The sequence below is a fragment of the Protopterus annectens genome, chromosome 1.part1, assembly GCF_019279795.1.
Source record: "Protopterus annectens isolate FY-2018-M chromosome 1.part1, PAN1.0, whole genome shotgun sequence".
NCBI lineage: Eukaryota > Metazoa > Chordata > Ceratodontiformes > Protopteridae > Protopterus > Protopterus annectens.
In genome coordinates, this window is record NC_056726.1 from 85,622,175 (window position 1) to 85,694,263 (window position 72,089).

The following is a 72,089-nucleotide window of genomic DNA, read 5'->3' on the forward strand; positions in this document are numbered from 1 at the left end:
GTGATTTAGAATGACTATAAAAGGAAGGGTGGCAAGCTTTTAATTTGTATGATGAAGGTCACTGAATATGGATGAACGAAAGAGCTCACGAATAAATAGCTTTACAGTTCCGTTCTTGCAGTGACCTTCATTTTATATGTTTGAAGAACCCTTTGTCTTGCTTCTACAAGTTGATGCCGGTCATGGCAGTGAGGAGCCATTCATCTAGGTAAGGAAAAACTCAGAAAACATGCATTCTCAAGTGAGCTGCTGCTACTACTGCCATGCATTTGATGAACACCCTGGGGCTGTGGTGAGATGAAATAACAGCACTCTGAACTGGTAGTGACTGGCTCCCAGTTCAAAGCATAAGAATTTCTTGGATTGCTTGTGATTTTTTTATGTGATAGCCTGCATCCTGAAGATCTATGAAGCACATCCAGTTATCCTTTTCCAGGAACGGAGGTATGGACTGAAAAATGACCATGTGGAATTTGGTTCAATGAACTGATTTGTTCAGTCACTTGAGATCTAGAATAGGCCTCCAGTCCCCTGTCTTTTTGGCAATAAAAAGAACCTTGAGTAAATTCTGGATCCTGTCTGGTCTAGGAGGACCTCTTGGATGTATCGTTTTTCTAGCAGCTTTTGAATTTCTAGTGCTGATGATCCCTTTGATTGGGTGGAACATCTAGGATTTTTTTGTAAGAGGATGGGGACAGTGAGAAGGGAATAATATAACCTCTGGATATAATTCCCTGCACCCATTTGTCTGAAGTTATTTGTAGCCAAGCTCTCTAGTGCAGGGAAAAACAACCCCCGACTGCCTCCAGAGGATGGCACTTAGGTCTCTTTCAGGACCTCTGAAAAAGTTTAAATAAAAACAGATCTCAGAAACCTTGGTTATGCAGACCCCCTATACCTTGAGGGCAGCATCTACCATTGGAGTTCCCCTCTCTGCCTCTGGGAGAGTTATCACTATACATGTCAAAAAAAGACTTTTTGAACCACATTTTCCCACCAGTGCATTGGTTCCTTGAGAAGGGTCTCTAAGGAGTGAAAAACATACATCCACTGTAGAAAGGGTTTTTCCATCCTCCTCACATCTAGTAAGTGTGTCTTTAACTTTAGGCCAAATCAAGGATGTGCCTACAAAGGGATCATTGATGAACATATACTTGAAGGGTTCCACAAAGTCACACAAACACATCCACGTGTGTCTCCTTAAGTTTACCAATGGCTCTTTTCATCCCTTTGGCTGTATGAGAAATGAGCATCAAGGACGAGTTGGAAATGGAAGTCAGAGTGGCCAGTTGAGAAGTTATGGAATCCTGAACCTTGTCAGAAATAGCTCCTGAGAGGGTATCCGAAAGTTCTTTAATCAGATCCCTCTGCAACCTCATAAAGTGTGCCAGGTAATTCAAATACTGTATGGAAAATATCTATGAAGCACAAACTCGCTTACCTATCCTATCCTATCCTATCCTATCCATCATCCTGGATTCCCTATTAGGGGGATGAATAGGAAATTCTTTTCTGAAGAAGTCATTGTGAAAGGACTGACAAAAGTGCTTAATCCATTAAATATTTTGTTCAGCACTTAGTGCTTCCTTGCCATTGTGTTTTTATTTCTTGGTTTTGCACTGAAGAGTGGTTTGTGTCAATTTATTACAAAGAATTCTGTCAGTGAGCAGCACATCCTTGATATGGTTTTGAGTAATATTTACAGCAAGGCTTGTTGTAACATTTGAATATCCAGAAGGCATATTTTCTTTTGAAAAGACAACATGGGGCAAGTGCTTTTGCTACTATGTGAACTTTGTGGAACAAAAACTTCAAGACATACTTGGCAAAGCAAGATAGGCTGTTGATCATCTTGTCTAGGCTGACATATCTCTCTGGAATGACACTAGCTACTTAGCCAACTGTTGAAGCCAGTTATATTCTCTTTGCAACTGGGTTACACCCTGGGTGATGATAGATTCTACCCATGGCCAAAGTCTTATTTGTATCTGGCACTTGCATAGCAAGCTCCAGTATGTTTCTCTGCTTGTCCCTCTATATTGAGTGTCTCAAGGCATTTTCACATGAACTACCAATCAGTCAAAGTCATATTCTTCTTGTTTGAAAGACTATTGTGCCCCATTGACATCACAGATCCTGGCATTGGAAAGGCAGCTATCACTTGTGTTTGACAAGCCTAGTGACCATAGAGTCAGTGTGCCTCCTGATGGTGTCATCAATTGCTCACTCACTTCTATTTGGATGCAGTAGCCTGTGGGTCATCAAGTTATGTGAATTTGTGTAAATTGGTTGTTGCCAAGGTCCTTCACTAGATCTTTCCCTAACCAGTAGATTTACTGCATTTTAAGTCAGGCTACCCAGTCTCTTGTCTTGACAAACCATCTGTGTTTGTATTGCTGACAGTACTCTGGTACTGGATTGTTATAAGACAATAATCCTAAACTCTATGTAAGAAATATGTTATTTTGCATACTGACATTAAATAGCCATTTCAATAGATTATAAGCCTTGATTACTATGACTTTTCTACACTGCAGATATAGATTAAGCTTTTGAAGATCCTACACTGTTCTTAAACATTCCTTCTCTACAGTTGCGTATAATTCTTCTCTTGGTTGAAGTATAAATTTATTCCTGCATCTTTTCGTATGAAGAACTCTTACAGACTATAGGCTCCAGTCCATGATTTGAAATCTCAACCTGTACTTTAAACTCCTGTTTATGATCAGTATTAGCTAGCACAGGGGGTCCACTCAAGGCTTTCTTCAGTTACTAGAATGCCTGTTCACAAGCCAGTTTCCAGGTAAATGTATGTTGTTTATCCATTTGTACAAGGACTATGGGAGGAATGTGTATGGTACTCTAATGAGGAGCAAACTTCTGTAATATCCAAGTGTCTTAAGGAATGCCATAGATTGTCAAGCTTTTCCTGAGTTTTGCCACCAACTCACAATGAGCAAGATAAGCTGATTCTAAAATTCCTACATGACATTTGTTTCCCTTATTATTTAACCTGGTCCTTCTGGATCTGCTTATCTCCACTCTGACATGTCCCAAATGTTGCTTCTTCTTCTTCTTTCAGCTTTTTCCCGGTTAGGGGTCACCACAGCGGATCGCCTTGTCCGCACATTGAATGGCAGTGGAGTTTTACGGTGTCGAGTTGCCAGCCCGGCGCCCAACCTTCCACAGAAGGCACACTCACACGCACACCTAGGGCCAATTTAGAGTGTCCAATCCACCTGCAGCATGTCTTTGGGATGTGGGAGGAAACCGGAGCACCTGGAGGAAACCCACGTGACCACAGGGAGGACATGCAGACTCCGCACAGAAGGCACCCCAGCTGAGGATCGAACCGGAGAACCTCTTGCTGTGAGGCGGCAATGCTAACCACTGCACCACCGTGGCCGCCCTACATGTCCCAAATGTTGCTATTAGGACTAATTAAAAATCACAAATCTATCTGCATGAGTAGAGTCTCAGCTCCTGCTGGAATGTGATTTACAAGTTCCTGGAAAATAAACAGGACATTATATTCATATCATATGGCATTTAGTGAATTCATGCAATTCAAAGAAGGTACAAATAGGTTCATAGGTTCATAGGTTCATACTAGGCTATCTGCCCTAGGGCATTTGTAAGCCTAGCCAGAATGTGTTTGGCTTTCGCCACCCATTTTAAATTAATTTTGCTATACCCTTTTTCGAGGTTAGTATACTGTACCTCTGTCTAACAGTGACACAGAAGTGATACATGGGTTAAACTTACGATCTCCCATCCACTCATCAAGATTCCTCTTGAAGAGAGTCAATGAGGGACTCTGCCTAACCTGGACTGGGATTTTATTCCAGAGTGAAGGGAGCCTCTGGGTTATGAATCTGTCCCTCCAGCATGTCGTAGTTATTTCAATGCTGAGGTTCAAGTCTCTCCAGCGCATAGCTCGATGGGATTTGGATTTTCTGAGGTGCAGCATGCCCATTAATTCCGGGTTGGACATGGCTTTATATGTCAGGCACAGATCGCCCCTGAACAGGCGGTATGCCACTGAGTAGAGCTGGAGTTTCTTTAACCGGGCAGCATATGGCATCTGTTTGAGCCCTTTGATCCTCTTGGTGAGGTACTTTTGGGGTCTTTCCAGTTGCTGCAGGTGTCTGGTAAGGTACATCCCAAAAGGGGCATTGTACTCAGTTATGGGCCTGATGAGGGATGAGTAAAGAGGCACGATGACCTCCCCTGATCTAGATGTGAATCCTTTCATGATTAGGTGGGCTATATAAAATGTTTTTCTAACCACTTTGGCCACATGGTTGTCAAATGAGAGACTGCTATCAACTTGGGTCCCCAGGTCCCTAATTACTTCTTCTGTACTTAATGGATTACCACCTATGTGGTAATTTGTGGGCACTTTGTTTTTGCCAGAGGGGATGACTATACACTTTTGGCATTTAGCTTGAGGCCATGGCTCTGGCACCAGTTGTCTGTTTCTATGAGGCCCTTTTGGAGGATGCTTGTGTCAGCTGGAGAGTCAATTATGGTGCCCAGTTTGCAGTCATCTGCGAACTTGGTCAGCCACAGTCCTTCCATGTTGGCCTGTACCTCTGAGAAATATATACCGAACAAGAGAGGTCCCAGGACTGAGCCTTGTGGGACGCCACTTGTAACTGGTTTGGAGTCTGACATGGCTCCAGCAATTCTAACCATGTGGGTTCTGTCCTTGAGCCAGTTTGCAACCCATCTAGTGACATAGGTGTTTATATTTAAGCTAGTGAGCTTATCTATAATGCCCAAGTGGGATATTGTATCGAAGGCTTTTGCGAGGTCCAGGTAGGCTGTGTGGACCACCTTCCCCTCATCAATCACCTTGGTGACTGTTTCAAAGAAATCAACCAGGTTTAAGAGGCAGGATCTGCCCTTAACAAAGCCGAACTGGGTAGGATCCAGTGTCTGTAGGTCCCCAATATCTTTATTTATGGTCCATGATGATCCTTTCCATAGATTTGCAGACCAAGCTACTCAGGCTTATGGGGCGATAATTTCCAGGATCCGTTGAGGCATCACCTTTGTGGAGAGAGATCACTGTTGCTGTACGCCACTCTTTGGGTACATATCCTGTAGTAAGGCTGAGATTGAACAGTAGTTTTATGTTTGGGTTTAGCTCTTCTTGGAGTTCATGTAGGACGCAGCCCGGGACACCGTCTGGTCCCATTGATGCTGTGTTTTTTGCTTTGGAGAGGGCAGCTCTTACCTGAGCATCTGAGATGTCAGGGGGGCAGCACTCTGCTGGGATAGATATTTGCCCTTTTGGTGGGGAGTGGGGGGGGGAGAGTTTGTGCTGAATCTATCAGCTAGGATGTTGGCAATTTCTGTGGGTTCGGTGTATTTTTTGTCATTTTGGACTAATTCTGAGCATATCTGGGAATTCCCACCCAGGTTCCTAACATAACTAAAGAAAGTCTTGTGATTATCCTTAGTGTCCTGTGCAATTTTTCTCTCGAAGCTGGACTTAGATGATTTTATGAGTGCCCGTAGTTTTTTGCTAATACTGATCAGAGATGCCTTCCCTTTCTGGGATTTTGCTCTTTCATTTAGTAGCTTCCTCCTTCTATTGTATAGTTTGTTTATGGCTGGGGTCCACCAGACAGGACGTCTACCTTTGGAGGATTGGGTCTTGGTTTTATTTGGGATTGCATGATCCATGCATTCCTGAAGGTGTTCATAGAATGCATTTATAAAGGATTCTGCAGTCTGGGCCGTATTTTCCACAGGCCCTGGGGCTTTGAAGGATTCCACCTCGGTTTTGAGGAGTGTGAAATTTGCTTTAAAGAAGTTTTTCACTGTGGTTTTCTGGGCAGGGGGTGGGGTCGGGATGTGAATATCCAGTGAGATTAGTTTATGGTCTGATCTTACCAGTGAGGGATACACTTCTTGTCTGGAGCATAGAGTCCCCATGTTGGTGATGATCAGGTCCAGTATGTTTTCCCCTCTTGTGGGAGTGGTAACAAGTTGTTCCATAGCATTTGAGTTTATAAATTTTAGGAACCTTTGGGCTAGGGTGTTGGAGCTAGAGTAATGCTCCCAGTCTATGTTTGGGTAGTTGAAGTCACCCAATATAATGGTGTTTGAGAGACCTTCATATTTTCCAGTGTTCTCAGGAAGGCTGAGTGGGGTTCCTGGGTTTGGGAGGGTGGTCTGTAGCAGGCTATAAACTGGAAGGCAGTTTTACCCACTGTTAGTTGCACATGGATAGTCTCTGATGCTTCGTGCTGTGCCACCAACCTGGAGGTGTGGGTATCTTTGATGAATATTGATACTCCCCCTCCTTTTGTGGTTCGGTCCAAGTTTTGGGGCCGAAAAGCATGGTATGAGGTATAACCTGGTAGTGCTGGGGTGCTCTCAGGAGCCTTGAACCAGGTTTCTGTTACTGCACAGATATCGATGTTCTCCATGCTAAGGAGAGTTTCGAGTGCATGCATCTTGAGGTTTAGACTTCTGGCGTTGAGTAGCATTACTCTTAGTTTCTTATCCCTTGTGATACCTATGGAGGTGGGTTTGTCTTTTGAGCCTTGCCTAAAAAAGGCACTATGGGGGTAGCAAGAGCCTTTGCCAATATCCAAAAGCCCAGGGGTGACAAGTGCAAGCCGTCCCTAGCGAAACATCGTGGCTTGTTGAGCATGTCATCCCAGGCTGACAGGCATTGGATCCCCTTTGAATGACACCAATACTTAAGCAAATTGTTGAAATTGATCATCTTGTCTTCATATTGTGGCATCATTCTTGGTGAGGGTAAGATGCTACTCAAGGTCAGGGTCATACCAGCCTGGGCCACATGCTCAGAGAGCTCCTCTATGTCTCTTTTCATGTAGTCCAGGGAGGTATGTCTCAGGTCATTCACACCAGCATGGACAATAACTGAGTCATATTTGTACTTGCTTTGGAGTGACATGAGTGCTTGTGTTATGTGACGGATCCTAGCACCTGACAGGCAGCTCACCATGACCTTCTCCTTGTTCAGCCTGGTGAGCGGGATGTCAGTGTGCCTGGCGATAGAGTCACCTATTACAAGTGTATCAGGTGTGTTGTTTAGCCTTAAGGGCTGTGACTGTTCGGCACACTGGCTTTGGGAGCTATGTGTTGCACGTGTTTTGTTTTGGGGTAGCGGTTTCTTGGGTGTCTGCTTTGGAGGTCTCTGCTGCTTAGGCAGATTTTTATTTAGAGCCTACAAGTATGTTTTTGTGTGTTTATGTGTTTGGCTTCCTGTAGTGGTAGGTCTATGTGAGACTGGAATTGTAGTGAGTGTGGCTTCCTTCTCCTCCTGACTGGTTATGCCAGTACTGAGTTGAGAGAGCTTAGCCTCCAGTTTGGCTATATGGATGCATCTCTCACATGTGTTGGAATTTGTTGGGAGGAGGAGAGGGTTGTCTGTGCAGTTGTAACATTGCCTCAAGATTCCCAGATTCACCAGCTGGACCGGAGACGAGATTGACAACTGACCTTTGGGCATGCTAGAATAGTATCGGGAATTCCTTTATAATTGAAAAAAAAGGGCCAGTGGGGAACAAGGTACTCAAGGGGAGTTTGTGAGGGTGTAGTGATTTTAATTTTTTAGTGCTGACTTATATAAATGCTTTAGTGAGCAAGTGCCAGGTAACTTAAATGCAATGTGTTACAGGTAACTTAAATGCAAAAACGACAAACAGTAACTTTCTTTTAAGTGAAAAATGCTACCCTTTCTCATAGTTATTAAGATTTCATGCTACCATCCCTTACTCAAGTCAATAGTAGTCATGCATTTAGCCTCACTGCATTACTCTAAAGCTTTATCTGTCCTGGACATGGGGTAAACTCTGCTTCTGCGTGGCTATATAGTTTCGTCTGATCTGCACAAAACCTTGTGCTCCCATCTGTTTTTGGCATCAACACCACTAGCAAGTCCTGAGTACTGCTAGATTCCTAGATTACCTCATGTTTCAACACCTCTGTAAGTTCCTCCCACATGGTGTTGTTCAGCCACTCTATAAGGCACTGGCTTAATTGGGTGTGGGTTCTTGTGTAAACACGGTACCTCTACTAGTAGGGCACACCTTGCTTAGCAGTAAATACATCTCCAAAGATGTGTAACACTGAATGAATTTTCTGAACTTGTATAGGAAACAGCTACTTTGATGGAACCACTACAAAAGTCAGATTCTGACTTTGTACTCAGATGCCACCCAATACATTTCCAGAACTCAGAGACACTGAACATTTATTGAAAATCAGTAAAACTTTATTTTTTGAGGGAGACAACCCACATGGACTTCTATTTGGGAGACTACATCTCCACAACTTCTTTACTTATATGGATAGATTATGTCCATGGTGGAAGAAACATCAGAGAAAATTGAAATAACTATTGAAGGTGAAACAGGGATCACATAAGTGTATTCTCACAGTAGAACTGAAACAACACAAAAGCATTTGGAAGCTGACACTTAAAAGGAGCTTGCCTTGTGCCATATCCTCAAGGAAAAGTACATCACCCACTACAACAGTGCTACCTCTGTCATGTCAGTCTAGCCTCAGTGAGGACTTTTTGCTGCAGATTCTTCTGTGATTCCATATGTAATACTCTACAAATACTAAGCACCAGTCTCCCTCTGTCTCTCTGTCTCTCTGTCATTTTAGGATTATATCACATTACAATGGTAGAATTCACGTTTAATCTTCCTGCCAAGCAAGTCCACCATATTATTGACCAAGCTTATCTTCCATACAACAGTGAAAGGACCCTCCTATGCTGTATTTTATTTATTATTTCAAACAGAAATATGCACCACAACCTTTTTTGTGACTGTTTACTCTTAGGCTCTCACTGTCTTGTTATAGAAAATGTTTGATACGGTTGTAATTGTCCTAGGGACTGGTGTCCCAACCTCTACAGACCCCCACGTTTAGTCCTTCCTGCATGCAAAGAAGATGTAGGGTAAGTCACCCCCCTTCCCCATTTAAACTAGTCTGCAAATACTCTTGACAGTAAAGTTTATCCTCTCCATCAAGCCATTTCATTTGTTGATGACAGTGTTAGGCAAATGTCTGTGGATGGTAAGGGGTAGGTTTTAAATGTTTTTCCCCAGAAACCTGTTACTACTTTTAGTGCCTCAACAGAGGACAAGCCACAACCAAAGTGTACCTAGCAGCATAGTCTACCACCAGCAGCATATATCCCTTAACTGTGGTACCTGGTGCAGTAAGAGGCCTTATAATATTGAAAACTTCTATCTGAAATGGTTCCTCCACAACAAGAAATGGCATGAAAGCAGCCTTGTCATTATCTTCTTTCTCACCAACCTTTTGAAATTGTTTACATATCTTGCAGTATCCTCTAATGTCTATTTCAGTATCCGGACAATAACATTTTGCTTAAGCTTCCTTATGTATGTATTATAGCCAATTGGTCTGTAAAACAGAATATCAGGAGATATTTCTCTTATTACCCTTACCATAGGCCTTTGGGATTACCAGCTACTGTATGACTTCTCTCTTAACCCTCCTTCAGGAATCCATTCTCTGTGCAGTAACGCCTTGTTTCAGTATTCAGACAGTAACAAGACACCTTGGCAATTTCCCTCAAGAACTATAAGGTGGCATCTAAGAATTATACCTGTCAAAACTCTCTCTCTCTCTCTCTCTCTCTCTCTTTCTCTGTAGTTTTATTTTCAATAGAAGTCTAGCCATTTTTGACAAATGTGTCTCAAATTCAGGCTTTTTGCGGCCATCTCTCTATTCCCATGAATTAGCCCTGCCATAGCACCTTCTGACTGTTGTGATTCCTGCCACTATGTTCTATGAAATAGTCACATTATCAGCCTCTGTTGGCGGTGCAGGTATTGAATGGGTGTCACCCCCCTACTATCTTCCCATCATGATTATCTGGTGAGGTGAAATTGCATAACCAAAAGAATCTGTGACATAAAATCCACTACCTGTTAAGGCATCTCCTATGATATCATCAGTCACTGCAACCAGCTCATTTCCCAGATATTTTCCCCAGTCCAAATGAGCTCAGGTCAATGACACCTGAAAACATATCCCTTCCATTGCTCTAACTGCAGTAGACTAACCCATCAATAATAGTGTCTAACACCTGCAGTAATTATGCCTCATAAAGTATCTCTCTTAGAAATGGTTTCTTTACCCCCTAAGAAGATAGGACATAGATCATTGTGATGATCTGGAACAGCTGCAGTCTCAAGATAACTAACCACTACTTTGGTATAACCTCTATTTGTTCTTTTATGTGGATTTTTCCTCACCCTGTCATTGGCAACATTTGAACCATGCATGACTCATTTGCTTACACTGGAAATACTTTACTCACTTTTGCTTATGACACCACTTGTGAAGGTTTATACTACCCTATAGGTTCCTTTAAACTCATTTATGAGTCTGTATATACTTTATTTTACTTGATAGCCTTTTGGCAAGAAAGTTCCATTGTTGTTCCAATTTTCTCAGCAGTGTTACACTCCTGAACTGTTAACTAGCTTCCCATGTCTTCAAATAAGGTCCTAAGAACTTTTATTTTTATTTTATTTAACTTTTGTTGACCGGGAAAGTCCGACTAGGTTCCACAGATCTTGTTTTTAGCAGAGGCCCGGGGAGAAATGCTCCAGATGCATATCTTTAGAATGTGGGAGGAAACCGGAGTACCTGGAGGAAACCCACGCGAATGCAGGGAGAACATGCAAACTCCACACAGAAGGCACCCCGGCTGAGAATCGAACCAGAGAACCTCTTGCTGTGAGGCGACAGCATTAACCGCTGCACCACTGCGCTGCCCCTCCCTTGCTGTAATTTCTAATAACATTTCAAAAGCAGTAGCTTGACTTCCATTTTTCCAACTTTGAAAACAAATGTTTATTCCAGCATTTGAATTACTAGCACTGTTATCTTCCTTTCTCTTGTATTCTCTAAACATTTTCCTGAAAGCTTTTGGAATAAGCTAATGGCTTTCAGAAAGAACACGTTTTACTTTACAATGACTAAGTCTGAATCTAAAATGTTAGATACCACATGTATTGCATTATCCATGGCAAAAGGAGATAAAATCTTCAGCCATTGATCCTGAAATGCCCAAATAAAGTCATGTCCTTGTATTGAGGAAACAAGTCAATATTAATGTTCAGCCAGTGTGCCATTTTCTGCCTCATTACCCACATTCCTTTTAAGAAGGGCCAGCATCATCCAATCGAGTTGGTGCTGCTGCTCACTTTCTTCTCGCTCTTTCCTTCTCTGAAAACTCAGCCTCACTCTCTTCTGACTCTCTTAATCTCTGTTCTCCCTCTTTTTTTTATTAATTGTGGCTCAACTAATACCAGGCAATCTATGGATTTAGTGTACTGAATTTTATCAATATTATCATTGCATCCACAGTTATACTAGTATGATGGATTTCATTAGTTAAACATCTTTAGTCAGTCATGGCATCAACATTTTTCATATTCCACAAAGCTCCTGATCATCTTTGTCTTTTTTATAATTACTTTGTCTAAAAAAGTAAAATACCCCCTTTGCAAACTGTACTGCTGCATATTACCCTTGTGGTTGAAAGGGTAAGCACATTTTATGGCGACAAAGCTTTGTGCAGGCTTTACAAGTTCAGGTTGCAATATACCCACACTATTGTATACCAAAATATATGTGACTGGTTAGGGTTACTCTCCCATGATCCATAATGGTGCTTCTAATATTGACCTTCCTTTCCTCTATGATTAACACATTAAGCTTTCTTACTCGTTTTTTTTTTTGACTGTCTGTCTTTCATTGGTGTGACTTCTATTACAATCTCTTGGCCATTCAGTCTCAAACATTTAACTGACTCTGTCTTTTGTTTGTTTTTGGACTTCATACCTCCTGACTTTGCGCATGTACTTCACCAAGGTAATGTAAAACCTACAAGACACTACCATGTCTATAAGACATCCAGCTTAAAAACACTTTAAGCACAAGCCATAAGCTGCTTGCACATCTGTACTGTCTGACCTCCATTTCTCTGCAAATGTCTCCCTTTTTCTTCTAATTTTCCTACATTTTCGTTTTCATCTCTATCCATTTCTGTGCCCTACCTCCTTTATCCAACTGTCTGATCAAATTTTGAAAACTGAATACCACTGTCGGAGATCCTTATATTAATACAATGTTACTTTTAATTCTATATGTTAGACCATTATCCTATGTTGTTTTATTCTTAATGTAGCATTTCATTAGAAATGCATTAAACCATTATTGATCATTATTATCATTATGATGTCTCTGTTCTTATTATAGTGTTTTCCTTAGAACTCTGTGCATTATAATATTACTGTATGTGTTTTTATTCTCATTGTTTGGAGTTTTTCCCCTAAGCCACTGCTGAAAAGGGGCTTTTACTGCCCAGCAAGACTATCCTGGTCAACAAAATTCAAGTGATAAATGTTAATTTTGAAACTAACTCTCTGTTTTGGAAATCAGAGACTTTGTGTGTCTCTCCTAGTATATCATACTTTATGTGCAGTGTGCATAATGACACAGAAACACAACAGATGAAGACAACATCCTATTCTGTTTGCCACCTGAGTTTCATGAGTCATGATATATTTTTTGGGGTGAGGGGACAGTTTCATGTCAGATTCTAAGGCATATTGTCTTATTTGTTTTGCTGTTGTTTAATATTTAATCAGTTTGCATCTTCATGCACTTAACTACCTTTGCTGCTTAACTGCTGAACTGTTGACTGTGTATTTTTTTCGTGTCTGTTTTAAAGAATAAATATCCATTATAGCTGTGGAACTTTGATACTTTCCTTCAGCGTGGATTTATTGGTGAACGAGATTACTGTGGAATTATTGGTGAACGAGAGTACTGTGAATTAGCTGTGGCAAACCCCGACCGCGGGAACATCCTGGTCGTCTTTTACTACCTTTGCACACCAGGTCTGCTTGTTGACAAAAGCCTGTTAACTTACAAATATATTTCTGCGATGCTTTAGTCACTGTGCCATTTTAGTCCAAGTCTATGCTTCAGATGAAGTTGAAAAACAAGGTATAAAGTATATATGAAAATTGGAATATGTTTTCTTGAATGTAATTGAATTCATATGTAAACTGCAGGTAGCAAGCACAGCAATGGCAGACATAATTTTACCAATTTAATAAGTTATCTTCACAAGGTAGGCTATCCCATTCATATACCTGCCAACAACTGATGAAAAAATACAGCTATTCTCAATGCCCATTCAAGAAACAATGACAACTGTTGTACCCCAATCCATGAGTCAGGGGAAGCTTCAGCACATAGGTAAGGTCCCGCATAAAACATTAAGGAAAGCATCAGACAGATGTATTTCTGTGACATTTCATGTTCATTATTCCAACAGACAGAAGATAGCTGGTTGTTGTGGGCAACAGTCCATATTTCAAACAATAGTTACAAAGCTGATTTGGGCTTTTTAACATTGATTCATTTTACAGCATTTTAACTTGACAAGTAATTAAGTGAACATGACTGACATGAAGTGTTTTATGAATCGCATTCTCCTTGCCTTTGGCAACGTGAATAGATGTTCTACACATTTCACTAAAGCCAGTTCCATATCACTTGAGCATTCAGAACAGCCCTTTAGTAAATTGAAGGTAGATAAAAGCTGCTACTAGTCAGATAAAATGGAATCATGTTGATTGGTTGAATTTATTTCCAATGAAAGTAAATTTGCTGAAAAAAAGCTGCAAAAGCAACTTTCAGCAAACCTCAGAAGTAGTTTATTTTACAAGGGAAAGCCCATTACCATTTAGGGGAACATTCACCACAATCCTGAATGTCATTTGATAGAATGGTCATTTGACTAAATCACAAATGGTCAAACTCATTTGAGAGAACACTCATTTGACTTAAATCTTGTTTGATTAATCACAATTGGTAGAAAAGTATATAAAAGTATATTGACAGCATGTGATGGTGTTATTTCTGATTATAGGAGCTATTTCAGAAGATAGATTAGAAGACCATGTGTGAATCAGGAATGATCACTATTGTGTTGAACCCCAGATGCATATATGTTTGCGTTTGTGTGTCAGTGCTGGTTCACTGCACATGGGAGTTTTACTTTTCTCCTCAGTTGTGCAACTGTGGAGTTAAAGTATACAGGAAATGGGTGAGATGGGGTAAAAGATGTTTTGCCCCAGCTACAAAACAGATTATTTATGGTGCAGAATGTTTTCTATCAGTTATGATTCAGTCAAATGAGTTTTAGTTGGTTTTGTTCAATGATTTGTCATTCAGTCAAATGAGCATTCGCTCAAATGATATAGATCCAGAGTTATATATACCTACTCTGAGGTCACGCAACAGTAGAGACAACAGAAAACCCCACCCTTGCTGAATGTTGTTTCAGCACTTTACCTTCAGTCTATAAACATTCATAGAAACAGCTGCTGATAGACTGACAAGATCCTGACAAAAGGTATAGTAGATTAACTAATTTTCTCCAATGGAGCTCTTGAATTTTGCACAGTAACTTCCTGTGGGCAAATCCTAATCTTTTAGATAGAGAAAAAAATATTTCCCCACTTCTCAAACAAATGTTCACATCTCTGGAATCATACATGTAACTAAAAAGTATAAATTTCAAACTCTTCAGCACAGGCTATTTTATAGTGGTAGTGTTCTTTAGGTTCTAGGTCTTAAGCAGTGTTTTACAAGTCACAGTAAACACATTAACTCTTAAGTTTGTAATATTTTAGAAATAGCTTATAATATCTCAGCAGCTGCTCAAGTTACTCAATCCTGTCATCAGCATTTTCTTCATCCAGCTGAGTGCTTTTATACGAGGCTGTGTAGTTCTCTCTTTGCTACTTGGTTGTTGAGATATTTAGAAAAACATGAAATGTATGACAATATAAATAATTATACAATGACCCCCATTAAAATTCCAAAACATGCATGCTGATTGGCCAGTGTGCCCATTGTAAATCCCACAATACAACAATCAAAAAATGTCCGGTCACCTGGACTTTTTTCCATTTTTTTAATAAATAAAAAAACAAAAAAAGAAAAAAACAGAGCAACAGAGACTTTCTTTTCTCCATTGCTTCAGTTTCAAAGCATTTCAAAGCATTGATATACTGGGTATGAGTAGGAACTCAAGTCCCATGTGCATGCGCAGTACATCAACACAAGGAAGCAGTATACCACCATCAGCGGAAGAACAGTAACGCGCCCTTATACAAAGACATTATTTAAGAAAAGTAAGTATTTTTTTTCTTAAATAATGTCATTATATAATAGCAATAACCGACTCAGTGGTTGTAGTATATTGAAATTTACCCACGGTTGGCTTCGCCCCTGTGATTAAACCACGGCAACCATGGGTAAATCTTCAATATACCACACCATGTCATCGGTTATTGCTTAATTATACAATGAACCCCCCCCATTAATATTCCAAAATGTGCATGCTGATTGGCCAGCGTGCCCATTGTAAATCTAAATCTACTCAGGGCTAGGCATGACCCTAGCCCTGAGTAGCATTCTGCCATCACCCAGAATGATACCGCAGTACAAGGACAAAATGATTGATTTCAACAATTGTTTAAGCTTCTGCTGTTATTCTAAGGGGATCCAGTATCTGTCTTCTTGGGATGACATGGTCGACAGACCACGATGCTTTGTCACAGATGGCCTGCACCTGTCGCCCCAGTTATTCTGGATACTGGCTAAGACTCTTGCTGCTCCTATAGTGCCTTTTTTAGGCAAGGTTCAAATAACAAATTCACCACCATAACAGAAACAGGCAAGCAAATACTGAGGGTAATGCTACTCAATAAAGTCTAAATCTCAAAATGCACTCACTCGAGGCACTCCTTAAAATGGAGAACATCGATATCTGTGCAGTGACTGAGACCTGGTTAAAGGCTCCAGAGAGCACCACTGCACTACGAGGCTATATCGCATACCACACTTTTCGGCCATGTAACCTGGACCGAAACACTAAAGGCAGAGGTGTGTCCATATTCATTAAGGACATCCACACCTCCAGGCTAGTTGCTCAGCATAATGCAGTCAAGATTATCTAAGTGCAACTAACTCTGGGCAAAACTGCAATCCAAATTATAGCTTGCTACAGATCCCCCACCATGCCCCAGGATTCCCACTCCTCTTTTCTTGATGTACTGGAAAATATTAGGGTTCAACCAAACACCCTAATAATGGGTGACTTCAACTACCCCACCTTTAACTGTGAAAACTACTTGTGTACCAACTCCTTAGCTCAACGCTTTCTGGAATTCATAAACTCCAATGCCCTGGATCAACTTATCCACACACCCACCAGGGGCAACAATATCCTAGACCTAGTCATTACCAACATGAGTGACCGGTGTTCCACACCTGAAGTCAACTCCTTGTTGGTTCGATCCAACCATAAGCTAATAACCCTTGATATCCAGATCCCGCCCTCACTCCCCATTAAGGAAACTACAGTGAACATTTTCTCCAAAGCCAACTTCATGCTTCTTAAGACAGAAGTGGTGAACTTCATGACACCCATGCAGATGGACAATACAGTTACAACTGCTGAATCCTACACAAATGCACTCTATAAGCACTTACACGAGTGCATGGATCATGCTATCCCAAACAGAACCAAGATGCTATCCTCCAAAAAAAGAAGCCAATTTGGTGGTCCCCTGCCATAAACAAACTGTACAACAGAAGGAAGAAACTGTTGCAAAAGAGAGTAAAATCCCATGAGTGGAGGAGCTCCCTGGTCAGCCTCAGTAAGAAGCTGAGATCCATTATAAGATCCTCCAAAGCTAGCTATGAAAACAAAATCACCACTAATTCCAAGGGCAACCACAAAGCATTCTATATCTATGTCAAGAATCTCGATGGCAACACCCAGATCTGCTCTGAGTTACAGCACAACGGCACGAAACTTACAGAACCAACTGATATTGCTAACATCCTGGCAGATAGGTTCAGTGCTAACTTTACCCCCCTCTCACCCCCTAAAGGGCCCATATCTATACAGGAAGAATGCAGAGTCCCTGTAATCACAACTACACATGTAAAAGATGCACTCTCTAAAGCCAAAAACACAGCATCCATGGGACCGGACAACATCCGAGGCTGCGTTTTACACAAATTTCAGAACAAACTGGCTCCCCACTTATGCACCATGTTCAATAATAGCCTTGCATCAGGCTTTGTGCCCACTGAATGGCACACAGCAACTGTTATCCCACTTCACAAATGGGGAGCCACCACTGATCTCGGGAACTATCGACCTATTAGCCTGATGAGCCTGGTCTGCAAGGCCATGGAATGCATCATCATGGAACTCATAAACAAAGACATTGGTAACCTCCAAACTCTGGATCCCACCCAGTTCGGGTTTATGAAAGGCAGATCATGCCTCCTGAACCTGATCGACTTCTTTGAGGCAGTCACCAAAGCCATAGATGAGGGTAAGGTGGTTCACACAGCCTATCGTGACCTTGCCAAGGCTTTCAACACCATTCCCCATTCTGGAATTATAGCTAAACTCACTATACTATGTATAAATCTCTACGTCACAAGATGGGTTGCCAACTGGCTCACTGACAGAACCCACACTGTAAAGGTTGCAGACTCCAAATCTGACCTTAAAGCAGTGAAGAGTGGAGTACCACAGGATTCCATCCTGGGACATCTTCTGTTTACTATCTACTTCTTTGAAGTACAGGCTAACACAGAAGGCCTCTGGTTAATGAAGTTCACAGATGACTGCAAACTAGGAGCCATAGTCAAGTCGCCAAATGATGTGGACATCCTACAGAAGGGCCTTGCTGAGACAGATGCCTGGTGTCAGAGCCATGGCCTCAAGCTCAATGCCAAAAAGTGCAGTGTCATCCCCTTTGGTAAAAACTCTGTACCCATGAACTAAACATGGGTCACAATCTACTTAACACTGAATGCGTGATAAGAAACCTTGGGACCCAGGTGGACAATAGTCTCTCCTTTGATAGTCACATTGCCACAGTAGTCAGGAAGTCCTTCTACGTGGCACACCTCATCATAAAAGGGTTCTCATCCAGGAAAAAAGAGTTCATTGTTCCCCTCTACTCGGCGCTCATTAGACCCATTACAGAATACAACACCCCTTTTGGAATGTACCTCAAAAGACATCTGCAGCAGCTGGAAAAGCCACAGAAGTACCTCACAAAGAGGATTACTGGCCTCAAACAAATGCCCAACACTGAACGCCTCAAAAAACTCCAGCATTACTCAGTAGCATATCGCCTACTCTGAGATGATCTCTTATGTCAAACCCAGAGCTGTTTGACTTGCTACACCTAAAGAAATACCAATCCCTCTGAGCTACACCCTCTAGGGACCTAAGCCTTGTCACCACAATAAACAGGACATGCTGGAGTGATAGATTCCTGTCCCAGCGACTTCCCATATTCTGGAACAGGCTACCCATCTATGTCAAGCAAAGTTCTTCATTAGTATTCTTCAAGAAAAATCTTGAAGAGTGGATGGGAAATAGGAAATACACCCCGGGGATCACTTCTGTGTCTCTGCTCAAAAGTGGCACAGGAAAATAACTTTCTTGGGTGGCGTAAGCCAAGGAACCTTGTTGGCTAAGCTTACGTAGGCCCTTAGTCCAATAGCCTAGTACCTACCTATGAAACTATGAACCTATGAACCACAATATACCAACAGAAAAATGTCCGGTGGCCTGGACTTTTTTCCATTGGTATAAAATGTCGAAAACCTTTTTTTTTTAATAAATAAAAAAAAGAAAAGAAAAGAAAAAAGAGCAAGGGAGACTTTATTTTCTCCACTGCTTCCATTTCAAAGCATTGATGTACTGGGTATGGTAGGAATGCAAGTCCCATACACATGCGCAGTACATCAACACAAGGAAGCAGTATACCACCACCGGCGGAAGAACAGTAATGCACCATTATACAAAGACATTATTTCAGAAAAGTATTTTTTTCTTAAATAATGTCATTGTATAATAGCAATAACCGACTCTGTGGTCGTGGTATATTGAAATGTACCCATGGTTGGCTTTATTTAATCACTTGGGCTTTGCCTTCATGATTAAACCACACCAACTATGGGCAAATCTTCAATATACCACACCACATAATCGGTTATTGCTTAAATATTATATAAACAGCAATTAATATCTCTTTACCTGCACTAGACAGAGGTCAAATATCAATGCAGTTGTGTTTGCCATTGTGTAAGTTTTAAGATGAAATGTTTCAATACTTTGCATGTAGCATAGTTTTGGAATTATTAATGCAAATATGAGCAAGCTGTGAAGGCTGCCAGCCTAGCTGGATAGAATTTTGTAAATAATTCTATGTCCTTGTAAATATAAATATGATCCACAGGCTTGTGTAACAAATGCAAGAAAACTGTGTATGTTCTGATGCTCAAAAATGCAACCACGGAGCACTCTGCTGGAGGAAAGCTGATAAGTAAAGCATTTTAAGACTGATCCCAAGCTCGAAGACAGGATGTCTGGGTTGGGAAATTCTTTCTACTGTCATAAGACATATATAATGACTAGGTATCACTTGTAAAAGTGTATTTTATTGCTGTGGTTTCCTGGCAGGTGTAGCTTACAAAGAAATGTAAATTCTGAGTTTCTGTTAGCCTGGGAACTAAAGGAGAAGTGATAAAAATGATGTAATCTGAGATGAATCAGCAGTACTGTGTATTATCAATTTAGGACTTTCTCAGAGAGAACAATTGAGCATTTTGTATCTTGTCTTGGATGTAGTAAAAACATCCACTCATCAGCACTTGCTTGCTCTGTATGTAAGTAGTATTTAGAACAATGATTTCTCTTAGAGTTAGATACGAATTTACTAAAATTATATTAGCTGTTTTGTATATTTATGTCAGACTGTCCTACAATACTGTTTTGAAGCATTCCCTGTTTTTTCTGAACTCTTTATTGTCATTGTGTTGAATTAATGAGTATTGTCTTGCATTTTTATTATTTATTATACAATGACCCCACCTTTAATATTCCAAAATGTGCACACTGATTGGCCAGTGTGCCCATTGTAAATCCCACAATATACCAATGGAAAAAGGTCTGGTCACCCAAACTTTTTTCCGTTGGTATAAAGTGTCCAAAGCCTTTTTTTAATAAATAAAAAAAAAAAAGAAAAAGCAGAGAAATGGAGACTTTCTTTTCTCCGTTGCTTCCATTTCAAAGCATTGATATACTGGGTATGCATAGGAACGCAAGTCCCATATGCATGCGCAGTACATCAACACAAGGAAGCAGTATACCACCACCAGCGGAAGAACAGTAATGCACCGTTATACAAAGACATTATTTAAGAAAAGTAAGTATTTTTTTTCTTAAATAATGTCATTGTATAATAGCAATAACTGACTCCATGGTTGTGGTATATTGAAATTTACCCACAGATGGCTTTATTTAATCTCATGGGCTTCACCCTTGTGATTAAACCATGCCAACCGTGGGTAAATATCCAATATACCACACCACATTGTCGGTTATTGCTTAATTATTAAATAGTTTTAAACCTTTCAACTGTGGCTATTTTGTGTAGAGATAATTTAAGCTCTTAAGAGTACTTGCATGTATTTGGTGATAATGTACTAATCCACTTCAGAATAGCCTTGCTGTTCATCACTCTTACTAATTGGATAATAATAACCTTACACAATGGAGTTGGTCACCCTTTGGAAAGGGCCTTATTAGTAGCTGATAAGAGTAGTTGGTGGCAGTGATTACTACCTTACAGCCTGGGCAGGAGGGGCATAGCTGGAGAACCTGTCCCATCTTCCCCAGGAGTGTCTGTGTGTTTGTATATAAATCAAATCTCAAAGTGTGCATGTGTCAGCTACTTGAGCAGGGACACGAAGCACTGGTTGGACAGAGGGGGTACTAGAGGTTTTGGCTTGACTACTCGGCTGAGATCTGGACCCTATAGCTTTGCCACTGGGGAGTCTTATTGGAGATCTGGAGAGAAAGAGAGAAACTAGCCCCAGACTAACTTTGATCTCTGTGCGCTCTTAAGGGAAATTGTACTTTACTGTTTGTGTATTTGTTATCCTTCCCAATGTGCACACCCCTCACAGGTGCTAGTGGTGAGGATTGAGGTTCCTTGATTACTGGGCCAGTGCACAGGCATCACACAAGCAATATTTGATGCCATGTGGCATCAGTAGGATGTAACTGCAGAAACACCTGGAGGTGACACTCAGGTGTAATTAATTAATAGTCATTGTATAGGAATCAGAAAATATAGACTGTATTCAGGTATATTCAAATAGTTGAAAGGAGTACAAAAAAAGAGGCTAGAAAAGGAAAAGTATGAAAAAAAGTTAATTGAAAGACATGTAGGATTATGGTGGGCAGAAGCTCTAGGTGTGACACCATGATGTGGCTTATGAATCTGTAGTGTGGATGAATAGGGTGCAGAGTTTCCACAAAAATGTGAATGCTAAAGACGGGGTTGCCATCTGTAGTGTGTGATTGGAAGGAGTCAAAGCCTTTGTCTCATCTGATGCATGGAGATAGGCAACGAGATACCTGAGTAAATGCTTTGCCAGGGTAGAGGAGGGAGAAAATGGAGACAGTGCAGGACAGCAGAGCTAGAAAGGCAAGAACAGTAAAAATGGACAGGAATGCAGCTAGAGAGTGACAGTTTAAGACTGAAGGTGGAGATGTTAAGGTGATAGGCGGTAGCCTTTGTGAAGTTAGTGGCCATGCCAGCTGCTAGTACAACACAGAAGGGTGAGATTCAGGACTAATGAGCAGGAATATGGCTTAATAGGTGACAGGGTTAGGCATAGCAACAAAAGAACTTCTATCCTATTGACTGGCTTCACATTTGTCTGGGTGGGAAATGCAACAGAATGAATGTGCCATTAACTCTATCCTTCCCAGAGCACCATTTCATTAACTGAAGTAATGTACCAGCAACATCATTTCACACCATTGCCTTATGGAACATCCAGAGCTGTTCTCTATACCTAATTCATTTGGTGTATAGTTTCTTATGATTTATTTAAATATTTAAAAGCATGGTCACTCTATAGCTGATTTCAATATGTAGATTATAAAATGTATAGACAGATAGATAGACAGACAAATAAAAACAGATAGATTGTTCCTCAGAAAAAGAGTCTTTTTTGAGCACAGGATTATTTCAAATGATTATAGTGTTCTGTTCTACAACCCTAGCATTTGGGTCTACTTCAGTAGATCAATGTTTCACTTACCCGACTCCTATTTGGGCAAGATGAAAGGACCAACAACTTCAGAACACCGACATCCGGAACACAGAGTTTTCATGCGAGGTAAGTAACCAGTTGGTCATCCCAAATAAAAAAACTAAACAAAACAAAACTAAACCCACTGATGTGAGGGGCTTCACCCCCACACCCCCCTATGTGGGGGCTTCACCCCACACCCCCCTAACTAAATATACCAACTCTGAGATCGTACTATCATGGGGGGTAAGGGGTAAAATTCAACAGTCTAGCCAAGCGGTTACTTACCTCACATGAAAAGTCAGTGTTCCAGATGTCAGTCTTCTGAATTTGTTGGTCCTTTCATCTCAGAAATTTTAGTGTCAGGTAAGTGAAATGTTGGTCTACTGAAATAGACCCCTAACATTTATGCATATTGCCTAGTTGTTTTGTCAGCACTATTGAATGATGGCCCATAACTGATTGCTCATTTATTTGTTTAACTTTGTTGATTTGCCATAGGCAGTATCTTCCCACATGCAACTGTATGTTTTTTCACTGCTCCCAGTACAGTGCACACTGCTCTAACACACACATTATATATGAGCCATTTATTTACTTATTCATCCTTTGCTGACCAGGTTAGTTCTCCTAGTAGCCTCTTCTCAGGGGATACCAAATGGTGTTTTTACTAATAGGGGAAGTTTGGCCAGGACATCCGGGAACTTCCAATAATCTTTGCTGGTGAGTGGGACTGTTAATGCTATGAAACTTTCTGCTTCCATTCCTGGTGTATTGGTAGCTTGGAGAAGCAGGAGGACTGCTGCTATGGCATCAGAAACGGATTTTAAAAGTTTCATGGATGATTCTGCATTGCTGGATGAAAACAAGAGCTCCATTTTGTTGGCAGATGTTTGAAAGCTCTTGGAGAGGATTGGAAGACAAGCAAGGAAAGTGCAGTCAATCGAGACTTCATTTCAAATTTTAAAGAAGGAGTCTGAGAAAGTTATGTAGAAGACAGTCAAGCCTTTGAATGGTGAGGATGCTGAACTCCAGGGGAGCAGAAAGAGAAGTGAAGGCAATCAGTCCTTCACAGAATTCATAGTGCAAGTACCAGCAGGAACTGTTTAAGGGGGTGCTATGGTTGGAAATGAAGTGGTTGTTGAAACACTCTAATCAGGAGGCCTGCAGGATGATATTTTTCAGGACTTATTGGTGACCAGTGAGCCTGAAAGTGGCAAGAACATTTCTTGGGGGATATAGTGGATAAATACAAAAAGAGGAATCAAATAGTTAAATAAAGATGCTGTGGCAAAAAAAATTATATATATATATATATATATATATATATATATATATATATATATATATATATATATATATAGGTCTACTTCAGAACAACGAAACCTCACAACACCGAAGACCAAAACACAAAGACCAAAACAACAAAACACCGAAAACCACTAAGTATAACACACACAAAAAACATACACAAATACATACACAACTGCCCCAAACTACCAACCACACCACCCTATACTACAAATAGGTAGGGGGGCAATATATACATGCTGATGTGGTAAGAAAGAAGGGAAGACAAGAAGAGAAGCAAAGGAGTCTGAAGTGAAGCAGAGGTGGAATGATACTGTAAGGATTTTTACTAAAGAAAACAAGGAACTGGAAAGATATGATATATGAGGCAATATCATTTCTCTATTACTACTGAGGTCAGAGCTTTTCTGCATATAAGTAAAGAGACTTTTTGTGAAATTGTTTTTGAAAATGGACATGGAATGGAAAAATCTTGTTGGAGAAGGATGAAAAAAAAAGACTGTGCTCCTTGGAATTTATATGTGTTTAAATCTTTTCATAGAGAAACTAATAAAATATATACAATTTAGAACTGATGTTGAAAAATAGACTTTAAAACACATTTGAGAATGTATTTAAAGAAATACTGGAAATTTCTAAGGTTTATGACAACAGATGTTTATGGACTGGGAAATGGGATTGCAATGTTATAATGAAAATAGAAAATTATAAAATTGTGCATATTCCTAGTAAATGTCAAAGGGCAAAACAGGGATTGTGGATTATTTGGGTCAATCAAAACATTTTTTTTTTTTGGTTTTTTTTTGGAGAAAGACAGATCGTTTGATGGTGAATTGCATTAAGAGAAAATATTACATATGTGGTGAATTAGGACATGATGCGAAAAATATGAAGTGAAATGCTATAAATGTAACAAGAGTGGGCATATGTGGATGGACTATAAAGGGGGAAGGGTGAGTGAGAAAAAGTAAATTTGTTAGAGCAAGAGGATCGAGAACATGCAATGGAAGAAATTGAAATAATAAATTAAGAAGGGCAAGACAGAATCAAGGAAAAACAAAGGTTATGAATAAAGATAGGAATAAAATATTGGATATAACTGAAATACAAAAAGAAGAGGAGCTAAACATAGAATAAGAGTCTAAAATTTGTGATGAAGAAGATATGTGTTGGAAAATTGTTAAAGGAATACAGAATTCAGTGGGCAAAAGGGTACAAGAGAGAGAAAAGAAAATGTATAGGATTAAATATGAAAAAAGAACAGAAAAGTGTAAAAGATGAATTATATTTAACCTATAGTATACTTTGGAAAAGGAAAAGAGATAATTGTAGAATCTTTTTCTTCTCCTTTCAGCATTTCCTGTTAGGGCTCACCACAGTGGAACAACTGTCTGCAGAATGATTGGCAGTGGAGTTTTATGGTGTCAAGTTGCTAGCCCAGTGCCCAACCTTCTACAAAAGGCACACACATGCATACACTCACACCTAGGGCTAATTTAGAGTGCCCAACCCACCTGTAGCATGTTTTTGGAATGTGAGAGGAAACCAAAGCACCCGGAGGAAAGCTGCATGACTAAAGGGAGGACATTCAGGCACTGCACAGAAGGCACCAGCTGAGAATCGAACCAGAGAACCTCTTGCTGTGAGTCAGCTATAAATGTAAATAGTACAAAAAGTGTAGCTAGAAGATTAGCTTTTATAGAGGGGTATAAAAAGGTACATATAATAACATTTAAAGACAAAAGTTTATTAACAAAAAAAGATAGGCTGCAAACAGAAATTTTATAGGCAAATTATATAGTTTGGAATTTAGGTCAAGATACTTGTTCAGGAATACGAATTCTAACAAAGGAGTCAGTCAAAATTCTGGATATAACATTAGTAATAATGGGAAGGGTTACCATTACAAATATAAGATGGAAAAAGAAGTTGTGTAGATTAATTGAGGTATATGGTAATGTTATAAACAAAGAAAGGGAAATATGTTTAATGAAGTTCTAAATTATATGGCTGTAAATATGGATATCATCATAGCAGCAGACTTCATTTATAATTTAAGGAAAAACGAGAAAAAAATGAACATTTAGAATAACAGAGATTGGACATATAGTAGGGTATGTTTAGAACATGATAGATGTCTTTTGATATTTGAAGGACTACAGATTATGGGAGAAGATATATTAGAAAAAAGTTTTTTTTTCAGATCATACAGCAATTTAGATAGAGATGAAAGACAAATAGATTTTATTAAGTAAGGTAAACATTTAAAAAGATTAAATGAGAAAGAATGGGAAGGAAAATGGGAAATGCATTTGGAATTATGCAAAGATCATATCAATATGAAACAATTCTACAAAGGTTGTTCAAAATGATGGGTTTCTAATAAGGATAAGCATAAAACATACAACTTGTCAAAGGAATAAGAGGAAAGAAGCCAGGAAAAAAAGTATAGTATGACAAGTGACAAAGCATTTGACAATCTAGAAAACTATAATTGGAAGTTTTTATTAATGAAAAATAAATGTATGGGATAAATCAAGAAAAAATCAAAAACTTATTATTTAAACAGAGATGCTTTCTTCAGGGAAAAAAAAGGAGACTCCTCTATATATTAGTATAATAATGAAAAACAACACTAATTAGGGAATAGAAAGATGAAATATGTTTGACAGAGATCAGAAAAATATAATGAAAATAGTACTAGATTATGTTCAAGAAATGTCTGGACATAAGAAGGCAGAACAAAAAAATATATGGAAAGTGAACTCTTTATCAGAGCAAGGTAACAGGGATTTAAAAAAAAGAATAACATCAGAAGAACTATACAGAATATAAGGAAAAGTAAATCTAGAAACAGTAGCAGGACCAGATGGGATACAATACAAGATGTGTAAGAATTTGACAATAGTACAAAATAATTGCTTTATAGGAGTGCTAAATGAATGTCTGAATGTGGATTTTACTTTTAAGGAACAATGTAGTTGGGTATTTAAATCTGTATGGAAAAAGCGTGATAGAAATGACATTTCAAATTGGAGGCCTATAGTATCAGTGGATGACATATTAAATAGAAATGATTATGATAGGTGATTTAAGTAAAGCTTTCGATTCTATACACCCTAGAATCCTATGGGATGTACTTAATTCTTTTAATATGTTTAAAAAAAATTAAGAATGTGTGTGTTACTGCTTACAAATGCAATAAAGTAAAAATATTGACTAATGGGTGGATATGTGAAGAATTTAATATTAAGAGAGGAATTATACAAGGATGTCCTTTGAGTGGCATAAAATTTGCATTAGTAATGAAGGCAGTAATACACTATGTTAATCACGATAAGAAATATGTCAGATATGTAACTAGAGAAGGAATTGAAATTCCTATCATGTTATTTTATGCCAAATATATTATATTAATATCTAGACAGACAATTGGAATGGATGAGGTAATATTGCACATAAATAATTGTTGACAAATAATAACTATGTTCTTGAACAAAGAGAAAAGGAAAGTTTTTTGGTATGGGGTGATATAAGAGAAATCAAATTTAATATGCCAGAAATAGAAGTATTATAGATTAGATTTGGTAAGCACAAGATTTTAGATTTACAATATAAAGTTATTTTTGGAAGACATTTAAATTGTCATTTAAAAAGCAAGCTTATTTGTTGAATTTGAAAAATAACAACAGCAATTGAAGAAACAGTCCTCGGTTCTCGGTCCACAGATTTATTTGTTAAAAGACAATAAACATGAAGCACTTTTCATTTGGTATAGTAACTCAAACTTCTTCAGATAAAAAACTTTGACCATTACACTGTTTAAATACAACAAGGGCATGTGTTCCAAACAAAATTACCATACTTAATTAAAACTGTTAACCCTATCCTACTTTTTGTGACTTTTAAAATAGTAAAACCATAAAAGATTTTAGAATTACTATTGTTTTGGCAGCACAAGTTTTTACCCTAAACACTTGACAGGACATACTGACTGACTTTAAAATAATACAGTCAATATAAAATTAAATATAAAAGCTAATTAATTGACAGAGTAAACAAAACCATACATATTAGGCATGCACTGTATCTTGTTTTTAAACAATAAACAAATACATTCCTCTACATTCTACTTATCTAGTAAGACTTTTCAATTTCAAATAACATAATATTGAACATGTTTCATTTAAGCCTGGATGTTGACAGGCATTAACTTGAAGTTGCCACATTAATTCTAGTTTCTCCAAAAGAATTGAATGTGGGCCCCCAGAGTGTCCAAAGACACTTGGTCTATAACTGAATTTAAACTGATGCATAGGAAAGTTCATAATGTGTTTGGCTAATGCATTTCTGTCTTTTATTGTTGATGGAGTAAATATGCTCCTATACATGTTCCCTAAACCTCTGGTCAGTCTTTCCACTGTAGAAGGCAGTGCACGACTGGCATATAACCATTGCATGTAATATCTAATGTTTCTAATACAAAATTTGTGCCCTGTTTCCATAAGTTTATAATAGTTGCATGTTTCACACTTATACATTCCAGAGTTTTGTGTTAGGCAAGGTGTTGGTCTCTCTAACCGATTTTTTAAGTTCATTCCTCTTTTGAATATTACTGTAGGAAAATCACTTAAGTTGTTCACTATTTCTCTATCAATATTTAGGAGGTTAAAATTTTTAATAATAACTTTTTTAACCTCCAAAGCATCACTACTAAATGTAGTTATGAAACTCAACCTAAATCCTTGATTATTTGTTATGTTAGGTGTATTAGGTTGGTTCATATTATTCAATTCGATTCGGTTACAGTTGGCACTATTAACTAGTCTTTCTTGACTAAATCTTTCATTAAGGATTGGTTTGTATGTCCCATTACTTCTTTTACTTTGAACTTCCATAGTCAGTTCTAGGATTAGTTGGTTTGGATAATCCCTTTTCAAAATCATACATCTTAAAATCTCAGATTCTTCTAAGAAGTCGTTTTCTAGTGATACCATTCTTGCTGCCCCGACCAACTGTCCTTTTATAATGGACTTTTTTTGATGGTAAGGGTGTAAGCTGGTAAAGTGCAAAAATGTGTTAGAATATGTTTTTTTTCTATGAATCATTGCTGTATATCTCAACTGACTTCTGTCTTTCTTAAGTTCGACATCTAAGTATGTTATGGTCTCTGTGTCAAAGTTACTTGTAAAATGTAAAACATGTGTCGTGTTGTTTAAGTAGTGCAACAGTTCTGTAGCTGCATTTTTGTTATCCCACAGGAGGATAAAAATATCATCCAGAAATCAGGTGTAATAATGTAACTGGGTTTTAATGTTACTGTTCTTGAATATAAACTCACTTTCCCAATGGGCCATCATCAGGTTCACGAAATTCGTGCGACATGGTAAGCCCATTGCCTCCCCTATTTTTTGTAAATAAATCTCCTTATCAAAGGAACTAAAATTACATGTAAGGATGATATCCAATAGTTCTTCTATAAGATTAATTTCATCCAAGGGGGCTCCATTTTTTTCTCATTTTGGCTGAAACCCATTCAATCCCTTCTACATGGTGTATTGATGTGCAAAGATCCCTGACATCAATTGTCAGGAAGTTATATTCTTCCTTAAAGTTAATTTTGTTTATGTCTTCCAAGAAGGACCAAGAATACTGACAAATATGGGATTCCATACCAATATATTTCTTTAAGATGGAATCTACTAATTTTGCTCTTGTGTATGTAATTGAGTGTCTTGCATCATCTAAAGCCCGCATCGGGGGATTTTCTGTACCTTTATGTATTTTCGCTACACCAAATAACTTAGGAATTTTAGGGAATAATGTAGTTAAGTATTTAAATGTATTGATGTCTATGGTCACTTGAATAAACATGTCATTAAAATATGAATTAATGAGACCATATGTTGTATTAAGTTCATTAATACTGACTTGCTCATAAGTAGGACTTACTAATAGTTGTTTCATCTTATATATGTATTCATCAATACTCATTACTACTAACCCTCCCCTTTTCCGCCTTCATTACTCTCACTAGTAAGTGTCTAAAATCATTTAAAGGTACAATTTCACTTCTAGTCACATTACTAAACTTGTTTTTTACATTTCTACTGTTCAACGATGTTCTAATATCAAGTTTGCACATGCTATCAGATAAAGCCAATGTAGGATTAATTGTGGGATTATATGTGTTGGGAATCCTGAATTCAGCACAAGAAATTTCTTGTTTACCTAATAGGATAGCTAAATTTAGCTTCCTTACATAATATTTAAAATCAAGTAAAGTAGTAGCTATATTAGATGAATATGTAGGTACAAATATTAAGCCCTTGGCCAGAAGTTCAACCAATTCCTGGTCAATATTAATGTATGTGTAATTATAAATTTTAAAGTCACCATCTTTGCTTAAAATGATTTCACAGTTACTGTTCCTTGTCAACTGGTTGCTAATAATAGCTGATGTTACCTCTTCCATTTGGCTTTGCCTCAGGTGTTGCATGGATGCTGGTTGTTCACTCAAGTCGAGTTGTAACTCTGTCTCCCGGGACTGTGAAAATTTAGACGCGTTGACAGAACTGCTTTGGCATATGTCTCTTTATTATTTTGGAACCTATGTGAGCTTGTTTGCCCTTATAGTTGCACCTTCCCAGTTTGGTTGCTCATCGGTCATATTGGTGACGTCATTTCCACTTGGGGTGGGCTATTATTCTCTCATTGGATAGAAGAAAGTGTTTGTGATTGGCTGTTGGGGTCCCAGGACTGTGAAGGCACTGGATTTGGATACGCTGTTCTATTATGATAGTCCACCTGGTCACGTTGTAACTTTTTGAGTTTAATTCCCTTTAATTTATCAATTTGTTGTTTTATACTAGTAAATATTTTATTGTAGTCATACTGGTAACATACGAAGTCATGATTGGACTTAATAATGTTGTCAAGGTCCGTGACTTCCTTTACCAGATTGTTCACTGTTATTTTATAATGTTTTGACATAAGGTCCAGTAACTCCAGACCTTGTTTATTAAATAATTACATTAACTCACAGTGAAATGTAGAATCACTTGCCAGTCCTGTGGGGTACTGCCATGATTGTAACCCCTTTGTAACAATGTTCTGTTTACTACATTCTGAAAAATATGCGATCTCTAGTTGCAGTGTCTTACATTTTAGCAGTCTGTAGTCTAACATTTTTAAGTTGTTAACAATGTTGTTAGTTCTTCCTCCAGCCGGTTGACCCTGATTAAGGTTAGCTGGTTGCCCTAATAGTTGGAGTGGTTCATTAAACCAAATATTCAAATCAGGGACTCCTAAAAGCCCCAAGGAAGTAGTTGTGTTTTGAATGACCACAGGCTCCAATGTACTCATTAAACGTTGGTTACTAGTAACCTTTTTCAGTGGTAACATTAACTTGCTGATTGTTACAAGAATTAGTCATGTCATTACTTACAGTTTCAAGTGAACTATTTTCAGTTCTCACTACTGGTGCTGTAAAGTTGTGTTGTGACTTCTGCAAGGTGGTTTGTGATAAAAATTCCACTCTGGCTGCCAAATCTTCTATACGTTGAGTCATAAGACCTATTAATGTAGATAGATCACTGCCTTCTTCTTGTGTCAATTGAGGCAAGGGTTGAAAAGGACTGTTAAAACTTTCAGATGCCATTGAACAAGCACAAACAAATGCAAGTAAATCCACAAGTATTACCACCAAAATACAAAAAATAACAACAACAACTGAAGAAACAGTCCTCTGTTCTCAGTCTACTTATGTATTTGTTAAAAGACAGTAAACATGAAGCACTTTTTGTTTGGTATAGTAACTCAAACTTCGTCAGATAAAAACCTTTACCATTACACTGTTTAAATGCAACAAGTTCATGTGTTCAAAAAATAATTACCATACTTAATTAAAACTGTTAATGCTAGCCAACCTTTTGAGACTTTTAAAATAGTAAAACCATGAAATACTTTATAGAATTCCTATTGTTTTGGCAGCGCACGATTTTACCCTAAACACTTAACAGCATGTACTGACTGAATTTAAAATAATATAGTCAATATAACATTAAATATAAAAACTAATTAATTGGCAGAGTAAACAAAACCATACATATTAGGTATGTACTGTATCTTGTTTTTAAACAATAAACTAATATATTCCTCTACATTCTACTTATCTAGTAAGGCTTTTCAGTTTCAAATAACATAATATTGTACATGTTTCATTTAAGCCTGGATGCTGACTGCATTAACTCAAAGTTTCCACATTAATTCTAGTTTCTCCAAAAGAATTGATCTTAAGCCCCCTCTAGTGTCCGAAGACACTTGGTCTATAACTCTGAATTTAAACTGATGCATAGGAAAATTCATAATGTGTCTGGCTAAGGAATTTTTTGTTTTTTTTTATTGTTGATGCAGTAAATATGCTCGTACAAACTTTCCCTAAACCTCCGGTCACTCTTTCCGATGTAGAAGGCAGGGCATGATTGGCATAAAGCCACATAAATAATCATCTTCGAATTACAATTAAACTTCTGTTGTATGTGATAACTAATGTTTCTAATACAAAATTTGTGCCGTTTCCATAAATTTACAATAGTTGCATGTTTTATACTTATACATTCCAGGGTTTCGTATTAGGCAAGGTGTTGGTCTCTCTAACCGATTTTTTAAGTTCATCCCTCTTCTGAATATTACTGTAGGAAAATCGCTTAACTTGGTCACTATTTCTCTATCAGTATTTAGGAGGTTCCAATTTTTAAAAATAACTTTTTTGACCTCCAAAGCATCAATACTAAACGTAGTTATGAAACTCAACCTAAATCCTTGATTATTTGTTATGTTAGGTGTATTAGGTTGGTTCATATTATTCAATTCGATTAGGTTAGAGTTGGCACTATTAACTAGTATTTCTTGCCTAATTCTTCTGTTAAGGATTAGTTTGTACATTAATTCTGTTACTTTGAACTTCCATAGTCAGTTCTATGATTAGTTTGTTTTGATAACCACTTTTCAAAATTATACATCTTAAAATCTCAGATTCTTCTAAGAAGTCATTTTCTAGTGATACCATTCTTGATGCCCCAGCCAAATGTCTTTTTATAATGGACTTTTTTTGTTGGTAAGGGTGTGACCTAGTAAAGTGCAAAAATGTGTTAGAATATGTTTTTTTTTCTATGAATCTTTGCTGTATATCTTAACTGACTTCTGTATTTCTTGAATTCGACATCTAAGTATGTTATGGTCTCTGTGTCAAAGTTACTTGTAAAATCTAACAAGTGTGTCATGTTGTTTAAGTAGTGCAACAATTCTGTAGCTGCATTTTTGTTAACCCTCAGGAGAATAAAAATATCGTCCAGAAATCAGGTGTAATAATGTAACTAGGTTTTAATGTTAATGTTCTTGAATATAAACTCACTTTCCCAATGAGCCATCACCAGATTCGTGAAACTCATGCCACATAGTGAGTCCATTGCCACCCCTGTTATTTGTAAATAAATCTCCTTATCAAAGGAATTAAAATTACATGTAAGGATGATATCTAATAGTTCTTCTGTGAGATTAATTTCATCCAAGGGGGCTCCATTTTTTCTCATTTTGGCTGAAACCCATTCAATCCCTTCTACATGGGATATTGATGTGTAAAGATCTCTGACATCAATTGTCAGGAACTTATATTCTTCCTTAAAGTCAGTTTTCTTAATGCACTTAACCAGCTCACACCCTTACCAAAAAAGTCTGTTTTATAAAAGGACATTTGGTCAGGGCAGCAAGAATGTCAACACTAGAAAATGAGGACTGTTTCTTCAGTTACTGTTGTTATTCTTCATATTTTGGTGGCAGTACTTGTGGATTTACTTGCGTTTATTTGTTGAATTCAGTGGCTCTAGAAAAAAATAACTTATTCAGCTTGAGTATCTAATATGCCAGCAATATATGAAAAGAAATAATGCATATTATGATTTCTTTTATATGGGGATCTAGACTAGACCCTGTAAAGAGAGGAAATTTGTATGTAGGAAAAGAAGAAAGGGGCATACAGTTAATCAATCCTATTTTATACACAGCATCTATAAATTTGTATACATTTGTCAAGGGGGATAAGAGATGATAATGAAAATTCAATAACTAAATTATAATAACATAAATATAATAAGGAGTCGGATGCTGTAAAAAGATACAAAAGAGAAAGATAGCAGAAAAATGAGGAGATGAAGGTTCACCAAAAAAAAGAATATAATGTGTAAAATAAATATGGAAGATTTGGAAAAAGCCAGAAAATGTGTTATAAATGTAATGAAGAAATATTTTTATGTATATCCATGGAAAGAATTCAAATAAGGTACACTTAAGCCATAAATGATGGAAATGAGAGATATGAAAATATTGTTGAGTGTCAAGATTGTTTGTGGATACTTGCTATAAAGAAATTGGCAGTGAACGGTAATATGCCTTATGTACAAAATAAACGAAAGAGTAAGTAATAATTGTGGGAAAGAAAAAACTGCAGAACATGTTTTCTTTGACATGTAAAAGAATTGTAAAGTTATGGAGAAAATAGGAAAAACAAATTATTTAAATGATATAAAGGGTGCAGATGACAAGCATAGATATGATTGAATGTGGCTTTTATTAACATAAAAATAAAAATATTTTGATAAAATTGAAAGAAAAATGTTCAATGTTATTTCAATCATTTGTAATTAAAATATTAAATAAATAATGCATAATGCTAAATGGGACATAGAAATGTTAAAAAGTATTAGATTTTGGTTGTTGAAGTTAAAGTGAGGGTCAAATAAGAATTAATTGCATATTCATAGACAGGCTTAAAGTGTAAGAGGGATATCCAAATATATAGGTTCATATGTAAGTACTGGACGAACTGTACTTGTGGGCCATTTTAAGCCTATCCAATTTCCTTTGGTGAGAATTAAACCCTGGACTTGTTGTCTGCAAGGTAACTGCCTTAGCCATTATGCCAACCACCAATCCCAAATCCCCCAAGATATGGAATATGTAAAATTCTGTTAAGACTATATGCATTGTAAATACTGTAAATAATGTTAGTATGTTGTTTTAAAAATAAATGACCCCTACTCTTTTCAAGCAGTGCTGTGGGATCTTTTACATCCATGTGAGCTACCTCTAACTTACGCAAATGGAGCCTTGGTTTAACATCTCACCCAAAGGATGACACACTCAGGAGTGCAAAACCTTTTGTTATCCTGCACTGCAGTATCATTAATCAGTCTACATGGTGTGGGAACAGAATTGAATCTATAACCTTCTGCACCAAAGGTAAGTGTGCTACCTATTGCACCACGGACACTGAATTTGATTTGGTATATGTGAAACTTGTACTGCTGCTCTTTGTGGCAGGATTTTGTTATACCTACCAGACCCTTATTTCCCATGTTACTGGCTTTAAGAACAGACAGAAAAGTGGAAAATCCCAGGATGCAAAAAACTCCCTTACCAGCCACAGTAAGAAGCTGAGATCCCTCATAAAATCCTCCAAAGCTAGTTACGAAAATAAAATTGCCAAAGATTCCAAAGACAACCACAAGGCATTGTATAGCTGTCAAGAATCTAAATGACAATGCTCAGACTTGCTTTGAGCTACAACAGAATGGCATTAAATATATTGATCCAAAGGATGTTGCCAGTATCCTGGCAGATCGATTCAGTGCCAACTTCACCCCTCTCTCACCCCCTAAAGGACCCATCTCAATACCCAAAGATTGCCAAATTCCAGTAATAATAGCCACACAGTAAAACCTGCACTCTCCAAAGCTAAGAATACAGCATCCATGGGACCAGACGACATCCCAGGCTGTGTACTACATGAACTACAAAATGAACTGGCACCTCACCTAAGTGTCATGTTTAATCATAGCCTCACCTCAGGCTTCATGCCCACTGAGTGGTGCACAGCTACAGTTATCCCACTCCACAAGGGGGGATCCACCTTGGATCCTGGGAACTACTGCCCCATCAGCCTGACGAGCCTGATCTGCAAGGCCATGGAATGTATTATCATGGAACTTATAAACAAAGACATTGGCAACCTTCAAACACTGGACCCCACCCAGTGTGGGTTCATGATGGGCTGATCTTGTCTCCTGAACCTGATTTACATCTTTGAATCAGTCTCCATGTCAAGCAGAGCTCCTCTTTTGCCCGCTTCAAAAGGAACCTTAATGATTGGATGGGAGTTAGGAAATTCACCGTGCGGATCATGACAGGGGTCCAGGGAAGTAAATATTGTAGGAAGAAATATCCAGGGAATTGTTATGGTTAGGCTTGTATAGGCCCTATGGCCGATAGCCTAGTACCAACCTATGAACCTGTGATGATCTCACCAGCATTGGAGGTAGATATTCCAGAGAGAAATCTCTAAAGAATGAGGACTGGCAGCAGAAGAATGAATGAAGCCAGCAGAATCTTTGACCCTGAACAGTGGAAGATAAAGACCACTGTACAGCTTATAGGCACAATTGGATAGGCAGTGGAGTTTTAGTAAATGACAACATGATTTAAACTGTCTTTGTACAGGCAGCAGAAATAGTAATTAGTTTGTACTTCATTAGATTTTTGTAGCAGCATTGACAACAAGATCTCAGATTTTGATTAATGAATGCACATAGTTAAATATGCACTGTATTTGGCACAACAAAGGCAATCCTTAATAATTAATATTTCTGCCTTTTTAGCTGAGTGTTAAAACCAATTCACTAACATAAGCGATGGATTTGGGTCAGTAGCATGATGTATCATAGCTAACCTTTTGGCAATTTTAATTTTTATTTAATGATGAGACATCATTAGCTACTCTGTACACTACTATAAAGAATAACAGTATTTCTCACCTTTATGTCTTTATCACTTATATCTCAGAATTGAAGTGATTTGTATTTCAGATTGCATAAACACCATTAAGTTGTAAGAGTGTTACATGATGATGTCAGAGATGCAAGTCTGGACTATTACAAAAAGTCACCTAGTTCAAAAAATGTATGAATTTTTCTTGGTTTTGAATTTGAAATGTGTAGAATTTATTTTGCACAGTAGTCTGAATGGGTCCCCTCCTGTCAAGTACTTTGATGAACTATTATGGAAATCAAAGGCAGAAGTTTTAGAACTGTCATCTGGAGGATGTGATTAAAGAACATTTCTAATCTGGCTTGTGGCACAGAGTGATGAATCCTTGATTATGACACAGGTAACCCTAGTTAAATTAGTTACCCAGGCAATGGAGGAGCCAGTTGGTTGTGAAGAGGAATTATAAGACAGAACTTTCTCACCTATCATGTGGAAGATGGTTGTACAGTGTGTCTCAGAATAGGAGAGAGATTCACTATTCAGTGAATTGTAACTCAAGGAATGAAACACTGAGTAAACTCCATCAAATTAACATCTCCTGAAATTATTGTACATTTTCACTTGTACTGATTGCACAGTAGTCTATGCCATTTTATCATTGTATGGAGTTTCTGTTTTCCTTGTGGTTGTACAGTCACAGAGATATGAAGTTTGGAACAAACTAAGTTGTCCCGGGACATCTTCATGGGGGGGGGGGTAGGTTAATATTAAGGGGAGTTAAGTGGGTTGGGGAGGTGAAAGGGTTAAGTGGAGGCAGGGATGGTTGGGAGGAAATGAGATAATGATGGGGAGGGGCTTAAGAGGTTTAGTCTAGTGTAGTTGGGTTAAGCAGCCACATTTTGGCATGAACTTGCTACAGCAGGCTCTCGTCCGTGATGACCTGACGGTATTAGTGGTCTGGTAGGCCTTGGAATGGTGGGATATGGAAGAGGTGAATGAGGCTCAATTACAGAGGTTGGTGGTAAGGGTAACTTGTTTTCAGTCTAGTAATGAGAAGGTTAAAAAAAAATGTGATTTCTTTATTTCATTGCTGATGGTGTTCTCAGCTCATTGGTGGTGGCGTTTTGTGGGTTTTTAGGACTGCTGTGGCTGCATTGGGCTCACTGGAGTTGCGGGTGATGGTTGGTGCTGTTTTGAGGGCTTCTGGCAAGTGTGGACTCGCGGAGCATGCAAGTAGGCTTTTCTACTCTGGGCATGGCTAGTTAGTCAGGTTGTGTCTGGTTGGCTGTTAAACTGAAGTCATTAGGTGGCGGTTTTCAGCTGCATTTCATAAGTGACATGCCTTATTTTGAGGAGAGCGGTTATGACATTTCTGTTCCTTCAGGTTCCCAAGTTGGACGCCTGCAGCTCCTGCACATGTCCGGGTAATGGCAAGTAGTTTTCAAGTGGAGTGAAGATTCATGTGGGAAGATATATGTACTTAACAAAAGGTAATTTTCCTAGAGTAGGTGAGTGAGAGGACAACTTTCGGAAATGCCTTGTGGGTTGTTATATGTAAAAAAAAAAAAAAAAAAAAAAAAAACTACATCGAGGTAGAAGTTGTGCGGTTACATTGGTGTTAGAGTTTCAGTATGGGCGATCTAGCTCTTGTGTCATTTGGTTGGATGCTTTAAGTTCACATGACAGCAGTTTGGTCAGTGAACTAGTCTGCATTTTGAGGCTGTTGTTTGGAAACTGTGCTCCTGTGATTGGATTCCCTTTTAACTGCTTTCAGGGAAGCAGTATTTTAGGTATGCAGGGTCCCTTGCACTTGTTGAGCCTACAACATGGTGGTCAGGCTAGGAGATGTGATGGCCTTTGGATATGAGGGTGTTGGGTATAGTGCCCAGTTTCTGCCAGTGGGCCCTGTGCTGCTTGAGTGGGTGCTGATGTCTTCATCTGGTTGTCGTTTTGGTGTTTTTGGTGGGTTAGTGGCTTGGTTGCATGCCCTCAGTGTTGTGTGGTTACATCAGAAATGCTTAGGTGGTAGAATTGAAAAGGTTAATTTTCAATAAGGTGGATATTTGCAATTAATGTGGGGGGGGGGGTTGCGGTCAAAAGAGAGGTTTGATGTTTTGGTTTTCTTGGTGGTTGGGATGCGTTGATCATTTGGAAGCTTTGCTTGCAGGGCAGCCTTTGGTGGTGGATGGCATCGATTTTAACTGACAGGATTGATGTGCCTGATAATGGTGCATTTCACGGGCTCTGAGGCATGGTTGCCCTCAGTGCATGTGCAGTGGAGGCTGGGGAAGTGGTGCATGGAGGTTTACTGTGGCCAGGCTGCGATTTTGTCAGCAAATATTTTATTTAGAAATTGCTTAGTTCAACTTATTTTGCTGTTGTCAGAAATATTTCAGCATGAGGACATTTTATCCCAGTGGTCTGTCCTGTGCAATAGTTTTACTGCACATTTTGTCCGGTTTCTCATAAAGTTGTGGTTTTCAGACAAATTACTGGCAAATCACTGTGGGTTAATGTCAGGAAGAGATAGCACACGTTTTAGTTTCATATGTCATATTCTTGCTGATGCCTATGCCAACCGGTTGGACTGTCAACTCGGTAGGAGTGAGAAATATTTTAAAAGTGTCCCTATTTTTGGGCATTTGATTTTAGGAGTGGCATGCACTTCATTCAACAGATGTTTCATGAGCTTGAGAGGAGCTATGGGTGTTGATTTTCTGCTGTTCATGTGTGGTTACAGCTGCAGCTGCTCTGCTGTTGTATTGAAGGTGTTGCTGTTAAGGGTGGTCTGGAATGATTTCCTGCAGAGGACATATGTCGTACCTGTACAGATTTGTCACTAAAAGTGGACTGGTTTTGAGGGTCTTGTAAGACAGTCTTTGGTTCTTTTCTGGTGACAGTAAGGGAAAATTCTGTGCTTTGCTGGTTGAACAGTGGGGTAACAGCTGAGGATATAGTCAATGGAGTCTCAGGCTTCATAGAGTGCATACTAATAGAATTCTGTCTAACAACTTTCTTAGTTTATCAGAGCATTAGTTAACATGTGACCCTATTTTAGGCCTCTGTCTCATTCTGCAGGCTTGTTTCAGATTGCATTACAAAGTTGAGGGGTAGAGGCAGGTGCCTGGGGGGAGGGGTGTTGTCTCATGCATGTCATGATTTTATATATTACAGCTAACTGTTTCCTTAGCTAGACTAGCGTTGCCCAGTTTTCGGTAGCTGGAATTCCTGGGGGACTTGCATAGTGTCTTCCACAGACTTTTGTGATTGTGTGATGTAGTGCGTCGAAATGTGATGCAGACGTCTGGATGCTGACTCCTAATTTTACTATGGTAGTGTCTGGTTTATTGCTAATGTCGCAGGCTTTGAGGTACTGGTAAAAACTGCCTCTGCACAGGCACGGTGGTTAGGATAGCTGTTGGGGGAGGGTGAGTGATTACCTCTCAACTGTACAGACTTTGCTGTATGTACAGAGGTTGTTTTATGTGTGGGTCTGGTTTCAGTAGTGGTGGTTTTCTGGCAAATCAGTGGCAATTTGTTAAGGATGAAAGTTACAGTAAGGGTGGTCATTTGAGTTTTAGACTTCATGCTCTTCAGACAATTCAGGCTAATGCAAGACCCGTTATTCTGTAGAAAGTTTTCTGAGAGACTGGAATATTGCACAGCATCATACTTTTACAGAAAAGTAAAAACAGGTAAACAAGCTACTGCTGACAGTGTGGGGGTAGTGGAGTATAGCAGGTGCTGGATATAGGGTGAGTCGACAATGCATGACTGGGTACAGAGGGATGAGGCTGGGAGACAACGATTGGTTTAGAGTTGCAAAAATCTTATTCTTCACAGCAGTGGTTATTTTAGCAACATTGAGTTTGTCAGAGCAGTAGTTAAGGGTTGTCCCTCTGTTTGTGGCTGACTAGAATTTCGGATCTAGGACTTTGAGGCATGCCTCTCAACTGTACAGATTTTGTGCGATGTCTGGATTTAAGGGTCCCTAATTTTGTGTTTTTGCACTCCCGATTCTTTATGGTTTATCCTGATTTGATCTCATGTGGAATCCACTGAAGGGAATCTATTTTCCTCCTCTGCTTATTGGGGACTGGGGCCATACATCTCCATTCGTTCTGAATTTGATTCATATTCTATTTCTGTCCTTCTTAATCCTGCCTAAAGTGGATGACTCCTGGCCCCTGTTAATATGGGGTTGTCTGGAACATGGCTATGACTAATACGCAAGTACTAAAGCAGTTAATAAGAAGGGGGGTAGGAGCGAGTTGGTTGTCACAGATGTGAGTGGCGGTGGTACATAAAATGCAGAGTTAATGTGATTCTTTGTAAAGAGACTGACATTCATACATTACAGTCTAGCAGCCCTCCTAAGCCCTGCTGAGAAATAATAATGTGCCAAGACATAGCATTGATCAGAAAGCATGTGATAGAGGACACTGCGTTGGTGGTTTGATTATTCAGTGTTGGGCTGGTTGGCTGGGTTATTTTCAGGGGCTGATCGGTAGTTAGGAATAACAATGGCTTTCACACATGGATGTACTATTAGGGCATACCTCTTGGCTGTTACTGGAATTGTTACACCTCATGTTGCTGAGCAGATAGTTTATGAGGCGTGAAGGATTGGGTTTGAATTTAAGACTGGTGGAGGTGGCAAGGTGTAACAGGTAAGGGGTATCCTGACTGCTATATAATTATATTAATACTTCATTTGTTATTTGTAAATGAGGAAATGTTGATTCAATTTAACATTCAGTTGCAACATGTATATTTGTTGTGGCTTTGTGGTAAATCACTTTGTCTATGGTGTGTAGGGTCCTGGGTTCGAGTTTAGCAGAGGCTGTTTATTTAGAAATTAATGACAGACATTTGAGCTTAGTACATCATACCCTTCAAAATTCATGTTACTAGATAGTCTGTTAGTCTAGCAACTTAAGCCTTGCCCCAATATTTTGGGCCCTGCTTTGTCATAGATGTGGGTGGCGGTGGGACATTCCTTCCCGGCTTGGCAGGATAGATTTTCTTGAAGGTGTCTTGGAATATGTGTTATATATTTTGGAAGACTTACATGTCTTTTCTTTCTTGCAGATGGGGTCTTGGAATGCTGTGGCTGTAGTTTGGAATAGGTGGGTATAAGATGGAGCCTTCTCCTTACATATTAGAGGAGTTACTTTTGTCCTTTTATTGTAGATGATGGTGTGACGAGTTCCAGTGGTGAGATACAGAGCATTCACAGATGATCATGCTTTGGTGTTGAATAAGCAGTGGGGTCATTGGACAACATTGAGGTGGCAGATGGGATATGCAGAGTGGATTTTACTTGATGGGATAAAGAAACGTGGACTCGACAGGCAAGATTGAAGGCCGAGGAATGTGGCAGCTGATGGAGGGGATGAAAGAAGTTTGGTTTTCCAGCAGTGCAGCTGAATATGTACTCACAAGGTAATGTCTTGTTTGCTTGAAATTGCTGGGGAGTATCAGAACTGAACTTCACATTATATTGTTAGCTGGGGTCTTCCTTGCTAGGGGTCAGGTAGTGTTGGTGATTGGGGTTGAGTATTCTTGCTCCAGTGGCAGGTGAGGCTTTGGTGAGCATTAGATAATTGCCGAGGGCTGGTAATGTCCGGGTAATTATTGTACACCAAATGATGTTTGGCTTGACCCTTCCCTTTATGGGAAGTGAATTGAACAATTTTGGGTAGAAGGGAGGGGGAACAGCCTGGTCAGGCTGGTTGGCGGAGAAGAGGGATAAACTTGCCCTCTTTTGTTTCCTCTCTGATGTCTGGATGTTCATTTCAAGGATCTGGGGAAAGGAAATGAGTGGTTGGAGGAAGCTTGCTGAATAGATAAGCAAGCTGAGGTAAGGATGGTGTTTATTTGGTGGATGGTAATTCAATGGATTGTGTATGAAATGAGTTGAGACACTGCTTCATAAGTGAAGTAAGTGAGCAGAGGTATGGACCCTGCTTGTTGGGCAGGATGAGTAGGTACGCTGCCCTGATTAACATTACAATGAATGGTGTATGAAGTGAGATGGGACGCTGCTTCATAAGTAAAGTGAGTAGAGGTATGGACCCTGCTTGTTGGGCAGGGTGAGTAGGCACGCTGCCCTGATTAACATTACAGTGAATGGTGTATGAAGTGAGATGGGACGCTGCTTCATAAGTAGAGTAGAGGTATGGACGCTGCTTACTGGGGCAGGGTGAATAGGTACACTGCCCTGATTAACATGACAAGGATGTTATGCTGTAGTTAGTATCAACTATATCATGAATAGTTGTAATTAATAAAGTTGGTGATCAAAGCTATGTTATGGAAATCTAATAAAGGTCGTCAAATGTCATTTGGTGTGATGGGTGTTATTGAAGGGGGACGGGATGGTGCAGAGTTAAATTCTCCAGCAGCAATGCAAGGGTCTTTTTGTTAAGTATTTTTTTAAACGTATTTCACCCACAGCTTTGATAGCTGCATTGCTTGATGCATTTATTCATGTAGCGTACTGCTAGTAGCTTACATTTCACCCACTCAAGACATGCAGTCTATCTATATTCCCCAGTCATAACTAGAGGAAGATTAAGGTATCTTCCTACATGGGGTATGGAACTAATGGAGGTTATCTCATGCATGGAAGTGGGTGGCAAGCCCTCACACTACCACACAGTTTAACAAGCCCATTGATCTTCATTGACATGCATATTAAACAGCAAGGAATGGTACCACTTAAGTCAAGCACCTCTGATGTCTACTTGGCTGAAGGCCATGTTGTACCCATACCTTGGAGTTAAGCACCTCTGATGTGTACCTGGCTGAAGGCCATGTTGTACCCATACCTCGGAGGTATGAGTTGCTGTGGTTACCAGTGGCTCGCAGGCATGGCGCACAAAAAGACAATTCCTGCTATAAAGTTAAACACCTTCAGTTCAGAAAAATATGACAACAAAGATTTTTCCATCTTTTAAGTTTAAACTCATCCAAATCACATATAATAAGTTTGATACTTTAAATTTGCATTTTTTTGCCATGTAAAATTGGCATATTTAATGCATATATGTAGAACGGTTAAATAATATCTGCTTGGAGTTGGAAAATCAACTTGTGTGATGTGATCACATAGGCTGTTCTCTGACCCAGTAGTTTATTACATGTTTACATGCAAAATGGAGACAGACAATAGAACAGTGGATATTACTGTTTCAATGATAACATGCAAAGGATAAGCACGCTATTCTTGAATGGTTGCTCCCTTGCAGCCTTTACATGCTGGGATAGACTCAACTTCCTTGACCTTGTATTGGGAGAAGACAACTAGAAAATGAAGGAGTTGTACTTCTAATTTTTGATAGAGGTTTTGCAACACCAGAATCGATTGTCACTTTAAATTATCATTAATTCATCTGCTATAACAGATGCTCAACAGGTTACTATATTTCATCTAATAATGTCTTTTAAAACCCATTTCTGGACTTTCACACTGCCATGCATACTGTTATTAAGTTATGGAAGAGTAGCTCATCTTTCTTTACTTCATGCCTATTTTGGGTTTTAGTTCTTAAATTGTACTAGAGGTTACAAAGAGGCTATTAGAGGATATTAGACGTTATTGAGTCTTGCACACATTTGCAAGCCTACAGTGCATAATTTGATATTACAGGTAGTATATGTGTACTGCTTATAAGGACAGAGTTGAACAATCAAGACTTTTCTACTTACCCTGAAAGTAGAGCTCAAGATATCATTTCTTCATAGGTAGATGGTTTAATTTCTGATGCATATAAATAGCCCCTGGTATGTGCCTTAATTGAAGGTTGAACATCAAGCTGGCACCTCGGCATTCATGAAAAATCTACTGCCAATCATTAATGGACCGGAGTTCCGCTGTGGTGACCCCCTAACCAGGAAAAGCCGAAAGACACAACAACATAAATAGCTCCTGGTATATTATCTGTTGCAGCAAAAGCAAGTAACATCCCTTTCTTTGTTTCTTATACTTTTGCATATTCTTTTTTATACTATTTGCAGATGCTTTGCAAATAGCACTTTTAAAATAAAGTCACAAGTAACAATCCCAATTTTTCACAATTATTATGTTGTAAATATATAAAAATGTCCATCTAAATATATCAATAAGCTCTTAATATCCAGCTTACATCTGTGATGACAAAATGCAGTATACTTTTGTGTCTGGGAGTTTTTAGTGCAGCATAATTACAATTAAGCATTGTGATTTCTACTTATAATTATTTACTGTATAATAAAATTTAATTATTTATAGGTTCATAGGTTCATAGGTAAGTAGTAGGCTATATGCCCATGGCATTTATAAGCCTAGCCACAGAGTGATGGCTTTCACCTCCCCATTGGATTAGTAACCTGGGCCACTGTCAACAGGGCTCCTGAGGTGATTCCAGGGTAGAACTTACAATTACCCACCACTCATCAAGAGTTCTCTTGAAGAGGGTCAGAGAGGAGCTCTGTCGAATATGGATTGGGATTCTATTTCAGAGTGTGGGGAGTCGCTGGGACAGGAATCTATCCCTCCAGCATGTCCTGTTTATTGTTGTACATAGGTTCAAGTCGCTAGAACGAGTGGTTCTGAGGGATCTCGTTGTTTTGAGGTGAAGCATGTCCATTAGTTCAGGGTTTGACATGGCCCTACAGGTGAGGCATAGATCACCTCTGAGCAGACGGTAAGCGACTGAGAAGAGCTGGAGCTTTTTTAGTCGTGCTTCATAGGGTAATTGTTTAAGGCCCTTAATCCTCTTAGTGAGGTACGTCTGTGGTCTTTCTATTTGTTGCAGGTGTCTAGTGAGGTACATCCCAAATGGGGCATTGTACTCTATTATGGGCCTAATGAGTGAGGAGTAAAGGGGCACAATCACCTCCTTGGATCTGGATGAGAAACCCTTTGTGATCAGGTGTGCCACATAAAAGGATTTCCTGACCATTTTGGCTATGTGGTTATCAAAGGAGAGCATGCTATCTACCTGGTTACCCAGGTCCCTAATTACTTCTTCTGTACTTAGTGGATTCCCATCTATGTGGTAGTTTGTAGGTACTTTGTTTTTCCCAAATGGGATTACTATGCATTTTTTGGCATTTAGCTTGAGGCCGTGACTTTGACACCAGGTGTTTGTCTCTGTGAGACCCTTTTGCAGGATGTCTGTGCCAGCTGGAGAGTCAATTATTGCACCCAATTTACAGTCATCTGTGAACTTGGTTAGCCACAGTCCCTCCGCCTTTGCCTGTACTTCGGAGAAATATATACTGAACAGGAGGGGTCCCAGGACTGAGCCCTGTGGGACTCCGCTTGTGACTGGTTTAGAGTCAGACATGGCGCCTGCCACTCTTACCATGTGGGTTCTGTCTGAGAGCCAATTGGCAACCCATCTCGTGACATGGGGGTTGATATTTAAGCTGGTGAGTTTGTCTATGATTCCTGAGTGTGGGATGGTGTCGAACGCCTTAATGAGGTCCAGATATGCTGTGTGGACCACCTTCTCTTCATCTATGGCCTTGGTGACTGTTTTGAAGAAGTCAACCAAGTTCAGGAGGCAAGATCTGCCTTTAACAAAGCCGAACTGGGTGGGGTCCAGTGTCTGGAGGTTCCCAATGTCCCTGTTAATGAGCTCCATGATAATGCGTTCCATGGCTTTGCAGACCAAGCTAGTCAGGCTTATAGGGTGATAGTTCCCAGTGTCATTTGTGGCACCACCTTTGTGGAGTGGTACGACTGTTGCTGTATGCCATTCTTTAGGTACATAGCCTGTAGAGAGGCTGAGTTTGAATAGTGATTTGAGATGGGGGTTAGTTCATTTTGAAGCTCGTGTAAGACACAACCTGGGATAGCATCTGGTCCCACTGATGCTGTGTTTTTGGCCTTTGCAAGGGCTGTCTTTACTTGAGTGTCTGAGATATCTAGAGAACCACATTCTTCTGGGATGGGTGCAAGCCCTTTTGGTGGAGGGGGGGTGAAGTTTGCACTGAATTTGTCAGCCAGGATGTTAGCAGTGTCAGTTGTTTCAGTGTAATTATGGCCATTATGCACTAGCTCGGAGCATATCTGAGAGTTTGCCCCTAGACTCTTGACATAGTTGAAGGCCTTGTGGTTATCTTTAGAGTCATTGGCTATTTTTCTTTCGAAGTTGGCCTTGGATGATTTAATGAGGGAGCACAGTTTTTTACTGATGTTAATCAGAGATGCCTTCTTATTTTGGGATGTTGTTCTATCTTCAGGAGTTTCCTCCTTCTGTTGTAAAGTTTATTTATGGCCGGTGTCCACCAGACTAGCTTGCTCGTTTTTGAGGAGTCGGTCTTGGTTTTACTTGGGATGGCTCGGTCCATGCATTCTTGAAGGTGTTCATAGAATGCACTTGTAAAGGATTCTGCCGATGGGTCATCATTTTCCATTTGATTGGGAGCTTTGAAACTTCCCACCTCAGTCTTGAGGAGTGTGAAGTTGGCTTTAGAGAAGATTTTTACCTTGATTTCCTTGACTGGGGGGGGGGGGTCGGGATGTGGATGTCCAGTGTGATTAGTTTGTGATCTGATCTTACCAATAATGACTTTACCTCAGGTGTGGAATATAGGTTCCCCATGTTGGTGATGACCAGGTCCAGTATGTTGTCACCTCTTGTGGAAGTGGTGACCAGCTGTTCAAGGGCGTTTGAGTTTATAAACTCAAGGAAGCATTGGGCTAGGGCGTTTGAGTTTGAGTAGTTTTCCCAGTCAATGTATGGATAATTGAAGTCACCCAGTAGCATGATGTTGGGTAGAATCTTCATACTTTCTAATGTTCTCAGGAATGCTGTGTAAGGGTCCTGAGACAAGGTGGGAGATCTGTAGCAAGCTATAAATTGAACAGTCAATTTACCCACTGTCAATTGCACTTGGATGGTCTCAGATTCCGCGTGCTGTGCTACTAACCTGGAGGTGTGGGTGTTCTTGATGAATATGGACACACCACCTCTATTTGTGTTCCGGTCGTGGTTTTGGGATCTAAAGGCATGGTGGGATTTATAGCCTGGTAGTGCTGGGGTGCTCTCTGGAGCCTTGAACCAGGTTTCTGTCACTGCACATACATCGATTTCTTCCATACTAAGGAGAGCCTTGAGTGCGTGCATTTTGAGGTTTAGACTTCTGGCGATGAGCAGCATTACCCTCAGTTTTTTTTTATTATTGTTGTTTGTGGAGGCGGGTTTGTCTTTAGAGCCTTGTCTAAAAAAGGCAGTATTGGGGCGGCAAGCATCTTGGCCAGTATTCGAAAGCCCAGGGGCAACAGGTACAAGCTGTTTCTGGTGAAGCAACGTGGCTTGTCAAGCATGTCGTCCCGGGCTGACAGGTACTGGATCCCCTTTGAATGACACCAGTAGTTTAACCAATTGTTGAAACTGATCATTTTTTCTTCATATGCTGGCATCATTTTGGGTGAGGGCAGGATGCTACTCAGAGTCAGAGTCATACCAGCCTGGGCTACATGGTCAGAGAGCTCCTCCTACCATGTACTGTGTTTGTAATGAGATCTGCTTTCTTTTCCATAATACCTGATTTTTAACAGGCCTTCAAAAATATGCAAATTATTAAACGTAAATAAATACATTTTAATGCATACTGTACTTTAAACTGAATCCTTTGTAAATTAAGTTTTCCGTGTTACACTACTTACAAAAGGCAAAACAACAAAACAAGTTGTAATCTCAAAAGAATCATTCTAATATACAAACATTCATTCTCTTTGACCTTCAAATATCAGAAACCAGAGTAAGGAGCACAGAATAACTTTAAATCTTCAAACATGTAGAAGCCTTTGAAATTAATCAATAAATGACTAGAAAAATAACATACCGTTAAATTAAAGCTCCAGTTTAATGTTTTCATTCAATCTATGTTCAGAGATCAGGGGTTGCTACAGGAGAATGATGTGCAGATGTGACAGTAGAAGGGGCCTGTGTACTTAAACCTAGGCAAACAATAAATTGCCTATAATTAACTAATACAGACTGACTATTGATATACTATGACACCTTGACTTGAATCATGATGCTATGGGAACAAGCATGCCTCACAGATCAGGAAAACAGTTGAGAGAGTGGAGACACCATACAAAATACTGTGGCATCAAAGGGAAAGAAGAAATTGCCATGTATGTAAAGTCATAAATAATACTGAGCAGAATACTTAACCAAGACAATGTGTTGGGGAATCTCACTGCTAACACATGTAAGAGTACCTCCACTGGCACACGACAGTATGATTTTTGAGGTGTGCCAGAGAGAGCAGGAGTTTTATACAACCAGCCCCTTCTTATGATTGTGGGTATCAAGTCATATACAGTATCTTTATAGAGAGATCATATGTTAAGCACAAAAGATGTGTCAGTCATGCCTTGCCAGTTATAAACTTGTCCCAGGAATAAATACTAATTCTTGTGGAATGAAGAGTACATCCTATGGCGACTTGTATGGCTCCCCATTAATAGGCATAAGATAAGGAACGGTGAGAGGCATTTTTGGCACTGTCTGTATAAGTTTGCATAAGAGATGTTCAAGTTTGGGGTGGCATCTTTCCATATGTGTAAATTGTTTTGAAATCTGGCATAAGGTGAGATCAGCACAGCTTATATGAAACATTGGCTAACCAAGGTATACAGTAGGGCTTTGCAGATAAGGGATATTCTGAATGAAAGCGGATAAAGGATGTTTGATTTGTATTGAAAAAATGTGCTACATCATTTATAAAGTATTGCACATGTTACTATATAGCATTCAGCTTCTCCTTAACCAGACTTGCAACTGAGATTACACTAATACTGGAATTTGCTCAGCCCTGTGGCCCAGTTTATTACTGATAAGGTCATCATACCAGCTCACTTACCCAGTTATCAACAAATCAAACAAACACATGCATGAATAGGATTGAACTGAAATAAAAGATAATTTAATTATGACTTTAACTTCACCAGAGAGTCAACCATTTCAAATAGGTCATTTGATGAGTGGTTATTTAGGGAGAAGGGGGCATTAGTGTTGGATGTCAGATGATTCAACATCGTCGTATAAGTGGTAATGAAGGATAACATCCTTGCATCAGATTCATCACTGAAATACATTTTCCTCAAATTATAGCAATATTGTTTATTTATTTATTTATTTAAGTATTGATTTTCTTATTAACTTAATGTTTATGGAGCACAGGGGTTGGCTAGTCAGAACATCCTTTTCTCATAATAGCAACAACAAAAGCATACAGAATGTTAAAGTGCAAAAGTACATTAATTTCAATTAAGTTACAGATATAGAACATTCCAAAGAACACACATATACCACGTGTCTTATCACAATCACATTTACCATGTGTACATAGTTATTAATAATGTTTCAATGGTTTAATGGATATACTAACAAATGTAGGGCCTACATTAGCCACTTTAAAGTTTGCCTAATAGACATCACGAGAAAATAGAGAATTTTACAAAACCATTTATCTAATGCCTGTTTAAATATTATTAAATCATTTGCCAATTTTAAATCTCTAGGTAATGAATTCCATATTATTACTACCCTAATATGAAAAAAAAAAATCTTAAATAATTCAATTTGGAAATTCTTACATCTGAATATTTATTCCTTGTACCAATACCATGATCAATAGAGTTGACATCTAATGTGGCAGTCTATATATCATAATAATGTCAACTCTTAGAAACCATAAAGCCAAACAATACAAATATACCAGCCTTGCTTTATAGGATAAGTTATGACAGCTGTCTTTCTGTCTTGTAAAGTTTAGCTGAAAATGTTCCAGTTTCTTCAGTTGTGAAACATTTAACGCACATAAAGGCCACATATTCAATATATATGTGGAAACTAGATCATCAGTAGCACCCGACTATCTGTGCTCAAGAAAAATCGAACGGCATTCCTCATAAGACCATAACATTTTCTAATAATGTCTGTCATATTAACTTCAAAGTTAAGATGTGTATCTTCCATAATACCTAGATCTTTCATTACCTGAGAAGAAACAGAAATCTGATTGTGCAGGGCATAAGGATGCTGATTATTATGCTCAAAATAAACATAATGTAACTTACGATGTATTACTATTATACCTGACAAGGAGGATTTACTCTTAGGTACAAGTTTTAATCAGTGGTTTGATAATTGATAATGGATTGTTTGCAGTCATACATCTCCTAGTCAAGAAGGACCAATTATCTTGTTCCAGTAGAAAAATCCAATCTCTAGAGTTTTGTTTCAGCAACTTTCACTTCATGAAATAGATACAGCAATTCTTGCAGTAGCTTATAGCAGGCCCTGTCTGGGATTATAGTAATTGTCTGTGGCTAACAAAAAAACACATACATATATTATTAAATTAATAAATATTGACATAATTGGATTGAAACAGAGATGTCAATGTGTGTTAGGGAGCAATGCTCAGCTGCATGGCATAAGACAAGCAAAACATAGAAAAAGAATGTGACATGACTCAAAATAGTAAAATATACTACTTTTAGTTTCTGCTCAGTGTGAATATCAGATCATAAATCAGATTCAATTTGTTATGAGTTTGAGAAATCAATTATAACAAATTCCATTCAAGAGTGAAGCCAGAGAGATGGATTCCTTTTAATTCATTTTTAAGAACAAATAAACTCTTATGATCAGTGGCTTATGTATACTGCATTGCAGCAGACTTAACTTCCAGTTAAGTTGCAGCTTTATGTGTCGCATCATTTTTGGTAGCACAGATTATCTTGTTTATATTAACAAATGCACTCTTTACTTTTGCCTGATGATTAAATGACTTCTCTTGATGTTCTTAATTTGTACTTAGTTTAGTAAAATGATTCACCTTCCTTATTTCCACTGACTTGCAAGCATTTGTTTGTAGAAAGCACTTGTCAGCAGTTGTCACCAAATGATTATTTTATACAATTTTCTTGCTCACCTTCCTTATTTCCACTGACTTGCAAGCATTTGTTTGTAGAAAGCACTTGTCAGCAGTTGTCACCAAATGATTATTTTATACAATTTTCTTGTATCTTCTGCTTTAAACAATATTACCTTTTTAAAGAAAACTGGGGAGACCTCAAATGAAAAGTTTACTGTAATGCTTGATTCATAGCTTTCCCATGTGCCACACACAGTTGATTATCTCTGGTACCATGCCATATTGTGACACTTTGGTCAGTCTCTTTCCTTCCTTTTTTCATATAGTTTGTGAGTGACAATGTCCCCATCCTTTAAAACACAAGGTTATTCAAATATGTGCTCTGTTACTTCTGAAAGTACAAGATGCACCTATATATATATATATATATCTTCAACAAAGAAACACATAATAAATAATGACAGGCATTTTAATCCATAAAAAGCAATTCTCACTTAGCTCCTAGGCTAAATATAAATATAAAACCAATATGTCACATGACTATAATCATCCAATACACATTCATCTAAATTATACAATACTACTATACAGTGTTCATTGTTTACATCTTTAGAAAAGGAGAATGAGCATATAGAGTGCACTTCTTTACAGGTCTGTTTGATACTCATATGCCAAATACTAAAATAGACTGCCCAGATATTGCAAAGTTACAGATATTAATGACTGTGGAGCTAGAAATGCAAATTAATTTGGTAACATTATGAAAATGTGCTGAATGAGATCTTACCCCTAAAATAATTAATTAAGTTGAGCTAAATTATGAGAAAGATATGATTTTTAGTACACATTGGATAATAGCAGTTCATACTTGTGTGCTAGAATAGTTAAAGATATTAATTGAGATTGACATGATCAAACAATGTAAAATTATTGATGATGTACAGGTGGTGTAGAGTCAAATAAAAGGTACAATGTAATTATTGGAGATCAATAACATTATTAACGATATTAATGGTAGACTAAAAACATTAGATATATACAGGTCCATAAATGTAATAAAAATTGCAATGAGACTTCAAAGATTACAAGATTCAAAAGGCATTCCTCTGTTATACAACATTTCACCAAAACAGAAGGAACACTGGACAGTAGGATAGAACAATGTAGCTCAGCTATGATACATCACAGTCTTTACTGGTGAGTTTAGGATTGAATAAATTGTACAATAGTGCTGCATCAAGGAAAGGAGAAAATAGCAGGCTTTAGCTATAAATAATGTACAGAGGGCAGATGCGAATCATCATAGACCACAATAATTTATACACCCATTTTGTAGGCAGATGAGAGAATACAGAGGTGCCTTACAGCAGGATGGATCTTTTTATTAAAAATACAAGTGTAGTAAAATGTAAGGTAGTGTTTTCAAAGAACAGTGATGTCCGTGACCTTTTACCAACAGATGTATTTCACTGTTCTTAGGCTGATTTATTGTATACTAGGGTACTTAATATCTCTAGTCTACATTTAACTCAAACTGAATTTTCTATATTACAAAAATAGATTGAAGTTTGTACCCTCTAATTTAAATAGGAAACATTGCATGAAGCTCAGACTTTTGAAACTTGTGCATAAGTTAATTCTTGCATGTGTTTTTAATGAATCAGAAGCAGATACTAAGCGAGATGAGAGTTTTTATTAATTTTATTCAGATTTACAAATTAGGAAGGATTTGTCTATTTTCAGTCTCAATTTTAATACAGTTACCTCTTGTGTTCCTTCATTTTCTAATATAAAGATTAATACAATTTTTGAATTTATGATTTTTATATATGTAGAAGTATAACTGAATGGCAAGCATAATGGGCCATGTTATGTACTTATCTAAAGAATGTTAACAAACACTTAAACGTATGCAAAACAATCATAATTTGGTGTTCAGACCTAGTGATAAAGGTCAAAGTTTGATAGGATTAAATTATATACGATATGAAGAAATGTGCTATAAGCATTTGCAGGATCCTTTCACTTATAAAAATGTGATAAACGTTTCTAAGTGCAAGCTATGAAAGAGTTACAGATATCAGTGCAGCATGGCATTGAGTTAGTTTACTTATTACATAAAAAAGAGAAACTGTTATGTGCCATTAAACTTAGAAACGTACCTTATTTTTAGTAATTTTTCAGTCTGCATATGCGGTGAATTTATCTTAATTTATTAGGAATTCACATATTTAATACATAAGTTAACAGAGTAGACTGCAGATATATTTTTGCTTGCAGTAGTGATAATAGTTTATATACAAATGTTAAATTACAGAATGGTCTACACACCCTTGTAAAATATATAGGCCAGGATGTCAATATTAAATGTTTATAGGGAATGTTAAGTTTTGTTTGACACATATATTTTTTTATTTTTAATGGGGATATGTATAGGCATATTTCAGAAACTGTCATGTGTGCACATTTTGCTCCTGCATATGCTAATTTATTTATGGGGATGATTGAGGGAGAATGCATTTATACACATACAAAAATGTTTTAAGGACCAAGTAGTTTTCTAGCATTTTAGATATCTAGCTGATTTGTTATTTTTGAATAAGGATAAGACAGCATATATTAGGGGGTTTTATATTGGATTTAGAAATAAATAGGTTTGGTTTAAAATTTCAGGTTGATGTTAAACATGCCATTAATTTTCTAGATATTACTCTGATAGGGTCTATATATATCAAAAAACTAAAACTAGATTGTATAGAAAACCTACAGATGAATGTATCCCTTTAAGAAATTCATTGTGTCATCCATTCCATATTATAGCAGCTCTCTCTTATGGAGAACTACAAAGATCTAGGATATTACATTGCAGTGAGTTGGCTTTTTAAAGGAAGCTGGTGAAATTCTGCAAAGATTTTTAAGTGCAGGTTATGATATGCAGCTAGTGAGGGAAGCATGTAAGAAAATAATGCTGTTAGAGAGAAAAGAAGACTTAAAGAAGAATAGATATATGGGCTGAGACAGTGAAAATAAGTTGTAAGACAATAAATATATGAGTACAGACAGATGTTATTATGTGACAGAATACAATGTATTCACTTATTAATTGGTACAGTATACTAAGGATATTTGCCAATTCTTTATGAATGACCTAATCTTGAAAGAAAGTTTAAAGACAAAGGTATGTGTTTCTTACAGAAGAAGTAAGAATTTCAAATAATATTTTGTGTGGAAATAATTCTAAGAAACTAAATAGAACTGTAAACATGAATTATTTTGGTTTATTTGGAATTTGTAGGTATGGTAAATAAGTTCATAGGTAAGTTTCAAACTAGCTGCCTTTGCGGGAACATAAGCTCAGCCAGTTTTCTTTTTTTATGCTCAAGTCTGATTTGGTTACAGATTGGCCTTATCCATCCCATCATTTATAATTATATATTGCCCATAATAAGAATAACTTAGATAATTTGAGGGGACCCATACATGGGATCGAGCATTTAAAGCTACCTCTGTCCATTAGTAGTACAGTGAGCAGTTTTAGTGTAAATATTCTTTTTACCATGCTCTATAGGCCCATAAGTAATGAAAATATTTCATGAAATTAATGATAAAAAAGTAGATATGCAGCATATAACTTTAATTGCAATATAGAAAGAGTGATAAATGATGTAAAATGTTTTTTGTAATTTAGTCTATATAGAACAGACAAAAAAAAAACATCTAAAGTAAGAATTTAAGAATGCCAGAGTGATATTAAGAATAATAAAATAGAAAGTCTTATTCGTAAGCATATCGGGCAAATACACAATTGAAAAATGGAAGGCTTAAATATTACAATTTTAGAGCAGAGTAATGTGATAGGAAAGGAAGAAAATGTAATTGAGTAGATTGCTACAAAAGGGAAATATGTTTATATTCAAGTCTAATACTCTGTAGCTGAAATGTTTAAATAATGAATGTCATTTTAATAGTTTTGTATAATTTAGGTTAATGTTTATTGGAGGTTTAAAGTCACGTGACTTTTTTTTTTAATTGATACGTTGGTTTTAAATTTTATCTCACTTATCAAAGACATAAGCTAAGGACCTAAGTGTGTGTTGCTTTTTATGGATTTAAGTGCCTTGCTGATGCCTGTTCTTATTTATTATTTTAGAGTTAATCTGTTTAGTTGCAACTGTTGATATCTGATGTCGTGAAGTTCTTACATAAGAAAAGTTTCTGTGCATAGGATATTATAGTGAAGTTCCTATGCTTCTACATAGCTATGACATAATTATGTTTTCCTCATTTTGTACCATAACAAGAGTATCTCATGTACTACGTGTTAATATTTGCACTAACACTTTGAACATGAGTCAGTATGTGGAGATTTACATAGTGCCTAATTAAAGTTGATGCAACATTGGATACATTCTTTCTACTGTTTGTGTTTAAGGTGTACAGCTGTAGAGATATTTACAGCTGACCAATTTAATTATACAGTTGTACATACCAAATGTTATACTATCTATATGTGTACATGAAACTGATTGGGTATATAGGCCCCTTGGTCAGTTTACTGGGAGAAGGAAAATGCTAGCTGAATAAAGTACAACCTCTGCATGATATATTTGCATTTCTTTAACAGATAGAATCAGATAATGAAATACTCTTGTAATGATATTAAAAGTAGCATAGCAATGTACAATAGCAAGCGTTGTTGAACTTTGCCATGAAAGTTATTACCAATGTAAGATGAATAGGATGCATAGCAATAGATATTATAATTTATTTCAGCTTTGTGATATATTATCATCTTCATTAATAACTTAGACCACATTTAAAAGCTGGGCTACTACATGATATTGAATTAAGGCTTTCTTACAACTGAATGAATTTAGTAGGGTTGTTTGGAGTCTAAGATGTACAGCTGCAGAGATATTTACTGTTGTCTGTTTGATTAATTGTGCAAAATGTATGCCTTTCAAATACTATCATATTTTCATAGCTGTATATATAACTCAGTGAGAGAATCATGACTGTGTTTATTGGATGACCAGAAAAAAAGAACATAGGCATAGAATTACCAATGTATCTAACTGTACTTAGAATTTTAGTTTTCATATATAGCTCCTTCTATATTTAGATTAATGATTGTTTTCAAAGCTTTGCATAGTCTTAATTATTACTTATATCTTCAATGTGTTCTGTTTTGGAGATTTTCTCCCTGGGCCTCTGTTGAAAAAGGGCTCATGCTCAGTTGGACATACCCGGTCAATAAATGTCAAAATAAAATCATAACAAATAAATAAATAAACATAAAGCACAAGATATATGTAACATTTGTATTTATTTCACAACTATGATTACATTAAGAAATATTGGTATACATGGATAGAAAAGGCATTGGCAAAGAACAAGTCTGTACATAACTGCAACCGTTGACATGACCTGACTGGGATGCATAGTAACAGGGATATTCTCATTTTTTACTGATTTTTTTGTAAATCATTCCTAAATGCTTATACTTCCTTTAATAAAACTTTTCTGGAAGTTTATCTGGTGCTTTGTGTCATCATATTAAAGTTTACATAATGACACAAAACATCTGCTATCCAAATTTGCAGAAGCATGCACCATTATTTGGTTGATAGCCTATGTAAATAGGCAAATAGGTATAATTACTATATATTTGTGTATATATATATATATATATATATATATATATATATATATATATATATATATATATATATTAAAAGAATAAAATGCTAATGGGTTCCTATAGTTCTGATTTATCATAGTATAGCTAGAAGGTTAAGGCACAATGACAATTTTTATAAACATTGTAAAGATGATAAATATGGTTGAACTTTTTTATAATGATTATGTTTTTCAAATTATTTAGAAATGAACTAAATTAACAAAATTTTCTAAAAAAAAACGAAAACAAAAAAAGATTAGTGGTAGTAGTCCAGGCTGAAAATCCTCAGGAGGGAGGTGATTTAAAATGATACTGTTGCTATGTGCTAATAAGATAAAATCCCCACTGATGTCAGCATGAGCACTAAACAGCAGATGTGCTAGAACTGAACAACGCAGTCACTCTATAGATACAAGAGTGCTTCTTTTCACACGTTGTGACTTCCATGAAATATTGCTTTGGCTTGAAGGAGTCAACATCATCAAACACCTTAGAAGCTTATCAAAACTGTGAATCCAAACCAAATGATGGCAGCACCAAGCAGATGGCTGATCCATCTGGCAAATGACATTTTTCTAGTCTGTGGCTTGGGCTGTTGGATATATATATGATCCTAGTATGGATATTACACCTCTGGGAGGGATTTCAAAATGTCTTTAGCCCAAAGTAATCAGAGTAATTAAATGGGCAAGGTAACATAAACCATTCACATTTGATATGCTCAGGAACAATAGCATTTATTGACACGGTATATTTTATCTAGTAGAATAATGTAGTGTTTGCTGGCTTTCCTTACATTATAGTCATATAACTCATCTGTGCACAGTCATATCTGGTTCCAGAGTCTTAATTTCACTTCAACAATTTTGAAGAAATTAAAGAGGCAATGTAACAAACAGTGTTCATATGTGATATGCGAATAAATTGTAGCAGTGACAAGATAGAATTTTATCTAATGCTCTAATAGAATCTATGATGGTTTTGCTTACATTACGATTATACATGCACAATCACACACACACACACACACACACACACACACACACACACACACACACACACACACACACACACACACACACACACTCATTCACATGTACTTATATATTATATACATGTGGGTATGCTTGGGTATTACCATCATGTAGGTATTACCAACATACTCTGCATTAGTGCCATAACTATATATTTGCATAACCAATTTTATAATATTCATGCATATTACTCTTGGACTATGTCACATTGCTCCATTAATTTCTTCAAAAGCATTACACTGTCCAATTAATGTCATAAAAGTTGAAATAATGTAGTGGTGGACTTTATAATTCCACCATAAGTCTAAGATTTTGCCCTGGGTTAATGCATTTGTCAAGACATTGATGTTAAAAATAGATGAAACAAGGAGCTGCCACAATATATACTTGGCCAAAAGAATCAGAATTTAAACAGATTTTTGTGGGTTATTTTATGTCCTCTCTGCCTGATAAACATGTAGTCACCACTGCAGATGTTGTCACACATTATTTCTCCTTTACAGGGCAAGATCATGGCTGCAGAGTGGCAGCTATAGAGAAACCATCAGTGGATGTTTCCATATGCCTTATCATGTGATTCCCATGTGGATACCCACAAAGTTTTATGGCATATAGTGGGGTTTTGTGAAGATTTGGTGATGCCTTCACCCCAACCCCCTAAGGTAGACACCTACATCTATCTCTGACAGCTACAGGAGATTGCTACCAATGCTGCATCCTGTCAAACATGCCCCAAACCTCTGTCTGGGAGACATGAGTAAACTCTACTTCATTATCCTTCTCCTTTTAAAATTAACCCCACAGGCATCACTAATCAAACTCAGGTTAGCTGAGCTGCAGCTGGGACCTAAGCAAGCTATACAAGAAGCCAGGGTAAAAACTTACCTAAGTGTCGATGCATTAAATGCCCATACCAGCTACTTCAAGCAAAGGAAACATTTAATTCCTCTCTGCAATTAAATAATTAGTTATACTAACCTGTTGTCTCCCTATACAGTGGAAAACAACTAATGCATTTGGATGTATATCTTCTAACTCACTAAAAATTAAACTATTTAGAGCACAAATATCACATATGGCAGAGTACTGATAGACATTCATTCAGTGCTTAGGTGACTAATATGTAGAGTAAGATACTCCATGCTTTCCTCCTTATACCAACCTTAACAAAACAAATAGGAACCTATGTTGTCCTCCATTTAACTCTGCTTATAAATAGAAGTCCTATGGGAAGGAAGACAGGCTCAGGAGGTAACAATGAATAGTAGGATTATTCCTAAACCTAAAAGGATGATTGCACAATAGTTAAACATTACAATTCCTCTAGTGTAGTGAGCCTCTTGGTTGAAAACTGAATAAGGCAATTCAAATCAGTCAGCTCATTTTTCTCAGGTCATGTAGTTTCTATAAAAATATCAGTGTGATTTCTGAGAAGGACATGGAATGAAATACCCCTAACAATGGTGGCTACTTTGCCACCCATGTGGACAGATAGTACCATATAGCAGCATTTTTGTTCGCTAATCCATGGTGTTTGATAGGCTTTGTAAGTCTCAGTCTGTATAATACACAGACAATTAAATATTTGTCAAAGAAGTATCTGCACTGTTCTGTAAGCATCAAACCCAAAGTTCTAACTCAGTAGATTAGCAGAAGTGCTAACTGCCTCTTTTTTTTGGAAGGGCTGGACTGCCAAACATTATTGATTGCTTATTATATTAGTATTCCTTACAACTAGAATGAGCGAACAGACAAAATAAATGCACAGCAGTTCCACAATAAAAGGATATAGGTCTAATCCTGGATACTAACAAAACTGAAAAATAAGTGCTCAGCAATGTTAACAAACTTTCCTTTTATCAAGATATTATCAAAATAAGGATTTTTTTTTGAAAAAGTGAAAAAATTTCAACACACTGACTCCTGCAGTCAAAATGACGTCTGTTAACAACATTCTCAAGCATGTAAGCCCTTAGCTATATCTATAGTCTGTACTTCAGTCCTATCATTATCAGATCATAAACATAAAGTCTAGCAAATCTCTTAAACAGTCAGCATATTAAAAGCCTGGTGTACTTTTACCTCACACAATGTACCAGATAATACTCAAAAAAAAAAAAACAGTCCTATGGCAGATGCATATAGAGCCTGACAAGAGAAACACTACAAAGTGAGAAGCATATATAGAAAAGTATTTGCAAATATCATGGAAGATAAACAAATTTCTCCTTAAAAATAAACAAACAACTATTAGTCTTTTGAGAGGCAATCATAAGTCCAGTGCTGCATACTCTTAAGAAGTAAGGTGGTCACAATCTAAGTGAAGTTAGAAAAACAGTACTTGTGAAAAATGAGGTGTGGAACAGACCAATTTGTGTAGGGACATCTTCAAGTGGGACTAGATAAATAGAATAGCAGGAATTAAGAGGATAGGGTTAAATAGGAATGAAAGATGATTGGGAGGAAATTATGTATGGGTAGGGAGGGTGTTAAAGGGTTTTAGGCAAATGTTTCTAGAGTAGGAGTCACATTTTTGGCATGAACTTGATATAGTGCAGGCTTACGGCCATGACAATTGGTAGATACTCCAGTGATTAGGTAGGCCTTGGCTTAATAATTGGGTGCATGGAGCTGGTGAGTACTGTGTTTTTGTATATCCCCCCCTTGATTTGCTTTTGTGGAGTTAGATAGGTATGTGGGGGAAGTGTGGAGTGGGTAGTTTGGCTCATGAAGGACCTTTTGATATTAAAAAGGGGGGGCATTAGAGGAAAGCAGAAGTAGTAATGGGCAGTACTGGTATGGAGCTTGCCTAGGTAGGATTTAAACTACATGCTCCAAACATTTACATTTTTAAATGGCAGAGGGGAAGTTTAGGGTGAATAGCATGTATTTGTCTCTTGGCAGTGTTTAACGCAATTGGTTGTTTTCGTTAGCCCCCCACTTTTTTTCTTTTCTATGCTTCTCTCAACAAACCAGTTGTTGGTTTAATATTATTTGGGCCATGTTTAAGGCTGTTTTCTGTCAACTGTAGATATTATCATAAAAGCTTGTGGTAGTGGTATTTTGATTTGTGGTGGGGTTTTTTTTATTATTTTTTTTTTTTGTCAGCTAAGCATGTAGTGGTCATACATTTCACGTTCCTCATTACAGATATTTGCCTTGCTGTGGGCTTGTTGGTTGAGTTTTCATACAGATTTTCATTAGTGGGGTAGTTGCATCTGAGCTGTGGCTCAGTCGAGTGGTTCAAGGCCTGTATTGCTTGCCCTTTCGCGAGCTATAAGGGGCAGGATTCATGATGGCTTGCACGGAGTCTAAGAGTCGTGTAAGACTCCATGCAGCCATCGCGATCCAGGAACAGCCAAAAATCCCATTTAAGAGACCAGCTAAAATGACTCTTACACGGGCAGGGCGTGGATATGCTAATCACCTCACTTGCAGCCGAAAGGCATGCAAATGAGGTAGATTAGCGATCCACGAAGCTGAAACCAGCCCGTGTAAGAGTCATGTTAGGTGCAGAAATGTACTCAGTTGACAACTGAGTACGTTACTGCAAATAACACAACGGAGCCATGACAGCTCCAAATAAAGTGTGCAAATGTTGCAGTTAGCATGCCAATGGCCAAATATGTGGCCATTGTGAATAGCGCGCTCTGCTACTGCATCTCTAACAAGTGTCATAACATAGTTAGGTAGGGGTTTGTATCCTGCAAGTGCTCAGTGTGTGTGTGAATGTGTGCGGGGGAGTAGTGTGTGCAATTCCATGTGTAAGAGAAATGTCCCTTTTGGCAGCTATTACTACACAACACATGCTGCATATTCCACTGTCTAAACACTGATGATGTCAGCACCCTATAAGTACAGCAGGAGAAAACAATCCCCCCAGCAATGCAAATAGCGCGCTCTGCTAATGCATCTCTCACAAGTGTCATAACATAGGTAGGTAGGGGTTTGAATCCTGCAAGTGCACAGTTTGTGTGTAAATGTGTGTCGGGGGGTAGTGTGTGCAATTCCACTTGTAAGAGAAATGTCCCTTTTGACAACTATTACTACACAACACATGCTGCATATTCCACTGTCTAAACACTGATGATGTCAGCACCCTATAAGTACAGCAAGAGAAAGCAATCCCCCCAGTAATGCAAATTGCATGCTCTGCTAATGCATTTCTCACAAGTGTCATAACATAGGTAGATAGGGGTTTGAATCCTGCAAGTGCACAGTGTGTGTGTAAATGTGTGCGGGGGAGTAGTGTGTGCAATTCCATGTGTAAAAGAAATGTCCCTTTTGGCAACTATTACTACACAACACAGGCTGCATATTCCACTGTCTAAACATTGATGATGTCAGCACCCTATAAGTACAGCAGGAGAAAGCAATCCCCCCAGTAATGCACATAGCAGTGTCATAACGTAGGTAGGGGTTTGAATCCTGCAAGTGCACAGTGTGTGTGTGTGAATGTGTGTGTGTGGGGGGGTAGTGTGTGCAATTCCATGTGTAAGAGAAATGTCCCTTTTGGCAACTATTACTTCACAACACATGCTGCATATTCCACTATCTAAACACTGATGATGTCAGCACCCTATAAGTACAGCAGGAGAAAGCAATCCTCCCAGTAATGCAAATAGCGCACTCTGCTACTGCAACTCTCACAAGTGATCTAACATAGTTAAGTAGGGGTTTGTATCCTACAAACGCCATGTGTATTTTTGTCACACAGTTTGTCCATGTGTGTGGGGTGTTGTTCCCAATATTGCACAACATACATTATATCAGTAATGTCAATGCACACATGATGTATGTGTGTGCCACCTACACATATGTACCTGTGAACTGCAATAGTTCACATGTCCGAAGCCTGCCTCATGTGAATACATGGAATATGCATCAGACAACTGTATGACTGTGGTGTTCTGTGCAGGGGCTGCATGTGGTATGTGACTATACAGTGTGGGTTGTAGATGGTGTCATCCCACAAGCAAGGGATACATGACTGGTCTGGAGCATATAGTCCACATGTTGATGATGAACAGGTGCAGCATGTTGTCACCACTTGTGGGAGTGGTAACAAGTTGTTCCATAGCAATGCAGGGAATGAATGATAAGAACCCTTCAGATAGGGTCTTGCAGCTAGAGTAATGCTCATACTCTATGTTTGGGTAGTAACAGTACAACCACATAATGGTGTGTGTAGAGACCGTCATATTCCCAGTGTTGTCAGGAAGGCCAAGTGGGTTTCCTGGGTATGGGAGTGTGGTGTGTGCCAGGCTATGAACCTGAAGCCAGTCTAACCCACTGTGAGTTGCACATGGAGAGGCTCTGATGCTTTGTGCAGTGCCACCAACATGGGGGTGTGTGTATCTGAGGTGCCTTTGGATACATCCCCCCTGTTCTGGTTTGGTGCATGTGTAGGGGATGACAAGCATGGTATCAGGAATGACCTGGCACTGATGGTGTGCACCTGGGAGCCTTGTACCAGGAGTCTGTTACTGCACAGATATTGCTGTACCCCATGCTAAGGACAGTTTCCACTGCATGCATCTTGAGGTTTACACTGCTGCTGTTGAGTAGCATTTCTATTAGTGTCCTATCCCGTGTGATACCTGTGTAGGTGGCTATGTAATCTCAGCCTTGCATACAAAGGCACTATGTGTGTAGCAACAGCCTCTGCCAATATACAACAGCCCATGGGTGACAGGTGCAAGCTGTCCCAAGCAAAGCAATGTGGCTTGTCCAGCATGTAATCCCACACTGACAGGCATTGGATCCCCTTTGAATGTCACTGAAACATACGTTAATTGCAGAAACTGATGATCCTGTCTACATATTGTGGCAGCATTCTTAGTGAGGGTGAGATGCTACTCAAGACCAGGGTTATACCAGCCTGTGCCACAAGCTCAGAGAGCCCCTCTATGTCCCCTAACATGTAGTCCAGGGAGGTGCATCAGAGGTCATACACACTGGCACAGACAATGACTGAGTCATACTTCTACATGCCTTGGAGTGACCGGTATGCTTGTGTTATGTGGTGGATCATAGTGCCCGATGGGCAGCTCAGTGTGACCGTCACCTTGTTCAGCCTGGGAGCAGGACCTCAGTGTATGTGACGATTGAGGTACCTCATGCAACTGTAGCAGATGTGTTGTCAAGCCGTATGGCCTGTGACTGTTTGGCACACAGGCTTTGTGAGCTATGTGTTACATGTGCTCTGTTCTGGCTTAACGTTTGCTTGTGTGTCTGCTTTGCAGGTGTCAGCTGCTCAGGCAGGATGCTATTCTGAGAGTCCAATAATGTACCTGTGTGTTTCTGTGTTTGGATTGCGGTCGTGGCAGGTCTATGGGAGACTAGTACAGTATCCCACTCCACCTGACAGGGAATGCCAGTGCTGTGTTAACAGAGTTTAGCCCCCAGTTTGGCTATGTGGTTGCATCTCTCACATGTGTTGTACGTGTATGGGAAGGGGAGAGGGTTGTCTGTGTACATGAGGCAGCTGTAACATTGCCACATGACTCACAGATTCACCAACTGGACCTGAGAGTAGATTGACAGGTGACCTTTGCACATGCTACCATAGCATTGTGACTCCCATACTAAGTAACGACACATAGGGCCAATGGGGAACAAGGTACTCAAGGTGACCATGTGAGGGTGTAGTGCTCCTGATTTGTTAGTGCTGGCATATATGAATGCTGTCTTGAGCAAATGCGAGGTAAGTCATATGCAATGTGTTACAGGCAAGCTACATTCAAACAGGACAAACAGTGACGTTCTGTCAAGTGACACATGGACATCAGTACAGTAAGCAATACAGATGTCACAAGGGATCCACAGAGGCACTGTATATCTGCACTGCAGGTGGAATCAGTGTTTCAGGAACATAACAGGCAAACATGCATACAAACAAAGCTACAGTCAGCAGGCCTGTATGTAGACTATGCTACAACAAACAAGGTGTACGACTTCCAGTAGGTAACAGTGCAAATATGCAGGCACTATAAGCCAGTACCCAGACATTCACAGGTCAGACGGGCTGGGTCCAGCCACACCCCACACAAGTGTATAGACCACGTACCTTCGTAATGTTGAATAACTGGCCTGATACCCAAGTGCTCATACCTGTAATATTACACATGTCAAATAACAGACACTGAGCTCTCACTCAGCAGTTCCAGACTTAGTATGATGTATGCTACCTGTCCTGGCACCACAGTATCCTTGACATGTATGGACACTCTCCCTCCTGTCATAGTTAGTTCTGTGTTTTGGTGCTGTCATGCATGGTATGAGGTGTGACCTTGTAGTGCTAGTGTGCTCTTGTGAGCCTTGAACCTGTTGTGTAGTACTGCACAGATACAACATCCTGAAACATCCGCATTGCAGAGTCATGTGTGGACAGCATGCAACTCGCAGTTGACATGACCATCATTGAGTATCAATATGTACATTGTTGTATCCTCTGTGCTACCTGTGTAGGTGGCCATCCCTTGACAGCCTCACCACCAGTATGCAAAGATGTGCAGACAGAACACTGTGGTAATTACTATGGGTGTACAAAACAATACAATAACATTCATACTGTAACTGCATCAGGCATGCTGGTATATACCCACAATGATATCATTACACTGTACTGTTGTCAACATCATACTATTACAATACATCTATGTAGTCACCCTGTGCATCAGAATCATGTTAACCTGTTCCTGCACTGATTTTACAGATTGCAGGAGGTGGCACAGTTTCATCATATGCACAGGGTGTGTACCTGGTATGCTTGAGTCTGCCACTGATACAACCAATTGACATGTCTGTGGTTGTGTGTTGGTGAGGGACAGCAGTACAAGATGGGGCAATGTTGATGCAGTGTGTGCGTGTATGCGGTAGCTCTAGATGTTATCACTTTGCATGTGTGTATGAATGCACACAGTCCCACCTCATGGCTGCCATATACAGGTGTTTGTGGACAGCCACAGACTGTACCTGCCAGGTCATACAGATCACTGTCTGTGGCCATGGACACGGTGCCTGTGCCTGGCAGGGGTGCTACTGACTGTATCAGGTACTAAGCCAGACTGGGTACTGTCATCAGAAGCAGGTGGTTGGTGACTGGAGACAGGTCCCTGTTGGGACTGTCCAGCGCCACGTGCACGTGGTCTCCTGGGGCGGCCTGATGACAGCTCAGACCCAGCATTGCTGGGGCTGCTGCTGGCACTATGTGAGCGGCTGCGGGCCTGTTGTCACCCGCGACGGCTGCCAGCTGCTGCTGTTGCTGGCATATGGCCACGTCGATGCCTCAACCATCCACCATTGCCCTGGCTCATGGACATGTAGTTGTGGAACAGATCTAATGTGTCCCCCCAACGTCTGTCAATGACCTCGGTGAAGTTACAGATGGCAGCCGCAACATCACGCATACTGTCACTCATGGCTGTGCGACATACTCTCAGCTCCATCAGACCCTGTCTGGTGTACCGTTCCATACATGACTGTGCCTGCATTACAGCCCAAAACATAGCTGAGGTTGAAATACCTCTGTGGGCATGTCTGACAGGGGTGGTACGCCCACGGATGCTCCCATGGGAACCCCTGGATGTCTGCCTGTGTGGTACCATGTCAGGACCCTGGCCATGGCTGCTGTGTGGGGATGCATGTGCCACCGGTACCACATTACCCTGGTCAATGCCCACTGTATCCTGTCCATCACCTAGGGACATTGGTGACAAAGGATGTATTGGCAGGCTGACTGTGCGCATTGATGGGGTCGACAGCTGTGTAGTGTCAATTGGCTGACCAATGACGGACCCTGGCACACCTACGTGTGCCATTACACAGGTATGATCATTATCACTATCCACAACAGCTGATTCAGGTTCCCTGCTGCACAACACCAGAGCAGCAGCAGAACCTGACAGGAAACACAGTTTACAATGTGTACACAATGTCACCACTAATACACACATGCACACATGGGCACATGCACACATGCACACATGGGCACATGCACACATGCACACATGCACACATGGGCACATGCACACATGCACACATGGGCACATGCACACATGGGCACATGCACACATGCACACATGCACACATGGGCACATGCACACATGCACACACATACACACACCTCAGTATATGAGATATCAACCCACAGACACAAACACACCTGCAATCAAACACATAGCACTACTGCTTCAGCCTATTATTACTATTAGTATCAAGAGTATTGAAGGTAATGGTATTACACACTCACCAGCATGGATAGGCTGCCTTGCTGTTACACCAGAGGGACCTGCAGAAAAGAGACATTTATTGTCAGTGGGCACAACTGTGCCATTGATACTGTGGGCATGATACAGTTCAGTAGTGCAACAGTTAGCTTCCACAGGTGTACTGCAGATATTGAGGATATCACTCTTGCACAATAATTACCAAGATTACAGCTACAAAATGAGGACACACCTCACACATGCATAACCTAACAGTGTACAGAATGGTCAACTATACACATGGCATGTTACCTGCATGCTCCGTGTCCTGCTGCTGTGTGACTCCAGCCTCCATCATTACACATGTATGCTGCTGCTGTTGCTGTTGGGCTGGAGCCACAACACTTAGGAGTAGTCCCTCCAGTCTGGTGAGGGGGGATTTCTAGCCACCCCACCACCTGTGGCAAGCTGCTGCCTGTGGATATCCAACGCTATTATGGCGAGAATATAACAAAAGATTCAGAGAACAAGTTCTTTTTGGTGTCGACTTATAATGTATGTAGTGATGACATTAAAAAGAGTATTTTATATTTTTGGCCATTTTTGTGGAATTATGGTGAATTAAGTAAATTATTGGAAAAAAATGTATGTTTTCATACAAAAGAGGGAGGAGTATTAGAGATATTATAGTACACACAAAATTTTTTAGACCAGAAGTTAAATTACTTCAGTCTATTTCTGATTTAGGAACATTTCCATGTAGAAATTGCAGTTGTTGCCAATATTTATGTAGAAAATGTTGTAATATTAATGGAAAAGGTTTTGTTTCTAATGGGACATTTAATTGTAGGAAAAATAGGGTGATTTATGCAATAAAATGTGAATGCAACAAGTTTTATATTGGTCAAACTAAGAGGATGTTCAAAGTGAGATTACTTGAACATATCAGGGATATCAGAAAATTTTAGGTTAGAGAGCCCTGTAGCTAAACATTTTTGTGAATATCACAATGGACAATATCATACTTTAAAAGCTACTATTTTGCAACAAGTGGCTGCTGAGGAATCTGATGTAAATATTGTTATGAAATTGCTTTTAAAAAAAGAAACTGTTTTTATTTTAAAATATGGTACTTTGTTACCTAGAGGTCTTAATACAGACTGCTGCTGGAAATGTGTTATGTAATTAAGTATTTTATTGATTGATTGATAAATTGTTTCATTGTTGATATTTGGGACTATATAAGATGTATGGGGCATGTTTTATTTTACTCCTTGAAGGCTTACTGTGGCCGTGGCGCTAGAGTGTACAGAATAAATGGATTTTACTGGTTCTGCTGTGTGTTGTTTGTATCAAGGTACTGTATGGGGAACATTATCAGCCCATGCACTGCACACAATGCACGTTACATATTTCACTGGTAATGCACACTACTCTTACTTGCCATAACCCTACCTACACCACAATGACATACAGGGTAACACAGCACAACATATGGCAATGTAGTATGTGTTGATTGCAATACCTCACACACCTGTCTCTGGCCTCACACCAAGGACACACACTACCATGACAGACAGACAGTCATGGTGAGCAATCACACCAGTACACAACATGCACCCAGTCACTGGCACACTCATTCCACCTCACATATTTCGTTTGCAATGTGTTCATGGGTGTGCATTGTGTCTTAGGTAGGTAGTGTGCTTTTGGACTTGGGCCTACAGCAGCATACTGTTATTCTACCCTGCCCCTTGTGACACATGTGTTATGATCGTACCTGCTCCTTACAAACAGTTACACAGGGTGACTCATATGGCATATTACGTATCTGCATAACATTCATCAGGGGTCTGATATCTACTCATGGGGAGCCTTGCTTCTTAATTCTGTGTGGTCTACTATATGGTATGTCGTATCTGTGGGTAGGGTCCTGTACCTCCACCATGTGCTCTATACTGCAGTGACAAGGACGACAGACATAGGTAATTTGTGTTGTGGATGTTGGAGGTGTTACCATGGTTGTTAGACAACTGTCATGGGTGTGACCGAACTATGTATATCCAGCAGTGGTAACCTCTATGTAGGTAGTCTGTGTGCGCTCTGTGGTCTTGTCAGTCACTCTGCATAGGTATTGTGTTTGAGTGCATTGACACAGTTACTTGCATATGTCTATGTTCTTCTCCATATCTGTAGCTGTCATGGGAGGTACATACCGTGTAGGACATTGTGAGGTGTGGAGGGGTACAGTGACCTACATGTCCATAGCTGACACACCATGTCCGCTGACACATTCCATATACAGGTATTACAGGACTAGTGTGCCACTGTGTATATCAATGTGGAGCCTATTGTGCACTTGTTTCCCCTGTTCCCCCCTGACACATGCAGTGGTAGGCAGCCATGCACATATGTGGTGGTTACTGGTGTCAGTGTTTTTGAATGGGGTATGGTACTCCACACTGGTGTTCACTCCATGCCTTTGACACCAGGCACCTGTTGCAAGACATCTGCACACATGTGCCTCACACAGTATATATGTGTATATATATATATATATATATATATATATATATATATATATATATATATATATATATATATTGATATATTTATATCTGTATATAGATATATATATATATATATATATATATATATATATGTGTTTGTATATATGTATATAAAATATGTATATATAGATGTAGATATATACATATAGATGTGGGGAGAGAGGGGGAGAGAGTGAGAGAGAGACACAGGGAGGGGGAGAGAGTGAGAGAGAGAGACACAGGGAGAGTGAGAGTGAGAGGGGGTGGGACAGAGAGAGAGATAGTCATATACAGACATATCTGTTGTCAGTCAGATCTATCTGTATATGTATATGTCTCTACATATATCTATATATGTATGTGTGTATTACATATATCTGTACGTACATATTCTACCAATCTCGATGTCTGTGCAGTAAGTGAGAACCTGGTTCAAGGCTCCTGAGAGCACACCAGTGGTACCAGGCTATACCCCGTATCATGCTTTTTGGCCCCAGGACTCGGGACAAAACAAAAAGGGAGGGGGTGTGTCCAGATTCATGAAGGACACCTACAATTCCAGGTTAGTGGCAACACATGAAGCATCACAGACCATCCAGGTGCAGATAACCATAGGCAAACCTGCTATACAACTGGTAGCATGTTACAGACCACCCTCCCAATCTCAGGAACCACAGTCAGCCTTCCTGAAGACATTGGAGGATATGAATGTCCCACCACACACCATCATATTGGGAGACTTCAACTACCCTAACATACACTGGGTACATTATTCTACCTCAAAAACTCTAGCCCAAAGGTTCCCGGAATTCACTAAGTCAAATGCAATGGAACAGCTAGTCACCTCTCTGACAAGGGGAGATAATATACTAGACCTGATCATCACAAACATGGGGACAATGTGCTACACACCAGAAGTATACCCCTCACTAGTCACATCTGACCACAGACTAATCCCCCTGGATATACATATCCCACCTCCCCCACAACACAAAAGACTACAGTGGGAAACCTCTCACATGCCGACTTTACACTTCTTATAACTGAGTTGGTATCCTTAATGCCCACTGGGCCAGTGGAAACCACTCCCCACAATGCAGACACCTTCATATATGCTTTCTACGGACAGCTCCAAGAATGCATGAATCATGCAATCACAAATAAAACCAAGACCCTCTTCACCAAGGGCAGGCATCCTGTCTTGTGGACCCCGCATTGAACAAATTGTATAGCAACAGAAGGTAGCTACTGCACGGCAGACTAGAATTCCATAGAGCTAAGGCATCTCTGATCAGCAGTAGTAGAAAGATACATTTTGTCGTACAAACATGCAAGGCCAGCAATGAGAGGGACATCGCTATGGACACTACAGATAACCACAAGGCCTTCTTCTGCTATGTTACACACCTGGGTGGGAACCCTCAGATATGTTCAAAGTTAGTTCACAGTGACAAATGCTACACTGAACACAGAGATAACGCCAACATTCTGGCATACAAGTTCAGTGCAGATTTCTCCCCTCCCTCACCCACACATGAGGAATTACTTATCCCAGCTGACTGTAACCTCCCTGTCATCTCAGATGTCCAGCTGGGAACCACCCTCAGCAAAGCTGTAAACACAGCATCAATCGGACCCAACGGTATTGCAGGTTGCATGCTACGTGAACTCCAAGAGGAGCTACACACGCACATTAAATGCTATTCAACCGTAGCCTTACTACAGCATATGTACCTGGACACTGGCATACAGCAACAGTAGTCCCACTCCACACAGGAGGCACCTCTACAGACCCTGGTAACTACCGCCCCATAAGCTTAACCAGCCTGGTCTGCAACGCTATGGAAAGGATCATTATGGAACTCATACACAGAGAAATTGGGGACTTAGACACTTGATCCCACCCGGTTTGGCTTTGTAGAGGGCAGATCCTGCCTTATGAACCTGGTTGACCTTTTCAAATCAGTCAACAGAGCCATTGACGAGGGCACAGCGGTCCATACAGCCTACCTGGACTTGCCTATGGCTTTCGACACAATACCGCACTCTGGCATCATAGACATGATCAACAGCTGAAATGTAAATCCATATGTCACAAGATGGGTTGCAAACCGGCTAACGAATAGAAACCCTACAGTCAAACTCACTGGTGCCATGTCAGACTCAGAGCCAGTCACAAGTGGTGTCCCACAGGGCTCTGTCCTGGGACCGCTCATGTTCGGCATATAATTCTCAGATGTGGAAGCAGACATGGGAGGGTAGTGGCTGACAATGTTCAAAGATGACTGCATACTAGGTGCCATAGTCGATACACCAG